We start from the raw sequence: 72,089 nt of genomic DNA, 5'->3' as shown, positions 1-72,089 counted from the left end.
CAATTATGCAGCTAAGAATTTCTCGTGGATATGGGATGGGGGTGGGAGGCGGCAGGAGTAGGGAGGAGGATTTGTTATTATTTGCAAGAAGATTATCAGCCAATATGAAAACTGATAATGCAGCAGCCACCCATTATCCAAATCTGAGAACACATAAACCAAACATTTCTCCCAAAATAGCCTAAAATTATTTTTCTAAACTGTTCCAGGAGACTTTATGTGTAGCAGATGTATTAAAGACAGTGAGGATTTGCTTATGAATAACTCATAAATCTAATAGAACTAAGTTAGTAACAAATACTCTTCATGCATAATAGAGCAATAGCTCTATTAGCTTCCAGTCATCAAAGTACATGGAAAGTTCTGCATACAGCCCTGCTCTTCAAGTCTGTCCTTAACTGGCTTCTCCATAGATAAATTGTAACTGATAATAAATAGCCTGGTATAAGTTTTTCCAGTATCCCTAGGCTTTTCTGCATGTAACAAGTATTTGTTTGCCCCATGAAGTATAGGACTACATATAGGGTTGGAAGGGATCTTTAAAGACCATCTAGTCCAACCCCCTTGCTCTGAGAAGTTTGGAACATCTTCAATTAGATCAGGTTGCTCAGAACCTTATCCAGCCTGACCTTGAATGTTTCCAAGCATCCACCACCTCTCTGAGCAAACTGTTCCAGTTTTTCTCCAACCTCATCTTATAAAACTTCTTTCCTGTATCTAGCCTGAATATACCTTCTATTAGTTTAAAACTATTACCCCTTGTCCTATTGCTACTCTCCCCATCTTTCTTACAATCCCCGTCTTAAGTACTTAAAGGCTGCACTAAGGTCTCCCTGGTACCTTCTCTTCTCCAGGCTGAACAATCCCAGCTCTCTCAGCACACGGACTAGTTCCACAGACCTCCACCATGTAACACACAGGAGATCTGTGCTTCTGTCATGTATTTTTATGGACAGCTTCTGTGGTTTTGCATGTGAGATTATAAAGCCACACTGAAGATGGCTCTGTCAGCATACAGAAAAATTTTAACGTTGAGAATCATTTGTGTATTATCTGCCTTGTCAGTTAAGTGCTCCTGATCTTTAAAAGTAGATCAGAACATTTCCTTTTTCCTATATTTTTGATACTGCCAACTCTGATTATTTTCTTCCACTACGATTTTGATTGTAAATTTGCTTACCAGTTTTTCTCCATGCAATCATTTCCATACAGTTTTTTTTCAGTAAAGGAAAAATCATCCTCAGCTATTCAAACATTGTGAACATTTACTGAGCACCATTTTACTCTGTTGAAATAATCTGTGCTATTTGATGCTCATTTTTAATTTCATCAATTATTTTTTACTTGTTTTAGCAATCACAGTGATTTATATTATCCTTCTACTTTCCAAATGCTTAATTTAGGGACAGATTTTATTTTGAATACAGTTAAATGCTTAAACTCATGGGAACATATAATATCAGGGCTGTTTTGTATACTCCAGTTTTCTGGGGAATTGCAGAATACAACTTATCACTACTCTTCAGTTACTACAGAGTTAATACAGCTCCTGCATTTTGGTGGTATCTAGACACCCTACCGTAGGTCAGAGCCCAGGCTGGTTTAACTTTCAGTTTTATGAAGCAAGGTTTCTGGGCATCCAGTCTTGTAAGTCAATTCTTTCACCTTTTGAGGGCTACCTTGGACATTGCGTAGCTTCTAAAATAAGGTCGAGTGCAGAGCTGAGCAGCTCCAGAGGGAGCACAGGGAGAGGTTATTCTGTAAGACAGCACTGCAGGAATACTCAGGAGGCTTGAAAGTACCATCTAGGAGAAAAGTTTTTTCTAAAGGAGGATAAAAGAGAGACACAGCAATACTTTTCAAATATGTAGAAGATTGTTTCAAGATCCAAAGAGACGAGTGATTTTTCACATCCACTGGCATACGAAGAAATTGCATGAAATTGTACCAAAGGAGATCAGTTTAGACAGTCAGAAAACCTTTCTAGTGCAAGGAGAGTTGGGTTACTTGTGGAGGTTGTAGGACTTCACTCGCTGGAGGCTTTTTAGTACAGGTTATGTTAAATATTGTCAGATGTGGTGTTCATATATTTGTTAATGTCATAGGGTTGTGAGGTGGTCCTATACAAGCAAGAAGCTGAAGTAGATCAATTGATACTGCTTAGATACTGAAGCTGACAGCACATATGCCAGTCTGAGCACATGGAGTGAGTGAGCATATGGTCTTTGTACTGGCCTTTTACAAGTCCTTGCTGCAGATTTCATTTTGAGTTACATCTGACTGATAAAGACAGTCAAACACAGACATAAATACAAAGCCAGGAGAGGCAAAATATTTTTAATACTTTATTTTTCCTGCAATTCCTTTAATTATAATTTGATAAATACATAAATGTGTGTACAAAGAATTGAGTTAGCTGTAGCCTCAGTTTGTATAACTTGGATATAGACAGCAGGTCACACAGTTAATGTTCAGCCTTGATCAGAATAGATGAAAGAAATGCTAATAAAGCAAAAAGGGTAGGTGAGATAGCTATATATATTAACCAATACAATGCTTGCTTGTAGTGGTCAAAAAATGTCTTCTTCAGAGTTTTCACATTTTAAGAGACTTGTTGAAATGCGTAGCTTAACGGCCTCTCTTCTCAAATTAGTTGTTACACAGTACAAATAAAAATTCAAATTCACAAAATTATTAATGTTTGAGAGCTAATGAGAGATGAAAAAGTCCTAGATGGTTGCCAATTGTTCCAATGTCACTGTCTACTTCTCTGCTCCAATCCTTTGAAATGAGTCAGAATTCTGATTTAATTTGTTCAATTTAATTAAATTTCACCTGAATAAATGTGTTGCACAAACTGAGGAGATGGATGCTGAAATTTCCTAGATGATGTATGCAGCTGAGATCTAATTTGATAGTATGCAGCCTCTGATTGTAAGCTATTCTCTTCCACAAAGGTGAGCTCTATATAAACACTTAATACTTTATATGAACTTGTAGGGAAAACTATGGAAAGCAAAATTGCATGCTTATGTTTTTGAATATGCCTCTTAGAATAATGAAAGTCATCAGTAGATCAGAAATACGTTTCACTTTCAAAACACAGCCCCATTAAGATTAGCAGCTTGTTTATTTAGCTTGATACTGTCCTGTCTACCCATTTCATTAATTAAACAACTAATACCATAATCAGTACAGTATTTTCTGCTAAGATGTCTTGCCTTTGGTAGAATGACATTTATGAATTACATTTGTACATATGGTCTGTGATGTAAGGAATTAAAATAAACATCAGGTCATTGTCCCTCTCTTTTTCAGAGACAAACAACAAACCAAACCCAGCAACAAACCACAAGCAAATTAGAGCCTTCGTTTAGTTTGGCCAAGTATTGGATGAGTACATCCCCAAATCATGTATTAGCCCAGTGGTCTAAAACTCTTACTCTGTTCACTCTCTTCACTGTTTTCTGACCGGTAACATGCTCCTCAGAAGGTGGCATCCAAAATGGGAATAAATTCTCATTTTCTGAGAGCATTTGATCTACTTGAAATCATGCTTATAGACAACAGTATAAGAACGGCATGCCTGTGTTTTGAATTACAAACAGTGCAGTTAGGGTATACAGTTCATAAGGAATACTTGGATTACTGTTAACCCAACAGGACATCCAATGTAGGGGTGCACATAAAAGATTCTGCAAAACTGAGCCTACTGACTGCTGGAACATGCTGCCCAATATATCATGTTTAGGCAATGAAGAAGCATGGATCCACATCATTTGGGTAACCAGTGCTCACAGAGGCCAAGAGCAAAACTTGTCCTTTCACAAAATGAAATACATTGTTCAGGAATTCCTCTTCTCTTGTACTTTATTTAACAATGGCAACTCTCCTTCAGGAGCTACATGATATTAATTCTCTTGCATGATTTTACAGCACATTACTGTAACTTCTAAATCAGTGTAATTATCTGAGCCCTTCCTCGCAGGGCAATTCACATGGACTCCATTTCTTTCTACATGCTCCAAAGGTAATATTCCTTGTTACTTTATTCAGTTTCAATGATTAGTATATTCAGATCTATACATTTCTGTTTTCTGAATCCTTGCTTTGCAAGGCCCATTTAGTCTTGGACAGTCTTCCAAAGGATAAAGATTATTGCCTGAAGGTTTCGAAGCATAGTTGGCCAAAATTAGTGGCAGATAACTGACACTACTGGTTTAGGAGATTACTCTCACTGTGTAAGCTTCCTTCTATATATGTATATGTTTTTCTAATTTCCTGTAGATAAGAAATTTCTGAGCAGATGTAGGCATAAGTAATTGTTTATTATATTTTCTCATTATGGAGATGTGTTCATTATAATGCTAAGTTAAACTCGCCTATACTTTTACTGAAATTTAGAGGTTTCCACAACTGTTTTCAGATTCATAAAATTCAGAAAATTGAACATCTGTTGCTTTTGTTACTAAAAGAGATATACTAGCTTTTTTTTTTTTATTTTTCTGACACAGAATAAGGATCCTAAGATATGAAAAATGATTGTGTTACTATAAAATCCCATATGTATTTACATAAAGCAGTTGTGAATTTAATTTTCCTTTCATTTTCTAGATTATTTTCATATGTGAGTGGCTTTGGAAATCATGATTGGTATAATCACATAAAATTTCATAGAAGTCTTTGGATGTTGAAAATAAAGTCCAAATTACTGAGTCTAAGATTTGAAAGAATGTTTAAAGGCAAACAACAAACAAGTATCTCAAAATGGAAAGAACTTACTTGTAATAAGCAAAAAGCCAGGCTGCAGAAGGGTCTAGGTTACTCACAGATAAGCACTGCAATACCTTAGAGATCCTGTTTTGGGATCCAGGGCCTTTAATGTGGTATTGAGACATGAGAAAGAGAGAGCACAGAATAGCAACTCAGAATAAACTGAGCAGAGACATACATACAGCCAGCCAAAAAGCAGTAGTAATTGGTCTGATGCAGCTCAAAATCCACCCTTCTTCAGTCTATCCTCAGGACTGCTGGAAGGTGACTCCATCCAGCTGGAATCCAAAGCCTGGCTCTCATAGAGCCAGAAACTTGCATCCATTTTTTGAAAGAATTTAACATGCATTTACTTTTCATTTCAGCAGAGACCGAAAGAAGGATTAGTTTTGATAACGTGCCCAGAGATTAGCAAATACTCTTGGGAATCCACAGACATATTTTTGAAGGCTCCAATCCACAGATTATGCCTCCCAGGAAATTTTTCAAACTGCAGGTTTACACAGTGAGTTCCCCCCCAAAGTCTCTTTAGCTTTCTGAACCTTCCATTCCATTCTGTGTAAATGCCATTCTGCATATGGTGGCATTCTTAGGCACAGTAGGAAGCTTAAAAGAAAAGAGTAGCTCATCCCAGAGTGCTCCAGACTGACAGCAGGCCAGGAGTATAGTGTCAGTGTGCATGCAGAGAATGGAAAATAAATAAAGAAGGCCAGTGAGCAAGCCCCAAAATATGTTCAGTTTTAAGTCTGAGCATAATTGGGTAATTTCTGTAACAAACACAATGACTTTATTATAAAACACAGGATGTCATTAATAAAGTATGAAGACTAGGAAAAACAAGTATGCCTGGGGCTAAGAAATGACCCACTGCCTCTCCTCCAGTGCAAGGTTTTGGGTGTCAAAATTCTAAATTTGAGAAGTACAGGAAAATTTAAGAAATTTCTTCAGGTATTATGGACTCTGTTAGAAGGATTCTTAGCCCTGCTATAGATTGGAAAGGCTGCAATGTCTAATAGAGTAGCTATTGAAGCAAGAAGTGCTTGCTCACTGAAGCAGATGTTGGCGTAATACTGGATAGCCTTGCCATCTAGCTAAATAGGCAACAGAGGCCTACGATTTGATACACCACAATTTACAGGTTGATATTACAAAAAGATGGTGGAAGGCAGCTAGTGCTATTAACAGTTGCTTCACCAAGAAAACAGCAAATTTAAAAATATTATTATCCTTTGTGTAGAGAATAATGGATTGATTTGATTGTTAGTAACAGAGAACAAATTCAATCCTGGAGTATAGTAATAAGTGTTAGGTTTAGACACCATTCAGAGATCAGTCAAAATTAAATTGTATGGGTGCTCAGAAAGCTCCATATTTCTGTATTTCTTCCCCAAAGGGCTGCAAGCATTTCCATTGGATTAGGGTGGCCACTCAATCTGAGACACTTTGGTTGGTTTGCTCAGGTGACTGTTTCTTCTCACTAACCTACATACCGCTCCACATTTTGTGGCATGACTGTTAGTACTGTTTATTTGTTTGAAAGTATATATTACTTTGATTTAATTCCTATTTCTACTTTGTTTTCCCCCTTCAGTACCGTGTTGTTATTTCATTCATTCTTTGAGGAGCAGGGAGAAGTAGAGTTCACTTGGTCCATCTGCTTTACCGACTGGTGTGGGGTTAGGTTTGATTTCATCTGTCATGTCCCTAAACCTCTGTGCACACTGTGTTTCATCTGCATGAATTTCACATTGTTTTCTTTTCTGAGATTCACCGGGCATGCTTAGAGAGCTGGCTGCTCTGTGTTTCTTTTTTTCAACAGGAGGGAAAGGGCTTGGAGTGAGCAGTGTTGCACTTGAGAGAGTATCATGGGACACTAAGTATGATCACAGGACAACCTTTATCTTCAAAGAACTCCTTCATCAAACTAAATGAGTGATGTAGCTACCCCCACTGAGCTCACAAGCAGTGTAATTTCATTTTCCTGGGTTTTTGGTTGGTGGCTCATTACAGTGTAAGGGCTTCTGGAAACTGAAGATTACCCCTGTTACTGCCAGTCAAAACCTGATAAAATTACACATATTTGTAATTAGATGGTCAGTCTCAGCTGGATATATCTGGCGCAAATTAAGCCAAAGATGGTAACCAGCTCAGGACAAAGTATGTGTAAAGGACAAGGGCAAGCACTGAGGTACCTCTAGAAACCTTATGGTTGTCAAAACAGAAGACAGAAGGTTCATTAGAGGCCAGAAAGATGTCTTGAAATTAGAAGTTAAGGTCTAGCACAAGTTTTAGATAAGGATGAAGCACAGAAGTGGTTATTGATGACCAATCTGTATTTTCTCCCAGATGTGTACACTTTTTTTGTTCTCTAATACTTGACACAACAGGCTTCACTTGCAGCCTTGCAATAACTATATAATACCATACACCTTCATCATGCCAGTGTTCTGACACTTGGTATATTTTGGAAGCATTTAAAAGGCATTTTATCAGTATGGTACTGTTGAGATTTTTTTTCTCCCTCCTCACAGACTGTTGAAATAAATGTAGAACATAAGGATCTAATGGTGGTGTCTAGGAATGTGTAGTTCTCTGCAATTTGTGCCCTTACTGCACAGCTGTGCACTGTCCCAGCAGGTGAAAGGCAAAAGAGCCATTATTATAGTAAAAGAAATTGAGGTTTACACAAGTGGGCATCCTGGGTGTTGAAACAGGAGAGATTTAACACTTAAGTTTCCTGTTCCTAATATTTTTTCTCAGTCATTACACAAGGCCCTGATGGAGCTGAAAACATGCAGAAGAGTTTGGGTTTTGTGACACATACCTTTTAACTCCCCCCATTGAACCTACCTGGAGACGTCCCATCGTGCTGCCTGCACCCACCCGACGTACATGCGAGGGCAGAGAAGCTCAGCCCTCTGCCAGTGCTTTGCTGGATGTCATTGGATAGTGGTACCCATAGCTTAAGGATAAGGTCTGCCACATGCCTCCCACATGTCATAAGTGTAATGCGCGTCAGGGCAGAGGAAGTAGACAGAGGGGCCATGCACTTGGGCCAGCCTCACAGGACAGCACAGACAAGTTTCAGGAGTTCAGGGATGATGCAAGAGAATCATTACCAGTTAATTTTAGCAAAGGTCAGTGTCTTGTATGTTTACCCACTATAAATATATACATCATTGCTACTTGCTACTGAAGAGAGAACTATAACAATGTTCCAATGCACTAATTAAGAGAGTAATTTTCCAGTAATGCTTAAACAACTTCCTTACTTTTCTTTCTTTGTAGTCAGTTAATAATTGTGACATTTTTCTTGGCTTTAACTGTGTGTCCCTGAAGGCATGTTAAAGACCCCCTGTGATTAAAACAGTGGGAATCGTGTTGCTGAAGTGACGTTAACAGAGATACTAATTAAAATTTGGCCCCTGCTGTTTGTGGTTTCTCAAGACTACACTTCTTTAACAAATTTTAAAATAGAATTACATGATGCCTGACAGCTAGAAACTATGCTATAGCCCAAATGTTAAGTGAGAATCAGAGTAGTAATTATGGACTGTCATAACACCTGGAAAGAGAAGTGACAGTAGATGGTTTAATGTTGCTTTTAGCAGATCACTGTTGCTGATGTAAAGCAGATCTCTTGGCATACTGTGATTGTACACAAAATGATTGCAGGACCTACTATGCTATTTTAATGTTTGTAAGGCATTTGCAGTGTTTATCTGCTGTTCCCAAGCCCCTGGTGGAAATATGCAACTTCTTTTGAGCCTGTCCAGCTGAAGAACATTTCAAATAAATACACAATGTGACAAGTACCAGAAGAAAACAAAGCTGCTAATTGACTGCAACCAGTTTATGTTTTCTCCTGAATCAGCAGCTCATGTTTGTTTTCTAAGTTATACCACAATTCTGTTTTCACCTCTACTGTTTATTCCCCTTTTCCTTTCAGGCAACTGCAAAAGCCAGAAAATGGCCTTTGTGATAATGCCACTGAGATTATAGCATTAAGGCAATCTCATTATCAGTTTACATCCCCAGTTGGAAATTGGAGATTGTTCAGAACATCAAACAGTAGAGCGGGAGCATGTAATGTGCAGCCCAAGGGCCAGATGAGACCTGCTGAGTCATATAATGTGGGCTCCAGCTGCCCTCTTCTGCAGCTGAATGGGGATGGGGACAAAACAACAGAACTGCTGGCTGGTGTTGCTAATGAACTTGAACCACTATACATTATTTTCCATCTTCATGCCAAATATGGTTATATGCACTTATAATAAATATCTGTAGTTTATATGCAAGCTGGATGTAGCTGTTTGTAAGTGACCTGTATAACCTTCAGGTCTGTAGAACGTAAACCTCTTGGCAATGCTGAAATTAGTGCATGGGACTAGGGGCTGCCTTGCAGTGTGAGCCTGGGTTGCTCTTTGATTAACAACAATGGAGGAGGACTAATGAAAACCCCTTTAGTTTGTCTTCCATACTAAACTCTTGGGTATGTGAGCAAGAAGGGAAGGAAAGAATATTAAGTGGTTTGGACACTCACTGTATAAATTCTCACTCCCTCAAACCTGGGATCCTAGCAAGCATGTACAGGTAAAACCCCCGCCACATCAGTGAGGTCCTCCTGGTGGATCTGCAAATGACATTGTGTTGTCAGATTTTATGCTGTAGAAAGAATTCTAATTATTTTAATTACTCTTTCTGAGTTACTGGGAAATAAACTCAGAATCTATCATTAGTTTATCCAACTGTGCAAATGAAATATATAATCAATATAAAATGGTTTTGTCATACACAGTTTGAACAAAGATCCATGATAGTTTAAAATTCAGACAGTTCTTCTGTGATAAAGTTCTATTAATGCATTCATTAACAAGAAATTACATTACAATGTCTGTGGGGTTTACTTTAGTGAAAGAACAATTTCTTTGTTGGTAATTTCATTTTGATGTTACTCCCCTCTATTCAGCTTCCCCCAAACGACGTTTTGCTAAAAATCAACACTAATACAGTAATTAACCTTTCTCAATATTACTTAAGAAGATAATACTGAGATGCAGTCATACAAAAAATTAAACATTGAAACCATCTGTTTTACTCACTGTTGCAAAAGTTCAGCACATCTTCAACCATATTATTTCACAGATCTTAGTTTTAAAACGGCAGGGAAGACCTTGAAATTTTAAATGAGGGTTGGCTGGCTAACATACATAATGTGAAGGTTCTTTTTGTATGGAAAGAAGGCACATACAAGTATTGTTGTACCAACTCCACCTATGCTTCATGAGGTACAGAGTTCCAATGTCATTTTTATTATTTCATTTGTGATAAAACTAATATTCAACAAGATATGGGGGGAAGCTTTATATGAATCTGCCATCCTGAAAGATGCAAAATAGTTTACTCAAAGTAGAACTGAATTTTTATTAATTCATTTTTAACTTATTTATTCTCTAAAAAATATCACAAAAGAAATGTCTTTTTCTTGGGAATAAAATCTGAGTGTGATTACCCTTTTGCAAATTCTTTTACAGTGTAAAACACAGGGAATATGCATCAACCTTGACTTGCAGCACCTCTTCAAAAGGTGAGGCAAAAGTGTGGTTTTTTGATGCCCTGGCAGTTTTTATTGCTATAAATAATTTCTTCAGTGTCTCCCAAAAGTAGAGTAGCCTTGAAAATGTACATTTAAAATTATTAATTCATATTAGGTCTTCTATTAATTTCCACTTACAAGGTTAGGTTGTTAAGAGTTTTCTAGTTGTTGTTAACAATATTGAGGAATAAAAACCTACAATTTCCTTAACATGAAAGTTGGAATTCTCATCCAGTCACTTGATTCAAGGAGCTCAGACCAACTATAGGGAGACAATAATCAAGTCCCAAGAACTGATGTGGTTGCTTGTGTTACAGGACTTCCAGTGAGAAGAAAATAGTTCTAGTGTATTATGAACTGTGAATGTGTATAGAACTTCAGTTGTCCTAAATCCTTTCCGAGCTGCTCATAAGAATAGATGTTAATGCTATATGCATAAATCAGCTGGGATTTCTTTCACACAGTATCACAGTATGCTAGAGATTGGAAGGGACCTCGAAAGATCATCTAGTCCAATCCCCCTGCCGGAGCAGGAACACCTAGATAATGTTACACAGGAATGTGTCCAGGCGAGTTTTGAATGTCTCCAGGGAAGGAGACTCCACAACCTCCCTGGGCAGCCTGTTCCAGTGTTCTGTCACCCTCACTGAGAAGAAGTTTCTTCTCAAGTTTAAGTGGAACCTCTTGTGTTCCAGTTTGTACACATTACCCCTTGTCCTATCATTGTTTGCCACTGAGTAGAGCCTGGCTCCATCCTCGTGACACTCCCCCTTTATATATTTATAGACACTTATAAGGTCACCCCTCAGTCTCCTCTTCTCCAAACTATAGAGACCCAGCTCCCTCAGTCTTTCCTCATAAGGGAGGTGCTCCACTCCCTTAATCATCTTTGTTGCCCTGAGCTGGACTCTCTCCAGCAGCTCCCTGTCCTTCTTGAACTGAGGGGCCCAGAACTGGACACAATATTCCAGATGTGGTCTCACCAGGGCAGAGTAGAGGGGAAGGAGGACCTCTCTCGACCTACTAACCACCCCCTTCTAATACACCCCAGGATGCCATTGGCCTTCTTGGCCACAAGGGCACAGTGTTGGCTCATGGTCATCCTGTCGTCCACTAGGACCCCCAGGTCCCTCTCCCCTACACTGCTCTCTAACAGGTCGTTTCCCAACCTATACTGGAACCTGGGGTTGTTCCTGCCCAGATGCAGGACTCTACACTTTCCCTTGTTATATTTCATCAAGTTACTCCCTGCCCAACTCTCCAGCGTCCAGGTCTCGCTGGATGGCAGCACAGCCTTCTGGCGTGTCAGCCACTCCTCCCAGCTTAGTGTCATCAGCAAACTTGCTGATAGTACACTCAATTCCCTCATCTAAATCGTTGATGAATATATTAAATAATACCGGTCCCAGTACTGACCCTTGAGGCACTCCACTAGTTACAGGCCTCCAACTAGACTCAGTTCCATAGACTACAACTCTCTGGCTTCTCTCCTTCAGCCAATTCGCAGTCCACCTCACTACCTGATCATCCAGTCCACACTTCCTCAATTTAGCTGTGAGGATGCTGTGGGAGACTGTGTCAAATGCTTTGCTGAAGTCAAGGTAGACCACATCCACCGCTCTGGATAAATCCTAGTGTTATAGATGAATGTCATCTGTGTATCTAATGAGTAATGATGCTACATACCACTACATTAGAGTGATACCTGCATTCAAATGACCATAGTCTGCTCTGCAGTGAACTTTAAGGCACAGATAACTTCTGGGCTTCCTGTTGAATTATCCATGCTATCTGGCTTTAGACTGGATGACACTTTTGATGTACTATGGAAATAGAAAAAAAAAATAACAAACCAAACAAACAAAAAACCCACTACCAACAGCAACAAAAAAAATAAAAACAAAACCCCACCCCCCCCCGAAAAAAAAAAAAAAGCTATTAAAACCCCACTCTTTACTTCAGTTCCTAGAGACAATTCTCTCAGAGAAGACCAGGTGAAGTAGAACCATAGAATAGTTGTGGTTGGAAAGGACCTTAAGATCATTTAGTTCCAATCCTCCTGCCATGAATTAGGGAATTATACTGTTCCTGAAAAGTCATGTACCACCATCTATAATTAAAATTCTGGTAGAAACATTCCATGCCACTGAATTTTGATCTGAGTATGCAGTTTACAATACAGAGACAAGTTGAATGGCCAGCTTGCTGCCATCAGTACTCTGCCCCATATTTTTGCTCACATTTGTAAAACTGAAGTACACACTGCATAGAGGCTGAAAAAATTGGCAAAGCATAAAAGACTTCAAGTAGCTATATATCAACCAGTCAATAGCACAGTATAAAAAAGCAGAGACACCTTTTATTAACATTTCAAGCGGTTCTTGTTCTACTATTCTAAGAAGAGGATATTCTTTATTTAGCCTTTATTAACTTAGAAGTGATCTTGAGAAGCAGCACTAGTACAGCCACCAAATACAAAAGAACATATTTTCATTGTGTTTAGAAGTCATGGATGTAGTTGAACGAAGGTAAGTATTAAGAACTGGCATAATCTAAAAGTCTTTCAAATTTAAAAAAAAAAAAAAAAGCAAACTTTTTATAGATGAACATACCTGGAAATAAATTGGGAAAGTGATGTCTGTCTCTGAACAAAGAGGACTCTTTGAAAGTAAAAATAAAAAGATATAGCAAAGCAATAAATACAATGGAGACATCAAAAGAACCCACCAGAAATTATTGCATCAAATCAAAAAATATTAAATATTTTAAGGTGCAATACAGATCAAAGACTTCTTAAAGATATCAAACACATGAAGCCTGTGAGGAAATTAGGATGCTAAGAAGCAAAGATAGAAATTAATGAAAATGTACCATCATTTAGAGAGGAAAATTGAATACAGTATTTTAAGATCAGCTAAAATATTTGGTACTAATAATCCTTTCACCTTTTATTAGCTGAAACTAAACTGTAGAATATGTAACACCTGAAAATTCATTATATACTTGAATTTGCCATTACAGTTATGCAGAAGAAAAAGCCTAATCTACTAATTACTTAAACTTCTTTAATTGTGCAAATAAAAATACTGGAGAAGAAGAAATCAATGACAGGATGTTTAAACATCAAGCAAGTCTCTGACTTGGATTCAGCAGAGTTGAACAAAGTATTCTACTGGAATAGTTATACTGATGTCAGTGCTGGAGCTAACTCAAACAGAACTAGCTCAAATATCTATGTTACAGCAATAGTTTATGAAGTAATCATATTGGTGAAAAAAACTACATTATGAACCATCTGTTCTGTGAAAATATGTTTGTTCACTGAGGTGACTTTATAAAGTTTTATTTTGTAAAATTCCCATTTTCCCTTGCCGCTTTTTACCTCAGAATAGGCCTAAGTACAGTTCATCCAGGAAAAAATAATGATACGCAGATACTTACCTGAGAATGTGTTCTTAAACACAATTTGCCTTTCTAAATTTTGTGTCCACAGCTCCAAAACAAGGAATTAAAGAGCGAAAGGATAGACTTTCAAGCTTATAAATTCAGGTTAATGCAACCTTTTTTCCATTCGGTTATTTAGCTTCCAAATCTTTCTCTTTTCAAACCCCCCAGATTACATAATTTGAGGGTCTCAAAGACACCAGCTAGCTACTTTGAACTTGCATCATGACAGGATCCTACTTTGTGTATCTCACTGAGACAGTATGTGTGGATTGCAGATTTCTCCTTCCTTTGTCGCATTCTGTCTCTTTTACTTCACTGGGTGTGTGGTTACTCAGCATGTGGTTAAACTGAGCCTTCTGCAGGAATAACTAAACAATCAGTATTATTCACCAAACCATTGGCTTTGGCAGGACAGGGAGGAGGGTGCTGAGGCCAATGCAGTGTATAAATGCTCTCTCTGATAACAACCAGATTATAACTCCAAAATTCCAACAAAGAAACACAAGAGGTATGAAAATATGGTATCAATTTGCCCATTTATCTCTAATGAAATTAAATAATGCATATGGGACCACATGTTTGAAGAATAAATACACATTAAAATTCTTCACAGTGTGAAGATTAAGGCAATATAATTTTTTTAAAGCTTTCATCCGGGGAAAATATAGTTTACTGCTTGCTTTAAGTAAGATTAGCTGTAAAAATGTTGTGGTATACCTAGAACAAAATCTGAGTGGCAACAGGCAAATATTTTAATGTGGAAAGATTTTTCCTGTTTTTAATTAAGAAATGACATTTTTGTTGAATGCCTTAAATCTTTAATTACTGCCCAAAAGCACTGAGCATGACATGAGTTATTTACTGAGTCACTGTGAAATACAGTTCAATATTTTCTTATAAATACTTCATATGGAAACAACAGAAGGTTCTGACTTGAAACAGCAGTGACTTTTAGTAGTACAGGTGTTTCAGGGCCTGATTTCCACCACAAGGAAGTCATTTCAGGGAATCCTAATGCCTTGTGTGGAGTTGGCTCAGGTCTTTAATGGGCATTAGCACTTGTAGGGGCTAGAGAAATGCTTGCTCAGGACTGACAATGGCCCAAAACCCAGAATCTGTCAGCAAAAGGAAGCCCTGAATATGTGTTGTGGCTTTGGGGTGGGGGGGTTGTGGCTGTTTTTTTTCTAAGAGATGTATGGATTGAAACGCCTAATGTAAAGCTTGTGAAAATTTTCAGATGACAGCCACAAGAGCTACATGCATGGATGTAACACAGAACACAGAATCATAGAATCATAGAATAGTTAGGGTTGGAAAGGACCTTAAGATCATGAAGTTCCAAGCCCCCTGCCATGGGCAGGGACACCTCACACTAAACCATGTCACCCAAGGCTCTGTGCAACCTGGCCTTGAACACTGCCAGGGATGGAGCACTCACAACCTCCCTGGGCAACCCATTCCAGTGCCTCACCACACTCACAGTAAAGAATTTCTTCCTTATATCCAATCTAAACTTCCCCTGTTTATGTTTTAACCCATTACCCCTTGTCCTGTCACTACAGTCCCTAATGAAGAGTCCCTCCCCAGCATCCTTATAGCCTCCCTTCAGATACTGGAAGGCTGCTCTGAGGTCTCCATGCAGCCTTCTCATACATAATATGGATGAGATTTTAATAGCAGTTCAGAACTCATATTTCACAGCACTGTTAATTTACAGTACAGAGCAGTTTTGTTATGTGTATGAAAGAGTACTGTACTGCTACTAACAATTATATATTTATGAATAGCTACAGCTAAGGTGAAGCAGTCAAGAAAACAGATATTTATGCTAGAGATTTGCCCTTAATCTTTCATAAGAAAGGGGGCCTACAGCTGAAGATTATTAATCAACTCTCCCTGAATTTTGACATCTGTGGCCTATGTAGGAAGACGGAAGGAAGCAGCAGTAATCTCACTGCTTGCATGAAGGCACCTAATCTCTGTAAGGTGTTGCATGTTTCCAAGCATCCCATGTACTTGGGGTAAAGAAATCATCGTTTTCTAGGCTCTCTAGCAGCCTACACTTGGTTCCCAATCTAGATCATGTTCTGGAGAAGTAGATTTCTCTCCTCTGACTGTATCTATCTTGCCTTCCTGAAACAAGGTAATTTGTGATTACAGTAACCAAAGAAAACAAGTGAGATCAGAACAAACCTACAGACAATACAGATCCTAATCAGATATGTGCAGTGAACATGTGAAATAGTTAGGTTATCATAGTAACATGTGGCCATTTCCTCACCTCCTTTCAAAGTAAAATGAGATATTGCCTGCAGAGATGAACTCTGCCCAAGAACCATAATGACACTTGCTCTCATCCTTCAGATAAGTGAAAACAGTCAGGCAATCTTCATCACGAATGAAGCTAGTGAAAACTACATAAGTATATCCATTCATGTTTTCTGATTTTTGCAACTATGGTTTTACTTCGTGCAGGAAAAAATGGCTTCTGAAAATGAGATCACCAGAATAGCAAAGTTTGTGACAGCAAAATGTAAGGCTAATTGTGGTTAAACTTTGGTTAAACTCTAAGACAGTGTAATTGGCAATTGACAAACCATGCATACATCTGAAGTTTTTCTGAGGAATGTACTGCAGGCGTGTCTCAACAAAAGTGAAGAAGTCTTGGTCAGTTATGGTTTTAGAGGCTAGACTTATGGGGATGAGAGAGAGCCCAGAGCAGTGGGAATTGGGGCAGAACCCCAGAGCTGGAGAGTTACTGCTCAGGCAGCTGAAAACATTCCCAAGTGGAAGGTGCTGGTGCTGGGGTCTCTGTGCACTGTCTGGAGTTGGTAGGGTGGACACCTCCTCCAAAAGCGTCACCTCCTGAGTGTGAGAACCTGGCTTTGTCATCACTTTTCTGTGACTTCTGATAGAATCTAGTCTTTTTATCGCAGGAAGGGGAATTTATTCTGTTAATCACAGACTAAATCCAACTGTTCCTACTTCTGTTGGCATGAACCCAGGTGGTAGGCCCTCTAAGCAGAAAATCTGCCAACTGGGAAGTCATAATAGGAAAAAACAGCTGCTGTTTTTCGTGTTAAAATCCTAGGCATACTGTGGAGCCCAAAGCATAGTCTTAAGTTTTACTTTCCTAACAGAAAGCTTAAGAGTGTGTGATAGTATCAATAGTACCTGATCACCACATAAATCACCTGATCACCACATAAAATATGCTTCCAAAACCAGCCAGGGCTTATTTAGGACTCAGAGGCATCACAGAGATGGTCCAGGAATACAATTTTAGCCTCTAGATAGTTTTTACCAACTCTGTCACAAGAGCAGTCAGCAGGACTGAAGGAACTTTATCCTATGCTTCAATGAAGTGTTGTTTCCTTATTTAGATGTTACTTATTGAGTTTTCATGAAAGAATGAAAAAACACCTAAGACTTAATGAACACAGGATATGCAACATTACAAAGATAAGAAACTTGCCCCTGTATCTATAAGGCTTTTTCATAAGGGTTCTCATCCACCTTTCCTCACTGGAGTAACATGTCTCATAAATCTAACATACTTGGCTAAATTCTGGCCAATGCATAACTCTATTTAATACCCCTCAAATTTTCAGACTCCTGAAGAACAGTGATATGAAAAACAATTATTTGAGACTTTAGAAGTGTGCTATGCAAATGTTTTCAACAAGAATATGTTCTGAACTCTTTGGCTCTTCTTTGATTCAGGACTTTCAGTTCCTTACAAGATCAAGGCCTGGGTATAAAACTTAACACTGCATATTGTGCCTACTCTATTTAAAGAGAGAAGAACCATCTAGAAATCTTGATAACATTAACACAGAGGAGACCAAGATGGAAGAGTTACCTTGGCTTGCTTGTGCCTTATGCTGCTGGAGGTATCAAGTTTGTAATTTAAGTGATAATATTTTTTTTTTTTTCCATTCCATGGGGAAAATGTTACCACATTGCTGTGTGAGTAACTTGTCCCCAACCAATTTCTAGAACAATATCTAACATCAGATTGTGAAAGTTTCCTCCATTGAAATTCAGTATGAAGTTCACTACGGTCTTATCCCTTGTCCACTGGAATGAAATGATAGCCTTCTATTCATCTCATTATGCATAAAATTAAGATAGAATCCAGGAAAGATGTCAGACTTTTAAAGGTATTCTTGTACTGAAAAAGTGCTTCTCCCTACTGCTTCCCCCCACAAATTCTTTGTACTTAAAATGGTAGTAGGTAACATCCTCCAATATCCAAATTTTCAGTGAGAGCAAACAGAAGATACATTTCGTGTTATACTGGTGGATGGTGAAGAAAATCATATTAACATTTTAAGAGTAAAGATTTAATTATTTTGATTTCTTGAATATGTCCATCAGTCTTAATGGATAATTTTCTACAGATAAATATTATTATTTGCTTTTAATGTGGCATATCACACATTATCATAAGCATTTCACTGTAGCTATATTCTACATGCTCTGTTCAAGTTCTTCATGTCACCACTGTGACATGTATAGGAATTTTTTGACATAGGTTTATGGACAGAGAGAGAGAGACCAAAATGCTTAGTAGGTAGGGTGGAAGGAAGCAACTATGTACTTAGATAGTAGCTAGTGTCTGCAGCAGTTAATTCCACAATGTTATACAAGGCTAAGTAAACACTTAAAGTGAACTTTACTGTTAGTACATAAATCTATTGTGCCAGAGTTCAAAAGCTGTTGATTACATTTGCCTCTGAACTTTGGTGCATTTTATAAAATTTTCAGGCCACTCAGGTACTGTAGAGATAATGGCCAAGAATTTGAATCGAAGCATTTGGAGTCACACTGATTTTTGCTTACATTACCATTTCATGAAAAAACATTTGAGGATTCTTTTTTTTTTTTTTTATTCTTTTACAGGGCATCTTGGAAAAGATTTAGGACATGAAGACAGAAATATTCCCAGGCTTACTCTTAGGCTCTGACATGCTTTTAAACAAGCAAACAAACAGAAGAACAAATTTATTCCCAAATTTTACTGCTTTTGAATCTTTGCTAACTTTTGATTTGATTTCCTAGTAGTAAATGGCTTCAGTAAGGGTTTTTTTTGGTGTCAGGGAGATGTATCAGAACTTTTAGAGATGGACAGTTTTCAAGATGGCATTTTCCTTTTGTACAAACTTTCTCTAATATCTGTAAAAATGACAGAAACCTTCAGAAGATTGTTTGGTTTTGCTCCCTGCATTTAGATTTCTGAGTATGTTTGTATGAGTCACAGGTTGATGACCTAAGTCTAACTCCTTGTGAAACAGCTTCCTTATTACAGAATCTATCATCACAACTGGCACTGACACCATTTCTTGAAGTGTTATCTCTGACATGATGTTATCTCTGACATGAAGGAGCAGACAAGGAACTGGTATCCTCTTTTTGTCCCTGTAAAATAATAGATAATGCCTGAAATACAGGCAGAGAGCAGTATTTGAACACCTGCTTTATTGCTCCCTGTGTGACCTTAGCTTTGAGACCCCTTTTATAAAGTCCACCTGCCTGAGTACATGAGGATAAAATAAAGACAAACTGTAGATCACTAAAATTTTCAGTAACATTGCTGTTCTTCCACTGAGAGTTTGTGACAACTGTTTGATGCCTTTTTCTCTTTGGGGTGTTTGATGTCTTCATGAAACAGCCCTGTGCAGAAATCTACACAGCATGCCCATCCCCAGCACATCTGCCCTCAGTATTGGATAATGATTGTTCACTTCATATAAAAATTAAAAGCCACAGAATGTAAGAAGAACATACTTGATTTACTTTTGTCTGTATAAGAAGGTTTTCAAAGTTAACTTTTTCAAAGATTGGATGAGGAGAAGTACCTATCTGTGTTCCTTGACAGTTATTTTCAGGTGCTTCAAATTTTGTCTAGATGCAACTGCTTGAGATGAAAAACTTTGGAAAATTTTTAACGTATTCACTCATTAACGTAGAAAAATATTTTCTAGCCTAAACTTAAAATAATTATGAACTTTGCCAAATCAATGTCAAACAAGTTTGACAAAGAGGGGCTGCTGTATCTGCTGTCTATTGAAAATTTGTCTCCATATTTGCCCAAGTTCATGCAGCTAAATAAAAACTTTTTATTTTTCAGCATTACTATTCCCTGAAGAGCTCTTCTAGCCTTCTCATGCTTCAGGTTTTGCAGTGAAGATGTTGGCTGCTCCTGGCTGAAATGGGAAAGGAGTGGAAAGCTTCCTGACATAGGTGGAAAGAGAAGAAGTAGATCTCCTCACAGAAGAGATGTGTGGAAGAGCTGAGGAGTGGGAACCCAAGCTCCAGAATCTTGTGTCAAGAATTTGAAAATGAAGCTTGTGTCTGTACAAGTGTTTGGAGTGAGACTCAAGATTTCGTGCCTGATTTCTAAGTTGTCCAGGTATTGCATTCATTGTGTCATCATGCTTCAGCTAATAAATATCTGCTGAAAAATAAATAAGAATTAATTGGGTGGGTTATTTTAGATTAGATAAAGCAGCTCTGGGAAGTAGGGAACTTAGTTTATCAGGACAATAAATTAAGATAACAGGGAGTCAGGTTTTAAGAGGTTCTAGAAAATAAAGTGAAAATGGAGTCAAACACTGTTATGTAGTCAGAAATTCTAAATGGAAATATTTCTGACATTTATCAATGTCTTAGTGTTTATGTTTACAATATAATGTTTTAGCACTGGATATATGATTAGATATGCATATGTCCCCTTCAAATTCAAGCTCGTAGTAGCATAGGCTCTTTCTATAACTTTTAAAGTGAAAAGCATATTTATAGAGAACCATATAATTCAGGATGGCAAGTATATGACAATGGATATATGACAAGTGTATGACAGATGGAAGCACTGTAAAATCTGGCTTTATCATCATTTCACTATGTCGTGCTATGAAACTGCTTGGTTTTATTTCCTCTGCATGGCACAATTTATTTAATTTCCAGGAGTCTTCTGCCTACACGTGGTGGTTGCTGTTTGATGAGGCAGAGAGATACACAATTTCAGTGGAGAGAGACATACATGGCTCCTTATTGAGAGATATATTTTTGCCCTTAAGTTACAGGATTATTCTGATTAAAAGAATGCACTTGTCATTTATGTATGAAAACTGTCATCTTTATAGAAGCATACACATATATGCTTTTGTGTGTGAGATAATTAAAAAGTATTGTACAAATTAATTACCAAAAATGTTCAAGTTGGCTATGCTAAGAAAGATGGTAAATGATTTCTTAAAATTTCTACTAATAAATTAGAAAAAGTACTATGTGTTTCATGATACATAGGATAAATCTGTATTTAGGTTTGCAAACAGTAACTCTATTTCTAAAATTTTACATGTGTTCCTAAATCATTTGAGAGGGAATTTAATAGATATCCTCCTTGTGTGTCTTTCAAATCCAACTATTGATGAGTAGCATGCTCGTTCTTTTCAAAATTAATATTGCCAACTTAAAAAAGTTAATGATAGAAATATCATTCTATATCTAAAGAGAGATATCAACTTTGGCAAAGAAAAGTCTGTAAGGACAGTAAAAATAATGTTTTCCTGCTATTTTTTTGAAATATTAGTGCTATATACTTCTACTTTTCTACTGTATACTTGAATCTTAATACCCACATGACATTACACGGTATTTTATTACGGTCACAGACTCCTACTGTAACTAAGTTACGAATATATTCTATGATTCCTGTCTAGTATCTAGGTAATGAGGTGCAACATACTCATGAAAAGTGTTCACCTTAAAAACTATCTGATAATCTAATATTCACCAATCAAATATTAATAGAATTATGTATCTGTACAGTAGGTAGCTTGCTTGTGGGATGAAAAAGTGGTCAGTGCTAAGTTAAAGGTAATGTCGAGTTTTATTTTCCAACATCAGTCAGTTTATGACGCAACTATGTGGGAGCTGGATCTTTGCCACAATCTTTTATATTCTAGTCGGAAGGATAACTTGGGGCTGTAATGGTCCAAAATCAGGTCTAAAAAAAGGGAAGCTTTTTAGTTAATTTAAATCTGTTAGAAATGTATCTGTATTTCTCCATTTTTCTCCTCTCTTGAAGGCATATTTGCTGTGAGCTCTGAATTTTGTGTTTTCCACTTCAGCTTATTCATTGCATGCTCTTATTCAGGTAATAGCAGGCAACATTGCCTCTTGTCCTATGTCTTGAGAGATTTATATATCCTAGATTCTCTATTCAGCTGCCATCATTGCTGCCGTACAAGAAAAAGCCTGCTGTACTGCTGGGCGTATTGAGATTATCAAGACTCTGACAACAGCCGCTAACATGCTGGTTTTTTTCAGGAACGGCAAAAGCCTAATTAATATGAAGGGTGCTGTTATAGTCATCCCATCCCAGAAAGAAGCCTGGGGGTTTTGCTCCAAATTCGCTTTTATTGTGTGGATCTTTATCAAAATTATCCCATGAGCTTCGACCCAAAGGTACTGTGTTTGAGGGTGAACCCTGTCAAAAAAAGTGCTGTTTGGTGCTTGTAATAACATTTATAGAAAAGACTTTAGAATTTCTACATACTGTTATCACTGACTCCCTGACTTAGCACTGTTGGCACCTCTGAAAGACAAATATATATATATAAATTTCTTTCCCAGGGTTTTTCAGGGAGTGAGTGCTAAAAAACTGAATGTAACTTTTCTGAGGTTAGAATCAATACACTACCTACTGCTCACGTGGTGCTGGGAGGATATTACCTAGTCCTGGGACACCCAGTAGTAGCCAGAGAGACAAAAACCTTAGACTCCTATTTTTGCAATAGGGATAAAATGGTCTCCAAGGTGTTGTTAAAAGGTTCTCTTGAAAAGTTCAGATCTTGTAAAATTTATATGAGATGTACTGGCTTATTCAGACTTTAATTAAAAATTGTAGAAGGGTCTTTAGTTCATTAATTGAAGATGGTTGCCTGTAAATGAGAGTTTAATTTATGCTTGTTTTTAATTGTTGGATGCCATCACAATTGGTGCTGCATAAAAATACATACAGTACATAAAATACAAATTAAAACAAGCAAAAAATTGTAATCACATCAACCTAAAGGCAGGAGGCATTTTAATATCATAGTCTAGTAATGGTGCATGAATTAAGAAGGATTAATTTTTCTGAGACAGTTCAGAAGTATTTAGCCTTTATTCTGCCCTTAGTTAAAATGCCTTATATAATACACCTCAGTATTTTACATAATGTAAGGTTTCATAAGACATTTTGTTCTCTCCCTATGAGGTTCTTCAATAGACTGAAATACTCCTAAGATCTCAGATCTACAAACAATAATAATTCTAAACAGATCGCTTGTTCTTTGGCTTTGCATTGGTAAACTGTAATATCAATTACAGATCAGCTTCCTCAAGTTAGGGACGTGCTTTAGTTGTGGAAAGAGAAATAGATATATAGGTGGTTGTATATATAAGTAAAGACATTCCACAATAGTCAGGGCATCACAGTTATCAGCCTACTTAGCATTAAAGTGGGTTGGAAATGTGCAGCAGAAAGTGGAGTCTGCTCCACTGACAGACAAATCAGAAAGACAAGTTTCTGTAGTTCTGTGTTCTTAGGAAATAGAAAACATATATGAGCTTTATGCATGTTTTAGGACATACACTACAGAAAGAAACTGTTTCAGCAACAATGGTGCTGGCCATCAGAGATGTATTTCACAACGTGTAGTTTTAAATCTTTTACAAGTGACTGTTCAACTGGAATATCTAAGGGCTTTTCTAGATGCAACTAAGATTTTTGCAGGAAGCTCACATTACCAAAAAATGAGGTCCTCACTGGCCTAAGTGTATCATAGCAGATAGTATAGCTGTTATAATAATCATAGAATACCAGGTTAAAGGGGACCTCAAGGATGATGTGATTCAGCCTTTCTTGGCAAAATATAATGTGCCTGAGCATATATTAGGAGTTTTTTATTTAAGAAACTAAGCAATAGAAGGAGGTGTAGTGAAAATTAAGAACATTCCTAAGGGGAAAAACAAATTAGAAGTCTTTCCAATTGTACAAGTTTCACAGGAGAGCAGAAGTCATGCTGCCAGATTAATGCCATTATTACACTTTTGATAAATGCTTTACATATGAATATTAACACAAGATAGCCTGGATTCAAGCTATTCACAGAGCATAGAAACACCAACTCAGCTTCCTGAACACATCTGTCAGTGTATCCTTTGATCTTGCTTTGTAACCCATCTTCTATTTCAGTTCTGGGTTTCTGGGCCTTTCCTCTACAGTCTTCCAACAGATTATTTCAAAACATGTGGTAGCTTTGTGAAGTGAACAAACATTTACTGGGATTCTTTTTCAGAATGAGACTTTAGGATAGGAAAATTCTTTCTCTGCTGAATGGATAAAGGCACATTTGTCTGTAGGCTTTGCTTAGCTGGCATCACCAGTCCCACATAGGAGCCAGCGTTCTGCTGGATGGCAACTCAAACGTTTGAAGGAACCAAACTCTAAGAGTACCCCAAAGGAAAATGCAAATCCCCTTTTATTTGACACCACCACTGTCAGCAAGCAGCAGAAGCACATGGCTTCCTATCCTCGCAGGACATGGAGAACAAGGTAAGTAGTTTGGGCATGACAAAAGAATGAGACCAACAAGGATGCTAAGCAGCTCCTGAGGACAGCAATGTGGGTGATGCAAGACCCTTTCCCTTTCAGATTTTGCTGCAGAGCATTCACAGGAAAAAGCATGTTTCATCCCTTCCCAGAGAAATTATGCTGGTTGCTTAAAGAGCCTACTGGTTACAAACTCCAAGCCTTGCAGAGGTGAGTAGATGTGTCTGAAGAACATGGTTCCTGAATTTAAATATGAAAGCTAACTGCTGTTTATGTCAGGTTTCTTTTTGCTGAAGTTCTGACCTTTATCTAAAAATTAAAACAAACAAGGAAGAGGTGGTTATTGAAATTTATAAAGCTATGTATAGGGTTAATCAAGAACCTTTGTTGAAAATGGTGTGTCCTTTTCCTTCTTTGCCTGCAGAGGCTTCCTGGAATTTCTGGTTTAGCACCCTGATCCTTTCCCTTGTCTTTTAAGCTTTTCAAATATTTTTATTCAGTTTGGGTAAAGTTTTTAAAATGTCCAATATACTTATCTTGGTTGTGTCAATGCACAAAAGAAATAATCCTCTATCTTTCCAGAGAGCCTATCCCAGCTAAGAAGATAAATTGCATCTGGGATCAAATGTTCAGCCTACAACTGTCCAGACAAGCTGATTGGTGACATGCCTTCTCTCAGAAGCTTGTTTTATATAGTCATTCCTTTCCTTATTAGCTTCTTATAATTACTCTGCCTCTCAGCACTACTTAACTTTCTGTTGACTTTTCAATTAGTTCTTTTAGCTTTCTTCTGACTTCAGGGACATCATCTAATTTGAGCAAAAGTTCTTTTTTTGTATTTGCTCAATGGCTTTGGAACAATTTTTTATTGAAGGAAAAAAGTAATGGACAAAAAATAAATTATAAGACATTGTCCTCTCATCGGTGCTCTAAAACACTGGATGATGAGCAGATATATTTGTTTGCTTGTATTCAGAGATTAGCTTATTTGGTTTTATTGTTGCAGTAGGCAATTCAAATGGATGTGTTTTTAAAAGCAGAAAAATACATATAATCCCAAGTAATGATGTTGCTGAGCATATAGGAAAAGTTTGCTTAGTTCTATATGTTTTGCTGAGGTGAACATAGGACCTTCTTATGCCTTTTAAATGGAATGGAAAATTTATTTTAATTATTCTACCTTAGCTTGGATTGTCAGTTTAAATTCACCTTCTGAGTGCTATCAACTGGTGTTGGCATCAGTACTCATGCTTGAAGATGTCCATATTCATTACTAGATTTCTTTAGCTTAACAAAGCTTTGAATTAAATGCAACCCACAAAGTAAGCATTTATCATTCTGCGATGTTTTGAGGGCTAGTGCTGCTAAAGGAAAGTATTGTTTCAGGCGTTAACAGTCCAGTCTGATTATGGAACTCTGTCTGCTTCTGGTGGAAACCATGGCAAGAACAACATCATTACCATCTGTGTCCTCAGCAGAGGCTTCATATCTGAATGTTTAGCATTTCAAAAATCCTACAGATGTTGATATTGCATTATTCATTTAGTTAGAGACTGTCACAGCTGTGTACTTCCCTGTGTATTCTTTCAAACAATCTGGCAGCAGACTCTAATTTGAGCAGTGCAGAATACAGACTGAAGTTTTAATGGGTATGACTCTGGTATGATTTGTGTCTATTTGGCAAACTTACAACCTCTGAAGAAGCAAAATGGAGTTTTGTCACTGCACTCCAGCAATTTCAATATTCCAATGACAATTTAATGGATTGAAAATAAACATACCTTATGTACATCTGAATGTTCTTGTGCTACTGAAATTATTTTAGAGAACCCTTTACAAGAAATACATCAACTTGTCAATTCATAGGTCGATGGATTAAAAAATGTGGACTATCAAAGAAAGCAAGAGAAATAGTGAAGGAAAAGGAAGATGTGAAAGACTAGAAAAATGGAGGGAAAGAGATGGATAAAATGGAAGAGAATGAAATCCATATATAAAAAAATAAAAAAAATAAGCAAGATGTTAACACAGAAAACAAAAAAAAAGGGGGGGGGAAGAAAAAATAATGATAACGAGGAAAGGAAAATCTCAACAGAGTTCATGAGAAAATATATGGTGAGGTATGGAAGGACTTTAAATGCCATCTGCGTTAGTTACCTGAAAATGTATCAGATTAAAAAACAGAGTTTCTAAAATATCTGTAACTGGTTAAAATACTCTGGTTTTGCTATGAAGGCACACCAGGAAGAAAAGAAGATTGGAATACAAATTGCCAAATGTCCTTTGAAAAAGATTCTTCCCCAGGAATCAGCACAAATGGGTACAAAGCTCTGTTTATTTCTGCTCATGGAATCTGATATTGGAAGGTATTCAATTGCTTGAAACAATTTCTTTTCATAGCTTGTGGCTGGGGAGCCAAATCCCAAGAGGATCTGTAACTTTACTAAAAATACTTTAAATCCACAACAGTGATACCAAATGTGACCTCATCTCAGATACCTCCCAAAAAGAAGGTTGGTGCTTTCTGAATTTTTAGGGATTTGGCTCACCTCTCCTTTTTTTTCCTTTTTTTTTTTTCCTTTTTTTTTTTTTTTTTTACTACTAGCTAAATGTTAATCATCAAAAATAACAAATTCAGACATGAACACTGGATGATTCCATTGCATAATCTGTTCAAAGAAAGATCAAAGTAAGAACATACTCATCATATCATTCTGAGTTTCATTAAGTGACAGCAGTTGAAATCAGTGTTCAAAATGCAGCGGAAGAATAAGAATAGTAATTTCTGCTGCTGCCATCTAAATTAACTTCTCAAATTGGGGAGCATTTACCTCTCCTAGCATGGCAAAGTAGCAGCTTTTGCTTGCAGCAGAACTGACAGACTTGTAGGAATATGAATTCTGTGGGTAAGGGGTTTGAAAGGGAATGCCCACAGCTTTTTATCTCTATGTGGCTGCAACAAGTTTTCCTTCGTTTTGTTTATGTGGGAGAGAGGAGCCATCCTCGCAACTCAACGCAGTAACTGCTTGGTATTCAAGGAATGTAGACAACCGGTTCTTCCACAGCTCCTCAGAAGAATGAGAAGCCAGTTTTTGATCTGCTTAGTGGCATTATCTTATGGCTCCTTTGTTCTTATAGTTCTCTTACAGTTCTTAGGGAATAAATGTTTTTCTGGCATGTTCTAGACTCTATAAACTCATAGAATCATAGAATCAACTAGGTTGGAAAAGACCTTTAAGATCATCAAGTCCAACCATTCCCACAGGACTGCCAAGACCACCACTACACCATACAGATAAGAGCCTCATCTACACAGTTTTTGGATGCTTCCAGGGACAGTGATTCCACCACTTAAAGAGATTGGGTTTTCCAGAACCAGAAAAAATGAATTTCTCACTGAACAAGACATATTTTACTTTTTAGCTCCCACGTAACAGCCAGGATGCATAGGCAGTTTGAGAGTCAAGGTTGGGACTGTGCATGGCTTTGAATTTCACTCACTGTAAGTGAATGCCACTGGCTTTCTCAAACCTCATATGAAGAGATAAAGACCCCTGGGCTCTTACACCACTGAATCCTTGCTCTAGGACTCTGCAGAGAAAGCTCAGTGTCATCATCCTACACTTGTGTGCAAATTCTGTACCCTTACCGGACTGGACTCTTTAAATTATGCTTTCTGATCATTACAGAGGAGGACCAGTCTATTTCACATCTCTCTACTTTTGCTTGGGATTAGTTTAATAAAGTTCCCACCTGTCAGATGAAATCTACTCCACTTGTCAGTGCCTTGCTTATCTAGAGAAAAAAGTAACATCTTTTGGGATCATTGTAATGAAACACCTGTTCACTGCCCAGTAACAGCCAAGCCAGTAGAGTTCAGTGTGTGTGAAGAACTGGAAAACACAGAGTCAGTCAACGCTGGAATAAAAGGATTTTATAAAATCAGCAGTGTTTTCACCTTGAACTCCATGTCCTACTTGGATACCCAGATGGCATACGAAAGGGCGACAAAAATTATTTGTAGCATTCTGTATTACTGCAGAAAAAGACAAAGGTATTTAGTTACATTTAGAGGACCGGATTTGTTGGAGTAATGAAAAGCATGGGACACATAATGCAAGTACTCATTCGTCTTTGATGCAAAAGTAACATTATAAATGTGTAAAAGGAATTGCACCTTACACAACATAGATAACTCACTATGTGTATTTCACACACAGTAAGTGTTAAACTCACTGCCAGAAAATATTAACAGTACTCTTGAGAAAGATTGGTCATTTATAGGAATAGCAAGGTAACTGACAGTAACTTTCATTATGATTTGCCATTGATCATATGGGACATACAGTCTTAGCAGTGAGGGGTAGACAAATTCTCTTTGTATGGAATGAGTTATTTCTTAATTAGTTATTCTCAATTTTTCAATAGTATCTCTGTTACAAGAATGCTCACTGCTTGAAACAGATGGTATGGACAAGGCTAAAGTAGAGATTGAAAGTAGCAATAGCGTGATACGGAACATAGAGTTGCTTTTTTATACATAAGCTGTCTGATGAGCTTCTTCCAAAGGAAAAAATGGGCTACATTAAAGTAGTTCCTTTTTTTCTAAATAAAAAATAAGGCATTTTAAATAAGTGTTTATACTTAAAGGTCTTCTTTTGTAAAATTCCTTTTGCTATTGTTCTTGAAAAAAAAAACCCACACCTGTATTTTTTCCATATTTTATAATCTAAACTAACTATGAAATATTATGATATCAAATGTAAATATTGTGTGTTCATTCAGGAGATATACCCGTCGACTACTACCAATATTATTAAGCAGTGGACTTTCTCATCTACCTTCTAGCACTTTATCTATAAACCAGTGTGAAAATAAAAATATGAAATTAGATAATGATATGTAGCATCTTTCCCTGCTGCCCTTCAAAACCCAGATTTTTCTTCCCTCTTCTGATTTTTAAAAAGCATTTCTACCCTGATTTTTAATGTTTCCCCTTAATCCTTAGCCATCCATGATTCTTTGATGAAATCTAATTTTACCAGCATTTTGTGCAGTAACTTTTGCTGAGTTTTATTAACCAGGAGTGTACTTTGATCTTTTCTTTACATGTCCACGTTTCTCAACATCAAACAGCAAAAACCCTGGAAGCCCTAGTTGTAAAAGAAAAAAGAAAATAAACTTTTTAAAAGACCATTGAAATTCATGGGACAAGTTTAGTTTTTACTTGTAATATTATGAGGAATCAAAAGTTTCAGAGCCTAAAGCCAGCTGAGGTAGGGGATAGGGCGTATTCTCAATGATATCCATTGTGGTTATTAGGAGACAGGGAAAAGGATTGGGTACCACATAAACAAGAAGCCCCCAAACAATGGTAAAACAAAACTGCCAGCGAGGGGGCTGTGGGAAATCAGTGACTATATCCACCCATTCTGATTTTACGCTTAGAAATACTTATTTCTCAATAAGCATATTAAAAAGGACACAGGCCTGTAAATATACCTGTGTAGGAATCTAGCCACATAAATACGATCTCAGGTTTTGTGTTCAAGTTGTCACCTTTCAGTCTGTTTTATCTATTTTAAAACTATTTTTTTCAAAACCTCCATCACTTCTGCATGATTTATACAAACCAGAAACTTGAAGAGGACAACTGTGAGAAAAAAGTATTTTTAACTATCTGAGAACATTAATAATTTAATATGTAATATGAGAAAAATACCATTATCTAGGGGTTTTTAAATTAAGTCTTTTCTAAGTGTTTTAGAAACATTATATTAAAAACTGATATACATTCATACCATCAAATTTTGTGAAGCTATCATTTTTTAGCAGCTTTATTTCACACAATGGAAGGACTCAAGGTGCTGGGTCAGATTCTCAGCTGGTTTAAATTGCCACAGCTTCAATAAGAGTAGCAAAACTACGCCAATTAAAAAAGAAGCTCTGGACATGGCTAGGGTTCTTACAGTTACAATAAGGCACATGCTCTTGTTATTATATTTCAATTGCTCCTAGGAGCTGTGCTTATTACCAGGCCCTGTTGTGTTGGAGTGACACATACAAAGAACAGAAAACTCTTCCAGTGCAATGAGAAGTGGCACAGTCTTTCATACATTGGTGATTAGATAGCATTAGCACTTTGCTAGATTTTCTGTGAATGGCTGTTTCCACCTCTAAAATAATTAATCTCAGTCATGTTTCTGCCTCACTTAAGTGTGCTCTGTGCAGAAGTTCTCACACTATACCTGAGGTTTTTTTTACATTTAATAAATTCTCTCTTGCTTTGAGATTTTATACAAGCTGACTCATTTTGTAAGGCCATGTACTATCTGGCTGTATAAATCTTCTTCAGAATAGCTGTGGACTATGAAATCTTCAGCTAACTCATGCAAGTTTGTCCCTTCCTCCTATAGAGTAACCTACACCTATGGCAAAATCTCCATGCATTGAGAAAAGCAAGGAGATCATAGAATCACAGAATGGTTTGTGTTGGAAGGGACCTTTAAAGGACATTGTCGTGGTTTAAAACCAGGCAGAGGGCTCGTTCACTCACTTCCCCCCTTCTTGCCCTCCCCCTACTCCCAGAGGGATGGAGAGGCGAATCGAAAAGAATGCAACTCCCACGGGTTGAGATAAGAACAGTTTAGTAACTAAGGCATAACACAAATCACTACTGCTACTACCAATAATAACAATGATAAAGGAAATAACAAGGGAAGAGAATACAACACCTCACCACCAGCTGACCAATAGCTCGCCCCCCCCCCCAGCCCGACCAAGCTCTGACTGATGCCTCCTCCAACCCTGCAGTCCCAGCCCTTCTGGGTAACTCCCAGTTACATCCTGGACATGACGTGCTGTGGTACGGAATACCTCTTTGGCTAGCTTGGGTCAGGTGTCCTGTCTCTGCTTCCTCCCTGCTTCCCCTCCTCCCTGGAAGAGCATGAGGCTCACAAAGTCCTTGGCCAAACCAAAACATCATTGTTATCAGCTCTGTTCCCAGGCTGAAAGTCAAAACACAGCACTGCACCAGCTACCAAGGAGGAGAAAAATGACTGCTACTGCTGAACCCAGGACAGACATCTAGTCCAACCCCCTTGCAATGAGAAGGGACATCTTCAACTAGATCCGGTGGCTCAGAGCCCAATCCAATCTGACCTTCAATGTTTCAAGATATGGGGCATCTACCACTTCTCTGGGAAACCTGTGCCAGTGTCTCACAACCCTTATCATAAAATATTTCTTCCTTATATCTAGTTTCAGATTATGCTCTTCAAATAACTTTCATTTTTTTTGTGCATAGCTTTTTGGGGTTGTACCTACCCTAATATCTTTTTTCATTCTCTCTATTGCTGAAAGAGGGAGAATATTCCTTTTCAGTTTCCATTTTCCAGAAAATATATGTTGTTCTGCTTTACAAACTACCAAAACATCCCAGACCTTGTTTTTTTTTTCCAGTATGTTAAAAAAGTCTACAAGTACTAAGTGAAATTTCCTGAACTCTGGATTGTTTAATTTATAAAAACCCCAGTTCCCTTCAGGATAGTCAAATTAAGTATCTGTTTTACTTTTATGAATTATAAAGTAAGAAAAAAAAGCCAAGAGGTGAGAAAAACTGCATAGCTGATACCCTAGTCCCATGTCAGAAAACAGTCACTTGTTCCTAGTCTGTAGCAATGCTTCAAAGTTTTTTGGCACTACCCCCACAGTATCCCTTCACTTTTCTGCATGCATTATGAATTCTTCTTTTGCAGAAAGCCTTCCTGCTTTGAAGTGTCAAAGATTTTATTTTTTCACATCAATTGCTTTAAAAATGTTCATATCTTGTTAGCCATAATATTAACATTAAATCTTTTTTTTTCTGAAGTACATGCAAATTGCAGCAGAAATAACCTTGTGTTAATGGGCCAGACCTACCACCTCCTAAGACAAGACATAAATGAAAACATAGCTAATCACATCATTATCCCTTGTGTGAGCAAGTCAATGCAAAAAACAGCAAGGATGCTAGAATATGCTACAGTGGAATATCTGACAAGGTATGTAGAGGAATATTTTTATACAGCATTTTCTCAAACTATGAAAGATGTCTTTCTTAAGTTTAGGCTCTGACAAGGAACCCGTGTGGAAGTTTACCTCAGGCTACGTTCAATGTCTCACTAATGTCATCATTTTCTATCAGTAGTATTTCGGTACCTTCTTGAAGAGGACCATAAAGACCTTTCCTTCACTAAATTTCACCGAGATTTTTCTTTTAAAATAAAAAAGACAAATTACATTAATGAAATATTCAACCCAGAATCTCCTTGCTGCAGTTTTAGATTGTAATAAATGTACTCGGTTTTAATAAAGATAGTAAGGCTTTTGTAGTTCCATTTCAACTATAAATTAACATTAAATGGAATGTTAAAGTTGGAGTAGGTTATATCCTTTGAACTTAATGGCCCAGATCATCAGCTGCTGGTAGGGAACGCATAAAGCAACTCAGGTGAAGGGTGTTTAAGGACGTCTTTCAACTTTTCTTACCAAGCTGCTTTTCCAAATAGGATGAGAGCCCAGAAAACTAAAATATGGCCATTGCAAATTGCAGTCACAGTCATTGCAGCTGAAATATTGGTAGTGGACTTTTCCCTACCTCTATTTTAGGATAATCAGCTCTCTCTTAGTTTATATTGTGTAACTTTATTGGGAGATAACCATGATCTCAAGAAATCATGTTAGTGAGCAAAATTAATCAACATTACCTATTCTGGATACTTCAGGCTATTGAGTGATTTCTTTTGTTTAATGCTGCCTTTTGCATGAGTTTTCACAGCTAGTCAGCTTCAAATCATCTTCATGGCAGCATAGGGCTGTGAGTGATTCGGTCACACATTTTTTTAGAGGTGAAACACAATGGAATAATGCTCATCACCAGAATTACATAAAAGGAGATTGATGTTTAGCTTCTCCACTTATTTTCATTTATTTCCTCACATGTCTTATGTTTAATATGCTTTTGTTAGGCTTTGGTATTACCTTTAAAAAAAGTTTTATTAGAACACTAATGCTGTCTTTTGCACATCACAAAATATAAGCCTTACCCTGCCATTTTTTTCCTCTCTTCTCCTCCTTCAGTAGTTGATTTGTTCAAAGGAAGCTCACAGGAACCAGCAAAATGCATACACATGGTATTTCACAGTTGAACATATTAGAGTCAGAGCTATTTCCATTCTTCATGTGTTGTAGTCTCAGAGTCTCAGTGCAATCTGCTGTCAGCTAAAGTTATACAACTTACCTAAACAAAAACACACACACACACAAAAAAACACACAAAAAACCAAACAAAAAAAATCTGTCTACCGATATTGGTGAATTTATTTGGTTGCTCATGACAATGTATTTCTCATCTTTTTCTTGGCTTTGTTAAGCCCTCAAATTGGACTATTTCTTTTAACATTTTGCTTAGGTAGCTCTATTGGGGGAAAGTGGATGGGGTCAGAGGGCTGGAAATCTGCATAGTTTTAGTTTTGCATTTTCTCCCATGAAGCAATAGATTTTGATCCTAGGCCTCTCATGAATCAAACACCAGAAATATCCATGTGCTTTTGTCTTCCACCTGAAGTATAGGTTCACTGCAGTGTGATACATATATTCTGAGGTATAGCACGCTACATCTCAAAATAGTCAGTGCTTAAAATGATGAGGATAGGTACTTTCACTGGAAATGTTACCAATGCTGAGGGCTTGATCCTGTTGTTCTGCATCAGCCATTTGACTTTCCTAGCCTTGATGCCAGATCAATCTGAGAAAGAAGCAAAGCTCTTGGGAGAGCCCAGTAAGGCTTCCATTGAAGCTGGAAGTGTTTTTCCTATTAATATTGCAGAATCAAATCCAAAGCAGTATTTCAACACTATGAACTATCCATTACTATTTTGTTTCAGAAAATAACTTCTGTGATTTTATACTTCAATCTATTATGTTCAAAATGTGACTTTTTTACAGTTTATTGCTAGTGTATTTTAAGGTCACATTGATCTCAAGTGACAGGTGAAACTCTACTATTTCAGAGATCTGCTGTGCATGCAGTACAAGGTGCAGACACCTTGACTCACATCATAGCTGTTTCTAAACTGTAGGAAAACTTTGACCTCTCATGCACACACTTTATGTAAGTGTAGATTCTCCAGCACATAGCCCATGTGTGCAATCACTTCAACACATACTTCCTAGCCTTTCTAAAAGGCTCTCTGGGGACTGATACTGGAGGATTGCTCAGCTTGCTTTGAAGTCTGCACTTAGGCCCTTTCTAACCCCTATCTTTGTGTGTAATGGCTGCCTGGATCAAGAAGAGGTAGCAGCAACTGCTTTTCAGGATTTTAGTATATAAGTCTTTATGTGAGGTCCACGTTTAGCACATAAATCTTTGTGCAGTGAAGTCTTAATGTCCTGAAATAGGCATAAAGACTTCAGGAGGTAACTCTGTACGCACTTAGGCAGTGAAGCCTGACCAGTTTCTGAAGACTTATGGCTGAAGTGAAACCTCTGGGGAGATCTTAGACCTCTGAATAATCAAGTGCTTCCATTAATCAGATCACAGCTAATCAAGGTATGATTACCTTGAAACATGCAAATTTTACAGCAATAGTTAAAAAATCGATATGGAGTCCTCAAAAGAGGGATAGCTTTGTGTGTGTAGGTTCAAAGGCCTAGCCAAATCCCAAAATCAGTAGCAAATTTTAGGGAGACAGATTTCACACTCTGTCTTCTCAGTCACAATCAAAGTTCACACTCAGCATCATATCCACTGACTATTGATTTTCTTTATTTCATCAGCTTAGCTGATGAAATTAGGGCTGTGTCATGCAAGTAGGACAAAGTTCAGCCTGCTGAAAAGTGTCTGTATCTTTTCCATGGGTAAATGAAGAGAGAAGTTTTGATGAGGCTGGAATGACACTGAAATAAAAGCAGTGGTTTAGTTTCTAATAGAGCAAGCAGTGCTACAGAAATCATTGAATGTTTTATAAGGAAGGTGAATCTGGAGGTTATGTGAATTTTTATGTCCTGCAGAGAAAGAAGGTCATAAACTGCTATAAGTTTTCTAAGTCAGTTATCTAAGTTGTTTAATACAAATTATAACAAACATTTGAATATCCTTACAAGCAAAAGTTACATGTACTGTTAGCTGCCAAATGTTTTCTTTTTAGTTTTTGTTTTATTTTTACTGATGGAAGGCTGGGGGTTGGAAAGCTGTTTCTATTCAGCTAACATTGCCTTCCAAAGCTAATGTCTAGATGTCAAATGGATTTTCACTATTTCTAGAATTCTTGGTATACTAAACAGTTACTGAAGCTTTCTAGAATCACTATATGCATCATAGAGATATTCAGCATCATAAAGTAAATGGCTCTGGAAATGAATGCTCATATAATTTGCAACTTTTCCAATTCAATTTTAAAGTAGTTTCAGAATTTCTTTAAAGGCTTGCTCAGCTCAAAAAAACTTTTCCTACTGAGACTAGTGGCTGTAGCATCCAACCATTTAATGTATACTTACTAAAGTGAATTCAAATACATATAATATCCCATTATTATTAATCGATGAGCCTCAAATAAATTCTTCTCTAGCTCTCTCTCCCACCCCTCTCATTCTGCATATGTTTTAATCCAAAGAATCTCCAAAGCTTATCCAAAGGGATAAGCAAATATATACATATATATATATATATAAAATAAATATATATATATTTCTATTGTTGCATTGTATATCTTGCCTTCTGGCTGGAAAAAAAAGGGTATTTTGCTCTTGCCCTACTTCGAATTTTCTACTGATAATGAAAATAGACAGCTATAAATACTGCATCTTTTGAATCATTATTAACTTCAGGTTTAGTGCTTATCAGACAATCTTGTTAAAAGAATAAAGAAAAATCTGTACTAGGCTTGTTTTCCATAAATTGCCAGAAAACAATTTATTCAGTCTGTCTTTCTTCCAGTAATTGATAATGCGGATATTATTTATGGTACTGCTGCAAGCATATCTTTGCGTAAATTGGATGTGCTTTATCATTCTATGTTACATTGTATTTACAAATGCTCTATTTTCTGCTCATCACTGATGACTTTATTCCATAGTAAAATTATCTTCGTTAGAAGGGCTTAAGGATTAGAGTTCACTTATCAGCAAGGGAATTTAGAGAAAGGCCCCACCATGTTTTCCATCCTGAGCAAATTTTTCCCCAACAAATATGCTTTCAAATCCTATAGTTGTTTTTCTCCATATTAAAATCCAATAAATAGGAAGAATTATTGTCTTCTTAGCACACACATACATATGCAGGTGTTTCTTTTAGCTACTATTAAAATTTACAAGTGATTTCAGTTTTACTGTTTAAATAAAAGCCAATAGAGTAAGAAGTCACAGCATGCTTGGCATTTTCTTGAATCTTAATGACTACGTTCATCAGGTCATCCCTGTTATCTCTGTTATCCCTGTTCCTAGACTAGCAATTTACTGGGTTAAAAGGAGGGTTGCCTGGGTATTTGCACTGTTTATTGTCTTTTTCATATCCATGATTACTGCCCACGCATGATGTTCCAGGGAATGCATTCACAAGTATAATTCATTTTCAGGCATGGAAAAAACCTTTGCTCTTTACAGCTTTTTTCTTCATAGCTAAGGAAGTATTTTGTCAGTGCTTTAGAGAGATGTAATTACAGTAATTCATCAGCAGTCCAGAAATTTCAGGTTTGAAAATCTCATCTGTGATTGCACAGGCATAAATGTTATGTTAAAACATGAAAGCTGACATTAGTGTAAATAAGGGCTCAACTTCCTGTGGAGTGCGAGGCATCGACTACTGCCATTAGAATTAGCAGGGTGCGAAAGTGCTCATAAATGCACAGACTCAAGCCCCAGAATGCGTATGTTAAACCCTAGCCCTCTCCTGCTTCTTTCTGCATGATAATGGAGGACCCAGCTGCAATTCTTTTTGCTGGAGAAAGAGTTTGCACTGCCAGGACAATCCTGGTTCTTTACCCAGTACCAAGAAGTCTGAGGAAAATAACAGAAGAATCGACATGTCATCTGTTATGCTGAAGCATTGCTACTACATTCAGCTGTGTGACATCTCCCATATAGAAGCAGTGAGCAGGAAATGGATCTCTTTCACCTGATCATTCAAGCTTGATGTGCACACATGCATACAGGAGGTAAGGAGGTCTTGGTTTTAGACTTATAGCATCATAAGATAATAGAGTACCCATCCAGCACACTATCTCTGAGCTTCTTCAGCAGTTATCTTGTGACAAAATGGTAAAAAGCACAAGATTATTCCTTAGGCTGTTATTGCTGAGTACCAGCTCATCGTTGCTGGTACCCTCAGACATGCCTGTATTATCAGACAGGAGGGAAAGAGAGCGGCACACTGCACAGTCCAGAGTGTATGTAAGTAGTCACATAGTATGTAGGACACCTAGACTGCAAACTCCGCACCTTGTTAGGAAAAAGAGGAATCATAGAAAGGTGTGGTGCTTTATTATTATATTCCACTTTTTTTGTTATATTAGATTAGATCTCCTTGCCTTTTTGTTTATTACTTTTGCTTGAGTTCTTTGAAAATAAGAACCAGTGTCTGATGAATACCTAAAGTAAACAGGCATTACTATTAGCAAGCAGTTATATGAGTTATCTACCTTTGAATAATGAGGCTTGAGCTGTAGTGTCTCCTCTGACATTTTCTACACTCAAAAGAATCAGCATATGGTTTGCTGGTCTGTGATGTTGCCTTTGGGGGTGCTAATTCAACCTATGCACTGAATATGGAAATATTTGGGGTTGAAACTAGATGATCTTAAGGTCCTTTCCAACCCTAACCATTCTGTGATTCTCTGATATTATTTTAAAATCTTCTTTGCAGGTCTCTATAATCACCTTGACAGCCTCGCTCGTGTATGTGTGCAATTGGTTGTTAATTTGCAGCAGGTTTTTGAGGAAAAAAATCTAGAAACTAAACAAGCAAAAGTTTATAGGACAGCTTTAAAATGACAAGCAGAGTTGCAGAATGTAGATATCATTTATACGGATTTATATATAGGTATTGACATTTATAATGTGTAGGACATATTTGCATATATAAAGTACATGTACTTTGGTTTCCTTGATGCCACATAGGATGTCTACACATATGCTTCTTTTTATAAGAATGAAATTTTTTTTGGTGGGTGCTCAGTTGCTCCTGTTGTAGGTCTCCCAGTAAAGTTTTCCTGGAACATTTACCCTCCTATCTTTTGCCATTTCAATTAGTTTCCCATTCCATAGAAAAATATACCTAATCTGATATGAATATGGAAGCTGTGTAGTTACATTTTGGTTTCTATAATGACTGCTTGCTTGAATGTTCACAGAAAGAACATCTAAAAGAGGACCAAGCATAGCTGGAATAAACTAAGATTTAAATTTCAATAGGCATTCATTGGTAGCTTTTTTTTCTTTAAAGGCATTCAGTTCTTGTGATGGTAAAGGACTACCTCATGATTTGTAAAGGACTGTCTGGACTTTACTGCTAATTGTAAGTCAGTGTGCAGGCTCACCAGCCGTACAAGGAAAAATGAAGTCCCTAACCATACATCTTCTCTTTGCATCCCCCTCCTCGGGGTTTGCTTTATTTCCAAACCCACAAACTCTAAACCAGAACAAATCAATTCAAACTGCTCAGTAATAATCACCTGAGGCCCTTCCAGTCTCAGCCAGCTGGGAGAAGACTGCACAAAACCTTATCTTATGAGATTTTCTTTTGTACCAGCCTTCTCATTCCTTTCACAACACCATCAAAAATGCCATTACCAGGCAAATAACCCATTACACATGAAATTGGGTTTGGCCCACAACACACTCCACTTTGCAATAGTTGCGTATGCCAATTTACCATGTTTTCACACATGTAACTCACATACCAGAAAAAATGAGATCCTGGGTTCAGCAGTAGCAGTCATGTTTTTCCTTTGTGTTAGCTGGTGCAGTGCTGTGTTTTGACTTCTAGTTTGAGAACAATGTTGGTGAAGCCGATGTTTTCGGTTGTTGCTAAGTGATGTTTACCCTGACCAAGGACTCTGTGAGGCTCATGCTCTGCCAGGGAGGAGGGGAGGCTGTGAGGAAGCAGAGACGGGGCGCCTGACCCGGGCTAGCCGGGGAGGTATTCCATACCACAGCACGTCATGCCCGGGGTGGGGGTAACTGGGAGTTACCCGGAATGACAGGGGCTTCTGGGTGGAACTCGTTTTCTTGGCCGGTGGTATCGTATTCTCTTCCCTTGTTATTTTCCCTTATCATTGTTTTAGCTGATAGTAGCGGTGGTGATTTGTTGCTGGACTGTTCTTGTCTCACCCGTAGGAGTTGCACTCTCTCGATCCTCCTCCCCGTTCCTCCGGGAGCGGGGAAGGGGAGAGCCCCGGTGCAGGGGGGGGGAGACGGACACGGACCTTGATTGTTGTCAGCTCGGCACCACTCACTGGGAGTGAGTGAACAAGTTACCTGACTGGGTTTAAACCACGACAGTTCTTTTTTGGCGCCCAACGTGGGGCACGAGGGGTTGAGATAAGAACAGATCTGACTGGATTGATAGTCACTCGTCACAATGCTGATTTATTGGCTCTCAAGGTTTTTCCTCTTGATCTCACAGTTTCAGTATACCATGTCTTACGTCCATCCGGTATTGGCTGTATTAGTGTTTTTCAAGTGTGGGGCTTGGGCTAAGGTTTTTATCCCATTGTACTTTATGGTAATGACTTGTAATACAATAGAATCATTGATCATGAAACTGATCCGGCTTATGTTCCCAGTGTGGTCACCACCTTTATACTTTGGGAGGTATATGATGGAGGTGCTTAGCAATTACACATCTTTTTTCTCCTTCTCAGGTGCTCAACCTGTGAAGGAGACATCCTTTTACCCTCCTAGTCGTCCCCCCAGACCATTTACATTTGAGAGCTTTGAATTTTTTGAATGGCCTTTTAATGCTGTTGAGACTTGTTTGCTGATGGTGATGGGAATCACCATGCTAACACGCATACAGAGTGTGTTTTGCCCACTACTGATTTCAAGAGTTAAGCAGATTCAGGTTTGGGTCTTGTCTGGGGTCAAACGACGATGTAGGAGGACCGAGAGATTTTCCCAGAGGCTGGACAGCCATGAGTGGCAGGGTGTGTGGGATAGTATGGGCAAGTATCTAGGTCAGTGGGCCCCTCCAGTATTTTGGAATTTCACTACCGAACAACTGCAAAATCCAGAAGAATTAGTAAAACACTTAAATGAGGTGTGTGGTCATTCTGGCCATACCAGAGATGGACAAATCACGGCAACGTGCTGGGGCTTGGCCTATGCTTACAGGGCCTTGTTCAACACTATCCAGCACCTTCAAAAGGAAAAGAATGTCGGCGGATTTGAGGGCAAAGTGACAGTCGCTACTCAAACTTTGGCTGCAATGAACTGCGCAGCTACCCCAGTGGCAAGTACAGCAGCTGCTCAAACTTCAACTGCAACAGACAGCGCGGTTACCCCAGCTCCAAGCACGGTAGCTACACCACCCCCAGCAACAAGTACAGTCGCTACTCAAACCACAGTGATAATCACTGCAGCCAAACCAGAGGACCAATTCGTACCAATATCAGTTGCCCCTGTATGCAAGAGAACAAGCAAAAAGGAGGCAAGAAGGGTGAAGCGAGATGAAGAACCAATGAATTCACCACCCGGTCCAGAATCTGATCAGGAGTCATCATCACATGACGAAGAAGAAGAAGAAGAGGTAACTTCTCGACCTCGGACCTCAACCGAGCTGCGGAATATGCGAAAAGATTTTACCCGTCAACCAGGGGAGCACATCATCACCTGGTTACTCTGATGCTGGGACAATGGGGCCGATGGTCATGAACTAGAAGGTACAGAAGCCAAGCAGCTGGGATCACTTGCTAGAGAAGGGGGAATTGACAAAGCAATTGCAAGAGAGAAAAAGTCCCTCAGCCTTTGGAGGAGGCTCTTGGCAGCTGTGAAAGAAAGGTTTCCGTACAAGGACGATGTTACGAGTCGTTCGGCCAAGTGGACTACTATAGACAAAGGCATCCAGTCTCTGAGGGAATCGGCCATCGTAGAGATGATCTATCACATCAAGCCGAATAACGGGGATACACCTATAGATCCAGATGAAGTTGAATGTACACGACCCATGTGGCGAAAACTTACACGGAATGCACCGTCATCATATGCCTATTCATTGGCAACAGTGACCTGGAATGACATAGTACCACTAACAGTGGATGAAACGGTTCATAAACTCCGAGAGTTCGAAGACAATCTCACCCCTTCCATCATCTCAGCTGTGAAAAAACTGTCCCAGGACCTCGACAAATTGAGGGACGATGTATCTGATTTATCCAGCTCCTCACGTGTACCAACACACGTCTCAGCTATTAACAAAAGACGTCCTATTGTTCGAGAGAGGAGATACAGAAGGTATACGCCACGGGGTACCCTATGGTTTTACCTGCTGGATCACGGAGAAGACATGACAAAGTGGGATGGAAAACCTACTTCAGCTTTGGAGGAACGGGTGAGTGAACTGAAGAGGGGAGCAAGGGCCAAGACTGATCGTCCCATGAGAGCTACGGCTTCAGTCTCTGGTGAGCAGTTTCCCAGATGGAGTGGAAGAGCTGATTTTACTCCAGCTCCTGTGATAATGAAGAATAATCCCTTTCAACACGACTTAAGTGTCCAATGCTGTGACGACCATTAGAGGGGCCCTGCCTCCAGCCAGGTGGAGGTAGGGGACAATCGGATTTACTGGACTGTGTGGATCAGATGGCCTGGCACATCAGTCCCACAGAAGTATAAGGCTCTAGTAGATACCGGTGCACAGTGTACCCTGATGCCATCAAGCTGTCAAGGGGTGGAACCCATCTATATTTCTGGAGTAACAGGAGGATCCCAAGAGTTGACTGTGCTGGAGGCTGAAATCAGCCTGACTGGGAGGGAGTGGCAAAAGCACCCTATTGTGACTGGTCCAGAGGCTCCATGCATCCTCGGCATAGACTACCTCAAGAGAGGGTACTTCAAAGACCCGAAAGGGTACCGGTGGGCTTTTGGTATTGCTGCTTTGGAGACTGAGGAAATTGAGCAGCTGTCCACCTTGCCTGGTCTCTCAGAAGATCCCTCTGCTGTGGGGTTGCTGGAAGTTGAAGAACAACAAGTGCCAATTGCGACCACAACAGTGCACCGGCGGCAATATCGCACCAACCGAGACTCCCTGATTCCCATCCATCAGCTGATCCGTAGACTGGAGAGTCAGGGGGTGATCAGCAGGACCCGCTCACCCTTCAATAGCCCCATATGGCCAGTGCGAAAGTCTAATGGAGAATGGAGACTAACAGTAGACTATCGTGGCCTGAATGAAGTCACACCACCATTGAGTGCTGCCGTACTGGACATGCTAGAACTTCAGTATGAACTAGAGTCAAAGGCAGCCAAGTGGTATGCCACGATTGATGCCAATGCATTTTTCTCCATTCCTTTGGCAGCAGAGTGCAGGCCACAGTTTGCTTTTACTTGGAGGGGTGTCCAGTTCACTTGGAACCGACTGCCCCAGGGGTGGAAACACAGCCCTACCATTTGCCATGGACTGATCCAGACTGCACTGGAACAGGGGCAAGCTCCAGAACACCTGCAATACATTGATGACATTATTGTGTGGGGCGATACAGCGGAAGAAGTCTTTGAGAAAGGGAGGAAAATAATCCAAATCCTGCTGCTGAAAGCTGGTTTTGCCATAAAACGGAGTAAGGTCGAGGGACCTGCACAGGAGATTCAATTTTTGGGAATAAAATGGCAAGATGGACGTAGACAGATCCCCACAGATGTGATCAACAAGATAACAGCAATGTCTCCACCAACTAATAAGAAAGAAACGCAAGCTTTCTTGGGTGCAGTGGGGTTCTGGAGAATGCACATCCCAAATTACAGTTCGATTCTAAGCCCTCTCTATCACGTGACCCGGAAGAAGAATGATTTTAAATGGGGCCCTGAGCAGCAACAAGCCTTTGAGCAAATTAAACGTGAGATAGTTCATGCAGTAGCCCTTGGACCAGTCCGGACCGGGCCAGATGTAAAAAATGTGCTGTACACTGCAGCTGGGGAGAACGGTCCTACCTGGAGCCTCTGGCAGAAAGCTCCAGGGGAGACTCGAGGTCGACCCCTCGGCTTTTGGAGTCGGGGATACAAAGGATCTGAGGCCAGCTATACCCCAACTGAGAAAGAGATACTGGCAGCCTATGAAGGGGTTCGAGCTGCTTCGGAAGTGATTGGCACTGAAGCACAGCTCCTCCTGGCACCCCGGCTGCCCGTGCTGGGCTGGATGTTCAAAGGCAGGGTCTCCTCTACACATCATGCAACTGATGCTACATGGAGTAAATGGGCTGCACTAATTACACAACGAACTCGAATAGGAAATCCCAGTCGTCCAGGCATTCTAGAAGTCATCATGGACTGGCCAGAGGGCAAAGATTTCGGAATGTCACCAGAGGAGGAGGTGGTGCGTGCTGAAGAGGCCCCACCATATAATAAACTGTCAGAAAGTGAAAAGCAGTATGCCTTGTTTACTGATGGCTCTTGCCGTATTGTGGGAAAGCATCGGAGATGGAAGGCAGCTGTATGGAGTCCTGGACGACAAGTTGCAGAAACTGCTGAAGGAGAGGGTGAATTGAGTCAGTTTGCCGAGGTGAAAGCCATCCAGCTGGCCCTGGACATTGCTGAACGAGAAAAGTGGCCAGTACTTTATCTCTATACTGACTCATGGATGGTGGCAAATGCCCTGTGGGGGTGGTTGAAGCAATGGAAGCAGAGCAACTGGCAACGCAGAGGTAAACCCATCTGGGCTGCTGCACTGTGGAAAGATATTGCTGCCCGGGTGCAGAACCTGGTGGTGAAGGTACATCATGTAGATGCCCATGTACCCAAGAGTCGGGCCACTGAGGAACACCAGAACAACCAACAAGTGGATAAAACGGCTAGGATTGAAGTGGCTCAGATGGACTTAGATTGGCAACATAAAGGTGAATTATTTTTGGCCCGGTGGGCCCATGACACTTCAGGCCATCAGGGCAGAGATGCAACATATAGATGGGCCCGTGACCGAGGGGTGGACTTAACAATGGACACTATTGCCCAGGTTATTCATGAGTGTGAAACATGTGCTGCAATTAAACAAGCCAAGCGGTTAAAGCCTCTTTGGTATGGAGGACGATGGTTGAAGTATAAATATGGGGAGGCCTGGCAGATTGACTATATCACACTGCCACCAACCCGCCAAGGCAAGCGCCATGTGCTTACCATGGTGGAAGCAACCACCGGGTGGCTGGAAACATACGCTGTGCCCCATGCCACTGCCCGGAACACCATCCTGGGCCTTGAGAAACAGATTTTGTGGCGACACGGCACCCCAGAGAGAATTGAGTCAGACAATGGGACTCATTTCCGGAATAACCTTATAGATATTTGGGCCAAAGAGCATGGCATTGAGTGGGTATATCACATCCCCTACCATGCACCAGCCTCTGGGAAAATCGAATGGTACAATGGGCTGTTAAAAACTACACTGAGAGCGATGGGTGAGGGAACTTTCAAGCATTGGGATACACATTTACCAAAGGCCACCTGGTTGGTCAACACCAGAGGATCTGCCAACAGGGCTGGCCCAGCCCAGTCAGAACTTTTACATATTGTAGAGGGGGACAAAGTTCCCGTGGTGCATATGAAGAATTTGCTGGGGAAGACAGTCTGGGTTATTCCTGCTTCAGGTAAAGGCAAACCCACTCGTGGGATTGCTTTTGCTCAGGGACCTGGATATACTTGGTGGGTAATGCGGGAAGATGGGGAAGTCCGATGTATACCTCAAGGGGATTTGATTTTAGGGGAAAACAGCCAGTGAACTCAATTGTATGCTGTTGCCTGCTGTGTAATGCTTTTATAGCCCATCAACTAGATGTCTCCAGGTCACCAGCGACTGGCCCTGACTTCCCTCCAGCCATCATCCCAACAGAGAATGAACTTGGAACATCATGGACCGAATGGACTCGGCAGCATTATAGGGATTGGTCCATGCACTAAGGAAATGATTTTTTCCTCTTGGTCTGTATGTATATGGATGTATATATGTGGGAGAGCGATGGTGTATTGAAAATGTGGGATCTGAGCACGACGTGAATGGTATGGAATAAGGGGTGGATAATGTCCTGGGTTCAGCAGTAGCAGTCATGTTTTTCCTTTGTGTTAGCTGGTGCAGTGCTGTGTTTTGACTTCTAGTTTGAGAACAGTGTTGGTGAAGCCGATGTTTTCGGTTGTTGCTAAGTGATGTTTACCCTGACCAAGGACTCTGTGAGGCTCATGCTCTGCCAGGGAGGAGGGGAGGCTGTGAGGAAGCAGAGACAGGGCGCCTGACCCGGGCTAGCTGGGGAGGTATTCCATACCACAGCACGTCATGCCCGGGGTGGGGGGTAACTGGGAGTTACCCGGAAGGACAGGGGCTTCCGGGTGGAACTCATTTTCTTGGCCGGTGGTATCGTATTCTCTTCCCTTGTTATTTTCCCTTATCATTGTTTTAGCTGATAGTAGCAGTGGTGATTTGTTGCTGGACTGTTCTTGTCTCAACCCGTGGGAGTTGCACTCTCTCGATCCTCCTCCCCGTTCCTCCGGGAGCGGGGAAGGGGAGAGCCCCGGTGCAGGGCGGGGAGACGGACACGGACCTTGATTGTTGTCAGCTCGGCACCACTCACTGGGAGTGAGTGAACAAGTTACCTGACTGGGTTTAAACCAAGACAACTTTTAAAAGAATCAATACTTCAAAACAGGGCTTTTCATAACCACAAAACTGCAAGGACTACTGTTGAAGGAAAGACAGAGAACTGCTGGGAAATAGCAAGACCTGGAGTAACTTGGAGGAATTTTTGCCTTGATTAATCAACACATTAGAACTTATAGTGACTTTGAATTGCAGGAGTTTGTTTTTTTTTTTTAAAGACTACTAGTATCACTAGTATATATAGTATATTAATATATATATAGTATATTAATATAAAGTATATTAATATATATATTTATATATTTTTATATAAAGTATATAAATACATAAAGTATTACTAGTATATGATTATAATTCTACATATGTTTAACTTGCCACACTAAAGAAGGAAAATGAACTTAAGACTACATGTTCTCTGGATATTATCAAAAAGGAGAAAATAATGGAAATGCATATACATACATATGCATATGTATGCATATATATGTATATATACATATGTATATGTATATGTATACATATATGCATATATGTATATGTACACATATACATATGTTTATAGATGTGCAATTTTTAGGCTATGCAGAATATTGAAACGTAAGTATAAGCACTTATATTTGTGTGGACATATGAACCACTGATGGTTTTTCTTTTGCAAACTGTCAGGGAAACCCTTTTTCCTGAAGCTTTGCTTTCTTCCTGGGAAGGGGTAACCTGCTGCAGTATTTTGAAAACACTTGATAGATCATGTGAGTTGTTCTAGAGAAGAGCTATGCTGTCCATCAGTTAGATGGCAATATACAGCCTACACAAATCAAATTCACTCAGAGTTTTATTTGCTTCTGTAGCAGCTGAACAAATATCACAGAGATTGAACTTGTGCTACCATAAATGGTAGTCTAATTTCTCGCAACAAACCAGTTTCATTAAGCCAGAAGGTCAGAACAGAATGAGTTTATGACAGTGTTCTGCGAGCATGTTGTAAATAAAAGCCAATAGCTTTCACAATAGGTAAACTGCAATGGAGGATTTTGTGATGCTCTACTGCCAGTACAGCATTAAAATCCTGACACCATTCTGCTTAGCAGCAACAGCAGTTTGTTACTGTAAGAGGTAAAAAAACCCACAGACTAAAAAAAACTTGTCTTAACAAACCCCCAAAACTCTAAAAATGAAAGCTCAAAAAAATATGTCAGGTAAAAAAACTTAAACCTGGAAAAAAAGTATTACGCCAATTAATAAAATTAAGCTGTACTTGCAAATTGGTAACTAGCTACAAAGGAAGCTACCATATGCTGCCATAAAACATTAACTCACACATTCAGGCCCCAGATCTTTTGAAAACTAACTAAACCAGGTCTTCCATTTCAGTCTGAAATCTAGAAAGTGTTTAGTCCCCTTTCCTTCTCCCTCCTCTCCCCTTCTTTCTCTTCATCTATGTGTCTGATTTTTACGTCCTGTTGAGAAATGCTTTCTGCAGTGTTTAACAGCAGGGGAAATGGAGATGATGCCGCTCACCTGCGCTTCCCAAAGTGAAGATGGAAGGAGTGAGCTCTGCAGTTGACATCGGCACTTAATAGAATCTCGGTTGTTCTGCACTAGCAGTGAGATGGGACCTAAGGACTTTGAAAAAAAAAAGAAAAAAAAAGAAGAAAAAAAGGACTTCTGGCCCTGCCCCTCTCTCCACCTCTCTGCTTGGTGGAAGGAACAGGACTGTTGCCTGCCACGGAACATGTTTGGAGGAGAAGCAAGAAGATCAATTGGTATGTAACTACAATACAGTGCTAATCCTATTTGTGACATTTCCTATAACCAGGTCTCCTAGGCATCAGGTTAGTTTTATAGATATAATATCTTTTCATGGCATTCATGTAATGTAGTACATGAAATACAGCCTATGCCTGAGATGATGGCTTAGCAGTATCTCAGTCACCAGTATATTCTGTCAGTAAATTTAACCTCTCCTGGAACACTTGTCAAAGCAAAGCTATTGGACCTAAGTGTTTTGTAAATGAGAGAGTGATCAGTTTAGAGTAGGTGGCCTATGGGTTTAAACAGGAGCACAGTTAGGTACTGATGGCAGATTAAGGTCATATTTTGACAAAGCAAGAAGAAAAGTAGATAAGAAAAATAAGAAAAGGTAGTAAAATAAGCTATGAAGCAGACTTTTTCCTATTATACTATTTTACTAATAGCATTGACTACAACAGCAAATTTTAAATGCTCTTCCTGACAAATATGGTGCACATAGTGGATTCAAAGTCAAAACCACATAGGTTTCAAACCAAAGCAGGAGGTGAGTACACACTGTATGACAGCATAGCCCTGCCTTGTCCCTTTGCAGAGGTAGGTTTTGGACGTCAGCAGAGTGAGGTACAGGACAAAGGGGCAGAAGTTCTGCAAACTTCTGAACAAGGAGCACTCACATGGGTTTGTGTGGCAGAGACTGAATCTCTGGGGAAGAGCTTGCTGCAGTTACAATTTTAATGAAAATTGAAAGCTTAAGTGCCACCATTTTCTTTATCACTTTTTCCCTAAAATGATTTATTGACCACTTATACATGATACATTCTCCTGTCATGAATAACACACTATGTATTTATTTTCATGAATAATGACTACCATTTTAATTGATAGTTTCAGCGGAGTAGATTTATTTGTACAATGGATAAAATTGCTCTCAATATACAGCCTATATAAATTATTTTAGTATGTATTCCAGTTTTCCTTTTGAAACCCAGTATGTTCCTAATCTTAACAAAAATCAATCAAATAAGATCTAATACCTCACTATCCAGCAGCTTCTATAAAGTATACTAAGACATATTTCTGTCATGTTTTTAAAATTTGTGTTAAATGATGTTGCCATGAGCTTTCACTGAACCAAGGAGCTTTTGACTTGGCTGATATATCTGTCTGTTTCATTCCATGTTAGCTTATTTGTCTTTTACTGATACCCTACCTGTATACATATGACATCTCAATTACTTTACTCAAACATATAATCTCAATTACACTACCCTTTTTTAAGTAGAAATTTAAAATTCAGCTGTGTTAATAATCAAATACTGATTCCTGCAATGCATGAGTTTGCATGAGTAGATGATGTATTTTGCATTCATTCCTGAATGTGACACCAAACACAGAGAGTCAAGCCTATGAAGGATTCTCTTAGTGAAAGTGATCACAGTTCAGAACTGAAAACCCCATTACTCGCAAATGATCTCATTCTGATATTAATGTTCAAGTCAACACATGCTGTGTGCTCACAAATATGCCTCTGCTGTACACTGCAGAACTACAGATCTGTTAAAAGAATAAACCTGTTTACATTCCTGTCTCTAGCATAAAACCCCAAACTTGCTGTGAATCATTTCAAAATAGAATTAAAATGTTATGGAGCATGCACTAGCTAGCTTCATTAAAAACAAGCAAACAAAACCCCAAACAAACAGGAATTCCTGAACACATTGCACTGCAAAGCATTGACCCAAATCTGTTCACAATATGTTCACCTACCAGTAAGTTTAGAGAGCTATTATTTGTTTCTCAAAGTCAGGAATGATACAGCTCTCTCTTCCTCTTTAATAAGTATTTCCTTATTGTAGTCTGAATAGAGTCTTCTAAGGCATTACTTCAATCCCTGTGTAAACATTTACATAAGGGATTTTACATGCATTCAGAAATCCCAGAATGATGCATCAGTATTAGAAAGTTTGACTGTGTCATTTTAATACTTTTCAGTACGCTAGGAGATTGGTGATAGGAGCACTGTCAGATATAATGGATAGAGGACACAGGAAAGAGCTTGTGAATGTATTGTAAATGAAATGATCCAAATGTGAGCTCCCAAGAATGAATTTGAAAATGTGACATGGGTTTTGGCTATGTCTGATTGGTAGAATCCACATAAGCAAAAAATGCATTTGGGTGGGTGCCTTGTCCTGAGTAAGATACTTCTACACTTACTACAACAGTTCATTAAATAATAAAAGGCAATATTATTTGGAGCCAGGTTCTGCTTCATGTTTCTATTCATAAAGCACTCTGAAGGTTTTTAGGTGAAAGACAGGGTGGTAGGGTAGAATATTAGTAATATGATGTATCAAGAGGTTTTAATCACAGGAGGTATTTCTTACAGACCTGGCATTCATGCCAGATATGTCGTATAATGCATGTACAGCAATTCAGCATTTACTGTACTTTATTTATAATGTTCTCTCTGCTTTTATATATATTTCCTTAGCTAAAGCTATGGTATTTGAAAGAAAATGGAAATATAAGACTATACTAAAATTTGAATAGCTTTTATCTATGTCTGCAGTAACATGCAAATAATTTTCTTAATCTAAAATAAATAAGCCATTTTCTTGACAAAACAGAGGCATAATTGCTAGAAACTGTGGCTTTCTATTTCATTATTTGAGTTATGAAATCAAGGTATGTTTTAATAAAATACTGCAGTCAATTAAATTCAGCTGTTAAGCTAAAGCAAAGACTGATGAATGTTGATCAAAAGACACCACCCACTGCAGGGAGGCAAGTAGAGCAATAAAGAATTAAACCTAAAGCTACATAGATCTTTTTGTCAGGTAGCAGCAAAGTAATTTGCATTATTCATTTCACCCTTTGAAAGAAAAAAACCTGCACACCAAACCCCCCAAAACCAACACATGAATAGATTGAAAGGACTAGATGGAATCTAGCTGGAAAATAAGGCACAGGGAAATTAAGGGAAGTGAAGAAATCAAAATCAAATGTAACAATGCTACCTAGTCAAGTAAAAGAAATACAAAGGAGTTCTAGAAATATCTAGAGAGAATAGAAAAAGACCACTGAAAAATAACAAAGGGACTGCATAAGTGAAGACTCCAAGATGGATGAAAAATGTTCAAAACTACTTTTTCTTAATTTTCAATAGAAAGGGAAACGATAAAAGTGGAGAATATTATGTAAGAAGACAGAAAACTCTTACAAGCCACGGACCAGAATTGTACTTAACTTTGCACACAAGAGCCCTATTTTCTCTCTTCTTTCTCATGTTGAATAATGCTTAGATTGTGAGTAGCCCTCCAGCTATTCAACAAAATGGAAAAAAAGGAAGTGCCAGATAGCATAAGGATGACACATGGAGTTACAAAGCGTAGTGCAAGCACACTGCTCTGAGAGTATCCTGCAAAATCTCTCACCAAAGTGTTCTTCTATGGGAATATAAAAAGCATTATCTGAAATTAGTATCTGTGCAAATTAAATTATGCTTTTCCTTAGTTCAAGGCCATAGTGTTTGAAATAGAAGATGGCTATCGTAGTGTTTGATGTCTTTCATAATGCATGCTACCAATGTAGCACCATGATAAAACACAGAGGGCATGCTTTAGGCTATTAATGAGAGCCAAAGGAGGCACAGTCTATTCATTCATTTAGATCCTACTCAGCATATACTTAATTTATATTTCTATTTAAGGAAATAAATATATTGCAAAAGAGTATCTTATAACAATGATGAGGATGCATGCATCGTCACTCCCATACATTTGGTTCTACAGAATCCCCCCTGCTTTGTGGTGTTTTCTTAAGTACTTGGTGAGGTCTTGTCTATTAATGAGAAATTATCTTATTGGAACAGAAGTGATGTTGTAGAAGAAAAGCATAAGTGTATTACTTGGAGTTTAATGACCTGCCCTAGGGAGATCCAGTTAGAATTTTTTACTAAAATAATTTCAATGGGATATGCCATTACTGCCTAATTGACACGCATAGAGCAGAATATAAACTCTGCCTGAAATATAAAGTGTTTTGGCAGTCTTGTAACACTTCAATAAGGGATTATTGAATCAATGGGATTTTTCTTTTTAAAATGTTTTCTGAAAATAAAAGTAATTCAAATATGAGTAAAAAGTGCATGAAACTTAAATTTCAAACAAAATGTTTCAGTTTTATCTAAGAAGAATGTTTGATTGTCCTGAAACATTCTTTTTCTAAGATAATTTAATGGAAGATTTGTACATCTTGGGTTTTCAATTAAGTTTGTAATGGAAAAAGAAAATCCATGTTCTCTCTCACAGAATAAAAAATTGAGTTAGTATAAAACTCTGCTTTTGTGTTATTATGTGTCTAAGGCCATTGAGTAAAGAAATTAGAAAGACAATGAAGCTGATACTACTCATCAGTAATGAGAATTGCACTGTTCAGTTAAAGAAAACAATAAAAAAAACCTGTAGAATGAGGATCCTTTTCCTCTGCCTTTATTTTTGTAGTCTCCTTGCTTCTTCAGTCTTCAGTCAACTGGAGAAACTTTATATTATGAGAAGGGATCTCTTCTTGCACAAGAAAATTAGGAAAAACACCCCACTACTACTACTGCACACACCACGGAAATGGGTAGACAGAGGTATATATATGTCGTGGTTTAAACCCAGTCAGCCAACTTGTTCACTCACTCCCAGTGAGTGGTGCTGGGCTGAGAGCAATCGAGGGCCCCCCCACCCCGGGGCTCTCCCCTTCCCCGCTCCCGGAGGAACAGGGAGGAGGATCAAAAGAGTGCAACTCCCATGGGTTGAGACAAGAACAGTCCAGCAACCAATGTACAACACAAATCACCACCGCTACCACCAACGACAACAATGATAAGAGAAAATAACAAGGGAAGAGAATACGATACCACCGGCCAAGAAACGAGTCCAAGCCCGTGTCCTTCCAGGTAACTCCCAGTTACCCCCCACCCCGGGCATGACGTGCTGTGGTATGGAATACCTCCTTGGCTAGCCTGGGTCAGGTGTCCTGTCTCTGCTTCCTCACAGCCTCCCCTCCTCCCTGGCAGAGCATGAGCCTCACAAAGTCCTTGGTCAGGGTAAACATCACTTAGCAATAACCGAAAACGTTGGTTTCACCAACACTGTTCCCAGGCTGGAAGTCAAAACACAGCACTGCACCAGCTACCACAAAGGAGAACAATGACTGCTACTGCTGAACCCAGGACAATAGGTAAAGTTCATGTAAGTCTTCCAGCATCCACTACTCTCTGACCAGGTTATTTTAGATATTCCACATGTGGAGTGTAATGTTTAATATCAAATTTACTTGCTTAAAGATGTTTGATATTACATGGTTGTTTTTTTTTTATTTATCAGAATGATACAAAACACTGAAATCACAATGCAAACGTAAGTTACACTTAGCAAAACACAGAAATAGCAATACACATTCCAATTGCAATACCAAAGTGATCTCCATTGCCAGTCTCTGTAACATGCTCACTGTGGTGATGGTGGATGTCCCTAGTGACCGGGAAGGAAGATGCAGGTTGAAGCAGCACGTTCACTCAGGTGAACTCAGGTGAACACAAAGACAGCCCATTGCTCTCTTTGAAATTCTTACGTTAAATTGTTCAGTTTTATACTATGCCGGACTGAGCCACATATACAGTTCCCCCTGCCCCGTGTTGGTCTGGCTAACTCAGGGATAGATTTGCATTCCTGATGAACTCAGGGAGAAACATTTACACCACCATTTGATCCACTCAACTGCTGATAGCTGTTTACCCCAAAACAAAGAAAAGCCTCTGGATCCCTTTCTATTGAGATCAGGTCAATTTTCTTTGCAACAGCTGTCGTTAGTCACACCCTACATTATTGCCTGATTATCATTGGCACGATGCCCTTGCCCGTCTCCTTTGAGCCCCCTTCTATTGAAGGCGTTTGTTTATTGGTCAAAGTTAAAAAAAACTTGAAAGATCTTTTGACCATTTCTTGGACTCCAAGTCCAAATCTGTGTGACTTCCAAAGGTGAAGATATAAGACAGTATCAAGTAGGATTTGCTCATTCTTTGCTTTCTTCTGATTGTAAGAGCAGCTGTTTGTTTTACTCTTGATTATTTTCATCCTAAAAGGCATATGGGCTAAAGATCGCTAATTCATGCTACACTCTGCATGGAAACTGTGGCCGAAGGAGGACTAGTTGAAGAGTTTTAGCTATGGTCTTGTCTTTATTTTTTTTATTTATACTGATTTGCATGTATCCTTAAAAAATTCAAACATTTAAAGAAGAATTTGTTTATAGTTTGCCTCTGTCTGTTTATGCTGTAGATTGAAAGTACCTTTAGCTGCAAATAAGAGGCATGCAACATATCTGTCACAGCTGAGCAGATTCAGGCACATATGAAGCATGGTAATTCAACATAGTTATTAAATAGTACACATGAGGAAGATCCTAGAGCAAATAAACATTTGCTATTGACAGGTCATAAAACTGACTCACTTTCTGTGCTTTGAATAAGAAGATGCACTTTCTGTCCAAAATTTGGGGTGGATCCTGACCCAATTTCCCTTATGTGATCTTTATGTGAATAAAGATTTCATATACACAGGGTGTTATTAAAATGTGAAATTGAGTGAAACCTAAATAAAACATGTACTGATTTTGACATGTTTATACATAAAAATTGTAGAAAAAAGTGGAAGTAGTTAGTCTTAAAAGTTTGACACGATTAACAAAAAAAAATAAGGCAAGGAAGCCTAGTTGGATTTCCTGCATATACAGGTCATATAATTTCATCAAATGAGTCCTGCAACCGGACAACAGCTTGGCACAGACTATGGATTATCCTTTAATTTAAGCTCTTAGAAATTAAGAATGTGCATGCTCTTAAGCAAATAATTCAAGGGTTTCTCGCCTCTCCTGGTAAAAACACCCAAGCTTTTTATTTTTAAACTTTCAGTCATTATATTTTGTTATAATATGTAGCCTGCTACTAATAAAAATATTATCCCCATTTAGGGCCCTGCAGATCAGGAGCAATTCATCTGGATTTCTCCTCTGTGTTAACCAAAAGAACCAGTCTAAAATGGATGTTCCAGATCTTTAGCAGTACTTGTCACTTTTTTCTGAACTCTTTCCAGTATGTCAACACTCTTTCTAAGTGGAGGATAGATTTTAAATTTGAGCAATGTAATTGGTCTCCAAAAGTAACACACTAAGAAATTAGTACTAGTCGATAAATGAGGAAATGTTTATTTTGGGGATGTCAGGCACGTGGCTTTCAGAGAGGAGGTTGCAAATGGATACTGTCAGAGGAAAAAAAGAAATCCAGTATAAAATACATTCTGATATCTCCACAGTTTGATACATAACCCGTGGGATCAAATGGGACTCTTCCAACTGACTTGAACAGCTTTGGATCAGTCCTTAAGTAGTTCAAGAGGTTTTTTGCAAAGCTAGGGAAACAACTAAGGACTGCCAATCTCTGGTGAAACCAGTATTTTGCATGTTTGTTTTCACTGCTTGTGAAAGCTCCGAAGGAAGGAAACAAGAATGATGAAAGGATTAAAAGTTAAAAAAATTTCAGGGATCCTAAAAGAGCCTGATGCATGCAGTTTAAAAAGAAGAAGGCTTAAGAGATGCACAGCTACTTTGTAAATTTCAGGAACTAATATATCATCCTACCGTTTCTCTAGGAATAACCTCTCCTCAACCTATTAGAATACAAGATATGCAGAAATGAAAAAATGAAAATGAGCTCTAATGCACAACCACTCTCCTTTTTATGAGAAAATCCCTTTTAAGAGGAAAGGGTCACTTTCCTTTTGTTTTTTTTTTTTTTCTTAACTCAGCTCAGAGCTTTGCAATTGAGTTCAGTAGGAGAGAAGTATTTGCAAGCTATAAGGTTAGTTTCTTTAAACTCTATCAGTACTCCTACAGTATAGCAGGAAAAAAGACTTTGGGTGAATTAGAGAATAATGAAGCATCTTTACTCTTTGTTGTCTCTGTCCATAGTAAACAGTAGAGCTGAAATCTTAGTCCCAATGAAGAGTATGACAGAATTCCCCTCGAATTCAGTAGTATTGAGTTTTTCATTAACATTTATCATTTTTTCCTCTGAGCAGTTCAACAATGACAAAATAGTCTGTGTAATTCATTGCAAATAAAAAAATATGCATATAGAGCTCTTGGCAGAACAAGCTTTTGCATAACATAAAAGCCACATAAGTCATATAATGCAGTAAGGAACGGGCAGCACTTGTGCATGTATACATCATCATGTACACCCCTTGTGGGTATCCAAATCTACAGGATGTTCCGGGGAGGAAAAAGCCTAAAGCCAGAAATTTAACATCTCATTTGTGATGCATTATTACTTATTTCCATTACATATGAATATATGCTCAAAAGTTCACTATTTTTATTCATCATAAAATATGCCTTCTTATTTTGTCTATTTTTATTGACTCTCCCATTAAGATAGTAGGTTGCGTAAGTAACTGTAAGTTATATCAATCCCATATAAAAGTTATTCTCAGCTGTTCATCTCAGGTGCTAGATGTATGTATGTCTACCTACGCATACGTAAAGATATATAGATATAAAATATATACCAATCTTGAAGAACATCTCCCATCAGCCATAAATAAAGCAAAAGGTATTGCTGCAAGATCAGCTGACATGGAGAAACACACTTCTATTCTACCTTATTATCATGAGCAGCCCTTTGCAATTCTCCCTTTTCATCATCTTTACCTCTCTCCAGCAAGATGTCAAAGCCTGTTGTTTTAGTAATGTTCCATAATGCTGGGCAGAGTTACATTAGAGGAGGTTTATGGGTGGAAACAATGTAGCTATTTCTAAGGTCAAATGCTCCTGCTTCTGCAAAAACAGAATCAAATTTATATAATTTCAAGTACTCCCAGCAGTAATTCAGCAGATACTTAGTTCCATTTTCATTGTATATCCTCTCATTCATAAATCTTAACTTTTCAACAGTTTCTTGATAGTCTTCCTTTCATTTTAACATGGTTTGACTACAGTACGTTTTGCTGGTTTTGAACAGGTGAGCCAGAAAATCAGAGAAAATGTCTTGGGCTTATATGGATCTCTACTCTTTTTGTGGAACGGAAGGAAACTGAGAAGACCGAGTGGCTTTACGTTCAGGTAAAATAAGATTCAACACAAATATTTTAGAACAGCATTTGGCTGAAGTGTTTTTTATACGTTTTTTTAAAGGATGTAAAGATCAGCTGAATTTCTATGTCCAAAAGAAAATGCAGTTAAATATATAGGTTTTCATTGGTACATGCTAATTCTTTGGCTGAAGAGTCTGAAGGTAAGATACAGCTCCTTTTAACAAGATATATTTTGCAGGATTGTCCTTATCAAACATCTCAAATTATACTTGAATAAGGCTGCTATTTTGTTACTAATGATTTTATTTAGTCTAAAAATATTCATAAGTGGATAGTGATAACAAGTGATACCATTTATGAGGCTTTAAAATAAGTTGGATCCTTTAAACACATCCATATTTTTCCTTTCTGAGCAGATATAAGTCACGTGTACCGTAGAGGATATTTTGCATACCCTTCACTGGTACTCCTTTATGAGGGAGCACCTTTTTTGCATGACAGTGGCTTGCATGAAATAGCCTGAGTGCATAAAACCTCAAGCTTTAGGGACTGAGGAAGGGAAATCAAGGAAGTGGTAGAGATGAAGGTCACATAGCACCATCTCAGAGTTGATTTGCCTCTGCCTTGCACAAGAAGTGGCTGTGTACAATGGTCTGCTAAACTTCTGCGTTGCTTTCATTCTGAAAGTATACGAGTTTGTAGGTACAAGGCAGTCATGCTCTTTTTTCATGCAGTATCCACCACTTCCACTAATTCCTTGCTACCTATCAGTCCACATGAGACCCAGAGAAGAAGCTGCACCTTCCTCTCAAGCTTGCGTGGCGCGTGTCTGCAGTAAACCCTTTGATTGTTCCCCATCTAGCCCTTCACAGGCATACCTCAGGGTATTCACCTAGGCCCATGCTGCAAAATTTTTGTGTTTAAGAATATGTAACAATAAGCATTAAATCACACAAGAATATAAAACACTATACATTACATCACAGAGCTGTACAAAGCTAACCAAAATCTTAAACAATTCAGGTAGTAGCTGCCTGATCATTAGATATTTTCTGCAACAGCTAAACAAAATGAAACAAAGATGCAGGCAGGCAAAGAGAGTCCAGACAAAACCTGACAAATCCTGGGGCCAGTGCTGTTAGCTTTACACAGAGCTGGTGGCCACAACATACTGCCTCACTGCAGGCTGTGCCAATGCTGGCTTGGCGTGGCAGCTCTTCACAACCCAACTTCTTTGAGTGCCCAGTTGACAGCACCTCACAGCCTTTGAGAAGGGTAACAGCATTGGAGAAGACCTCGTACTGTCCTTTAATTTTGTCTTGAAATCAAGTTGCTGATAGACTGCTGATCCTTGACACATATTCATACATTTCTGTTTAGAATATGTTTAATGATGTATTTCACAGGCAGTGATCTTCAAGTAAGAAATACACTGTATAAAAATCTGAGCTCATATCCATGTAGAATATTTATACACAGTGAGGATTAGTCAGCTGCTCTTCATCTACCTAGAGGTGTGAATGTCAAGAATACTTCAGACTACAGGATTTATTGATCCTAATGTAGCTGCCATATTCAATCAAGAAAGTCTGAAAGGAGTAAGTAGGCATCTACAGACTGGTTCCCCTTTAAGGTTTTCCCAGTAGCCTACACTGGTAACCATTACATAATAATTACAAACAAACGATTAAAACTGACATTCTTCACTCATAGTGTATAGAACTGAACTCTTCAAGTAGCATCACTGAAGACAATGCAGACACTATGCAATATGATAAAATTGGAAAGAATAGAGCCATATGTATATGTATTTAAGTAACTGTATTTAAGTAACTGAAAGATAAACATTTATTCTGGAAAATTTAATGTTTAGATAAGCATTAGACTCTTGAAATGCACTAACTGAAGTGAAATTCACCAGAGTGCTGTTTGATCTCTTCCTTCTAACAGGAAATTTAGTAGCAACAGGTGATAGTGCCATTTTAAGTTCTTGCTCATAAACATTATATCCTGCCCTGAGATGTATATTTATAGCTGCTTAGACCCGTAAGTCTCTTTTACAAGTACTCCTAGAGTGAACTTCAGTATGATAATATCTTAAATCTAACCAAGTTCTCTGTGACCTCTCCGCCCCAAAAAAGCAAGCCGCACAAAGGCTAAACTGTATTACAGTGCCCAATACACAACTTATAAGCTTGCCAAGAGCTATCAGTAGAATTTAATTATGATAACCAAGATATTATTTACAAGGGTATATGCAATACCACATTGTATTATTTATTGATTGCAAGCACCACTTTTAAATAAATAATACAACCTACATTATAATTGTACATTTACATTTCTCTCCATAAGAAATAGTCTGCAGAGTTTAAGTTTTCAGCTTGCTAGAGAATGAACCAAATGTGGCATCAAGTTAATACAATGGACCGTGTCTCTGTGGATGTCTTCTACCAACTGCATCCTGTGGGTTACTATCCATACTCCTCTCCAATCTTACTACTTCACAGTTCGAGTATGTCATGGTTTAGGCCCAGCAGGTAACTCGGAACCATGGAGCCACTTGCTCACGCCCCACCTTTTGGGTGGGTTGGGGAGGAGAATCAAAAGAATGCAAGCCCCATGGGTTGAGATAATAGTCCAATAACTACAGTATAATATAAAGTTACTACTACTAATAATAATAATGATAAGGGAAGTAACAAGGGGAAAGAATATAAAACTAAATAGGGAAGTGGAAAAAAAAAACAATAAACACAAGTGATGCACAATGCTCACCACCTGCTGACTGATACCCAGCCCAACCTGAGCATTGATCTGGGCCTTCCAGGTAACTCTCCCCAGTTTGTATACTGGGCATGATGTGCTGTGGTATGGAATACCCCTTTGGCTAGTTTGGGTCAGGTGTCCTGTCTCTGCTTCCTTCTGGCTTCTTGTGCAGAAAATTTCTTGATCAAATTAAGCAACAACTAAAACTTTGATGTGTTATCAGCACTGTAGTCAGACTAAAGCTGAAAGAAGCACAGCACTGCACCACCTACTAGGAAGAAGAAAAATAACTGCTACAGCTGACATAGTAGCAGTGACTGTTAACAGCTTGACCCATCTGAAGGTACATGGGTGCTTCAACAGAAAATGATATGCCAGACTATACATCACCTGTTGCACTTGTTTCATAGTTTAATGAACCGGTCTTACACAGCAAGTGACAGTGTCATATTTGTATAGGTTCTGCAAGTGTTTTTCTGTAGTTCTGTTCTGGATAGATGCAAAACTTTCTCTCTGGACTCATTAAAAGCATGGCTGAATATTTTTCTCTCTGGTGAAAAAGAAGAAATAGGTGGCATTATGAAAAGAAGGGAGTTATCACAAAGAAAAAAAAAAACACCCAAAACCCCAAACAACCCAGGCTATTTTACTAAACATGTTAAATTACATACTGAATACCCGTAATTATTTTCACAACAAAAGAAATTCAGTTGTATGTATCAAACTCCATGTCAGTACAAAACTTCCTCTGATATAGTGATCTTCAACTGACTGTAGTACTCTGCTGAAGCAACAGTGTTACTTAAACCCTGAACAGACAAAACTCTGGAGGTAACTGCAGAGGGCGTCTCATGAAATAGAACTTGTAGGGTTGGGTTGACTCAAAGTTACATTCACTTGCCTGAATTAAGAGATCCTACAAAGTGCCCTGCAGTCGGAAACACTCCAGTCCCAGCAGCACCTAAATGAAACACAGCTGCCCCCGTGCCCTGCCTGTGGTGATGTAACCCCCTGAGGTGGGCCATTTTGCCCGGCTGCCAGTAGCACCACCTTGGAAAAGAAATAATTAAACAGGTGAGCCTACTGGATCAAAGCCCTTTCACAGAATATTCAGCAATAAGACCTAAACCACAGCACGTGCCCCCTGCCAAGCCCCTGCCCCAGCTGCAGTCTCCGGCTGCTAGGCAAACAGCTCAGGTGAGCGGCACACAGGCCTTCGGATGAGCTCAGTTGCAGAAAGAGCCAAGCAAAGAGATGGACTGCTCCTTGGGCAGCATAAAGTCAGCTGCATCATCACTGCTGGTGGCAGCTGGAACAAAATCTGATCAGTGCATAGGCAGTAGTTAACATTTTCACCATAGACCAGCCTCTGCAGCTGCAGTTTGCAGAGGTAGCAACAAGGTGCAAGTTCTGTGCAAGGCTGAAAGCACTTTCTAGCCTATTCCTAACACATTGCCTAGGTCCACTCAGCTTGTGTGTATTACACTGGGTACTCATGTTATTCTGTAAAAAATTAATGCTCAGATGAAACTAGTAATTTTATCTTTTGTAATAGAAATATGGACAAAAGTACTGTATTATTTTCACAAAGCATGTAATTTTTGCTTTGCTGCTTCTTTCTTTCCCTTTATTTCTCCTCCATAAAACTATCATGATAATAGTAATAATAAATAAAATAAAGAAGAAATAGGAAAATAGTAATAAATAAAATAATTTAAAAACAAATAAACCAAACCAAAGCAAAACCTTGTTAGTGACAGATATACTCTGAGACATAGCAAAATATGCAAATTTAATTTGCTCCATAGAAGGGGATGTTACTAGATGAGTGCTTAAATAGCTGACCCACAGTGTATCTTGACTAAATAGCTGTTTGAAGATATGAGTATCTAGATGGAAACAGTTGTCCTCAAGATGGCCTAAATACCTCATACTGTGTTCATTAAGAATATCACTCAGAGTACTGTGTTAGGATTCATGGGGTTCTCTGCTCAATTTGATCATCTTTAGAAGCTCACAAGATCATAGGCCAGATTCATCAAAGCAAGGCATAAAAGAGATTTTCCTTTCTGCAGTTTGCATGTGGAGCTATTTTAAATTAAACAGTATTTTAATAAATGTAGTTTTCATTTTATTAATAGTTTTGCATTTTTATAGTGAATGGGTGGATGACTGCTAAAGCAAGTATATGAAAAGCTATGTACTTGTTTATAATTTTCAGTTTTATACTGGATTTTTTCTGCTATCATCTGGTAGAAAATGCTGTTAATTTGTAACTGTCTTTATATAATAATAATAGGGTCTCTTAATATCAAGTTTTTTCTATATGTAATGTAATTTGCATAAGATGATAGACTGCTGTTTGGACTTTTAAATTAGTAAAAGAACAAGATTGCTCTAATTAGAGCTAGTTTTAGGATTCTGTCATCTTAGTTTATGAGGACCTATGATTGTTTAGACCAAGGGAACTAAAAATGTGAAGGAAAATCATGACTGTCAAAGCTTTAATGGGGATATGGAACAAAGAATGAGATTTGGAGTTAAAGCATACTTGAAAATGTCAGGACCCAATAAAACCTAGGACTGCCTGCACTGAAAAACAATCACTTCTTTTGTTGGAACCCATTATCTGGGTGACACATAGAGTTTATTAGAAAAGATGATTTACTTGTACGAGAGACAGCTTTTCTGAGAAAGTAAATTACAGTCATTGGAAGATTTTTATTCAGCATTAATAGGCTATTTTTAAACACAGAATCGCTACAAGAGTTTGCCTTGGGATTTGTAGCTCAGATGTGTCCTTCTGCCACTTTCTTCAGAGGCTAAGTTGCCAGCTATTTTTCTCTGTACTTAGTCTTCCTTGGATTGCAGCGTGTTTTGGGCTTCCCTAACAACAGTAAATTATTTGAAATATTGACTTGGAGACACAGTCCATGAAGGAGCTTTGGGGCATAAAAACTTATATATGCTTTATATGTAGAAAATGTGCTGATGTTTCTCTATATGAATAGAAATTCCAAACATTGAAAATTCTACACAAAAAGATATCTTATCCTTCCCCTCCAAAGGAAATGTTTTGTTAAAAATTTATCAGAAAAATTACAATTTTATGACTTTTTTCTTTTCTCCAACCTTAGAAGTGATATCAGGACTGATTCTTTTAAATTTGAGATGGAGAATCAAGTTAGAGTATTCCTCTTGCAGGCACAAAAGATTAAAAAATAAAGAATAATAAGGAAATTTCTTTTAAACTGTTTCTTAACACCATATAGACATATATTTAGTAGTTGCTGACTATTCCCAAGTTTACTGGCGTTTACTGTCCGATATGTCAGTAATGTAGATGCCACATTAAAATCCCCTGTGAATGCTCAATTAAGACATCCAATCTAGAAACTTTTCAGGCAAGTGTAACAAGTATCAAGAAAAAGCAATTAATTGCAAATGCTTTCAGATAAATCGTTATCATTGAAGATGTTTGTGTGTCAATTGACATGATCTTTGAGGTGAATGCTTATCCACATGCATCACTACTTCTGAACACATGTAAATCACTCTGTTACAGCTACCACATAAGTACATTTGTGCACAGAGATGTCTCTAAGAATAAATGTCTTTTAGTATTTTAAAGAGAAAGTGGCAGGATTCCTGTCCATCAAACATTCCTGATTGTTTGCCTAATCGTGATTGCCCGTTATTGTGTAAGAAAGACAAAAGAGCAAGATACAAATCTCAGTACTATCTATGTCTAGTTCTTTCCAGAAGCAAGGAAAGCTTAATCCATAATGAGAACTAGGCATGTAAATGGCATTAATACTTTCATTTAATGCTTATGTGCTCATGAGAACACACAAAAGGCCAAATTGAGGTAAACCAGAGACGTATACTCTGGCAGCCTTTCTCTGGCTGAGATTACAGGTCAATTCCCATGGAAGAGTACGTGAAACAATATATTTAAGTATCTAGGAACAAGGTGGGGAGGAGTGGGAGGGGAGGAGAAGACAAGAAAGAAAATGCATACTAAAAGTCATAATCTCCTTTGTCTTTTGATAAACTAAAAGCAAGTAGTGTTTATTAGTCTCTGGCAAGCATGATGGTTATGGTAAACATTCTTTTTCAACCTGCTCAGACAGCTGATGGTCTGAAATCAAAACCTTATTGTGGGAATGCTACTTTGATGACTGCACTCTTTCTAAGCTTTAAAAATACCAGATTTATAGTAAATGTCTTTATAATATAATGTCTTCAATGGAAAGTCTCTCTCACCAGTCAAGCTGTTTTCCTTAGAGTCCTTAGCTAACACTATTGGTGCTAAGTTTAGAAACAATATGTAATGTCATTAAAAAAAAATTTTTGTACCCCAAAATCATGAATTTTGGCCTATCCTGGGAATTTTCTTGCCTTTGTGTCTCTGAATTGTACCTTGAACATTAGTTTAAGAAGATTTTTTTTCTTTTTTTGCTTAATATATGTATACAAGGCACACAGTTCGTTGCACTCTTAAAGTTCATCAGTTTACTAGCAAATAAACTCTATTTTAATATTCAGCTTACTGCTCTTAGTATCTAGCCTATGAATTAAGCACTGGTTTTATGGCTGCAACCTTTTAAAGGGTAAATGAGCACTCCTATTCCCTTTCTCACAATTTCTGCCATTTTTCTTTCTTGCATTAAGCAGAATTGCCTTCTATAAAGAGGTTTGCTAACATAACTTCCTTAGTGTCTGTGGTACTGCATAGGATGATAAGGCCTCATTTACATAGATGAAGTAAATTTCCTTTCTTTATTTGTTTTCGAAGCCAATGGGAGCTATATCCATATACCTGATGACATTATTTAGTTATTAGACATTAAAGTAAAGAAAACTTTGTGGGAAAAGTAACAAACACATTATGAAATTATGAGGCTTCTCAGAGAATTCACAGCAACCGTTTTCAGCAATTGAAAGATATTGGACAGATTATTCTTCAGAGACCATGGAAGATTTAGAGCTGGAGCATAAAGGGAATAGGTGAAAACTATTCTGCTCATCTCAGCCTCTGCCTAGGCAGGAATTCCTGTGTTTTCTTCAAATACCGATGTAGTTCATCCATATCCTTTTGCGGTTTGCTCCATATCAAAGCTCATCAGAATGAGGCAGTTTAATGGCAGCGCTAATGAGTGACAGCTCAGAGCAAATATTTTCTAGCTATGAGCTGCTGACTGTGCAGTGCTCAAAGGTATTATGGTGTTTTGGTAAATGTATTTACCAAATAACTTTTACAACTTTCTGAGATCCACTGAGGTATTACACTGAGGGTAGATTCCTCAGACAGGTGAGGACAAAAGAATAGGGAATCCCCTTTCTGTAAAGCTTAATTAAAGCCCCTACGTGTTACTCCTAGAATGAAAACTTGGAGCTAACACAGGCACCACAAATACTAGACAAGAGTCGTAGTACCTCAGTCTCCCACTGTATCAAATAAGTCTGTCTGTTTTTCTGTCAAATCTGGAGAAAACACCAAGTGATGAAAACAAATAAGGAAAGCAGATACTTAGCTTTCAGTTTCATAACAGGATACGTAGGACTGAATTTGAAAGGAATAAGGTGGTGTTATACGTGTGTGGTGGGCTCTGGATGGGCTGTGTCTCAGTCAGTCTCAGCCTGCTGGCTGCTGCATTAGTTTCTCTAGAACCTATTATTTTTTCTTCTGATCCCTCCTTCCCCATCTGTTAGAGACACAGGTATGAAGAACACCTGAGTTCAAAGAAATAAAACAAAGGCATATTGTGTGACTGGGAGGTATGTTTTACTGCCATTTGTTAGTACTTTTTGCTATTGTGTAGTACTATCTAATGTCTTCCCTTTTCCATAGTCGGAAACCACAAAATTAGTGAAAACAGGCCATGCAATTTTTTTATTGCAACACTGTTCTTCCTCAGATTAAATTGAATTTTAAGTCATACGGGATGTGAATTTATGCGCTGATTGCGTATGAATTTTCTCTCACTTAGGTGTGAAGTACAATAACTGAATTTAGCACGTGCCATGCTAAGCTTGACCAATGGTCAAAGCATTGGGCTGAAGCAAAACAAAATGAGATATTCTTCTAAAGAAAGCAGTAGGTGAGTTCCAGTTTCTCACTACAGCTGAAGTGTAAATCAGTTTTTTGTTACACTTATACAGCACTTTCAATTTAGATAGGGCATCATGAACACCATCTGATGCATCAACCAAATTTTGAGTGTTTTTCCATCCCCAACTCATTCTAAGCTATGCTGCCTCTCTAGTCTCTCTCATAAAGATTTTAATACAAAATGTTGACACAAGGTAAGTATTTGGAAGAGATTAATTGAGCATGAAAAGGAGTATAGCAACAGTTATAGATGGATCCTTCTGCAGCTATTGCTATTACACTAATTTTAATAGATGTTGAGTGTATTCAAAGATCCTATCAATAGTCTAGATTTTAATTTGGTTTTTGTTGTTTTCTACATACCCTGTGGAGTTGTTACTACAATGGAGACTGCTAGCTGCTCCTCTAGGAAAGGAAGATCTTGCAACTTGAATGAGAGGAAAAAAGAATAAAAGCTAAAAGACAGGACAGAAAAGGAACCACACTCAGCACAGCACTTCAGAATTACAGGGAAGCTCTTGTACAGGGTACAGGGAACCTCGACAGAGAGCGATGACAGACAAGCAAAGTGTCAAGGAGTATTTTCTGCATGTTGCTACTTACAGGAAATGCTGCTTCAGAAATATAACTTCAGCTGTTATCTATGGTTCATCTTTCTAAAAGAAAACTGTGTTTTTAAGACCAGATTGCAAAGACCATAGGGGAAGTAGACTATGTAGTTCTGTGAGGAAGGTGGTGGGTTTGTGCCTTTTTCTTGACTGGCTTTGGTGTGAGAAGTCCGGTGATCTCTAGTTGAAATCTTTCTGTATTACTCAGGACACTTATATGTGCTCCATCCAGTATGGATTTCATGTGTTTAGTAATGTGTAAGTGAAAGCTGTAACCTGAGCTGGGGATGTTATCAAACTTTTCGTTTTCAGGCTGGCTATTTTTCTGAGTTTTGTAGAAGTTTAATTTTCTTTAGGACTTTAACCTTTATATCACATTCTGAGACAACAAACAGACTAACATGCACATGAACAAAAATACATTGGCAACATGATGGAATATAAACTTTGTTTCTGCAGGAAACAAGGAAGTCTGTCTCATATGCTACAAATATGCCAAATCCACTGACCCAAAATACCCTTTCAATGGTAAATTAATTCACATGTTTAAGAACTTTATTCCTGTTCTTATTATGGAATCTTAATAATTAATTTTCTAATGGTCTGCTATTAATACGAATTTGATAAAACAACTTACTCATTCTCACATAGTTTGAATTGTTTTCTGTTTTCTTTTGTTCTGTTTCTTACTTATAATATTGACAGATGCTTTCTGACCTACCTTCTGGTCTTCCTCCACAGCCTGAAGGCTTTAGGTTATTGAGGTATACTTGGTAGCTCTGGAAACTGCAGCTGCTTTTGCTGATGCCATGATGCTGCTTAAACAGTCCTGTCACTGCAAAAGATTGCTTTTATTGCCTGATGGGTCAAGTATTTAGATCATCATGGTTATGAAATCATGTGTAATGACTCAACAAGTAGCTTATATTTGCTTTGACTGAACTGTGATATGCAGAATGCTAAAGTACACTGTCCTCCTCATAAGCCTATTCACATTATAAAATATTTAAGAATACAAAGGATTCTGCCATCGGCAACTCTTTCTTTTCTTGGAAGAGGTTTCTCTTTGGATTTCTTATTAAGACTGTGGGCAAACTTTGATTGAACTGAGTGGGTAACACCTCAATAAACAGCCGTGCAGTAGAGGACTGAACACCTAGTTTTCTTCAAGGCATCTTGAAAGAGGTATTTTTCAAGAACAAAAGACAGAAATACATAGTACTTAAGTGTCTTGATTATCAAAGGAAATACGATTAGGTAAGCTTGACTTGAGGGAACCACCTGAGAAAAAGCCCGCAGTAAAAAAGATCTATTGAAACAACACTTTATGGACATTTGCTGTGTGCACTTACGGCACTATATCACTAAAATAATAACCTAGAAGGAGCTGTCTCCCATTTGCAAGAAATAGAGAAACAGTGTTCTAAAGAGACTTGTGTGTATAATAAATGTGTGATGGCACACAGTATATTGAACAGAAAGGCTGAAAATAAATTCTGATACTCTTCAGCATTTCTCTGCACATTGCTGGTTATAATTAAAATAGGGTATCAAATTGTATTTACTGCTCTACAAGCCAGCTGGACTAGTAACCAAATTCACGCCCACTTCTTTTCCCAACTGTTCCTCCAAACTGTGTGAAAAGGAGATGTGGGGGTGTCTGATGTACTTGGCATTCAGTGGACTTCAGTGCTCTGACTGGGTCTCCTGGGTCTCTGGAAAGACATATACACCATAACAATAGAAAATCCCAGCAGATGTCCAGGATTAGAGCTTCTCTTCTTCTGCCTGAGGCTGTGGCCTACCAGTCCAGGCACTGCTGACAGGGCTGGGACTTTTCTTTACGTCTCTGTTTTCAGGGCAGGATTTGTGAATGAGGTTCTGTATGCAGCTATGTTTCTGTCTTGGTTTTATTATCTCGAGGTTAAAATTCACATCTGTCATTTCCATGTTGAGTAGGAACTACTGAAAGCTCCTAGCCTGTGTCATACATCAAGGGGGACAGGTTTCCACTCCAGGGAAATCTGGGAGGCAGAATCATCTACCGCATCCTAGGGGCCTTTCTAACTTCTCAGTGAAATTGTTATTTTACATTACATGCACTGTCAAGATCTCTGAGACTGATTATTTTCTCATGTGTGAGGTCTTTTTATCTTCTAAGTGTTTGTTTGGACATAGCAGTTGAGTGATATAGAATAACACTGGCTTTATTGAAGTGAATATAGACTTACAAAAGCATTAATGAGCCTGGACTCTACACTACATTCTAATGTTTAAAAGCTTCCAGGCAGCTATCCAGTACTTTACAAGGGATGTTTTTCTGACATGCACATACCACAGCCCCCATGTGGCAGCTGACCTAAAACCAAGTAGAACCCAGCCTATAAAGAAGTACTGTGATTTCAAAAAAAATGCACCCTGCGGATGAGGGGCAGCCGGTAGCCACAGCCATCTGTCCTATCCAGTGAGCAATTATGCCTTTATTTGACATGAGTCTGCACAGTTTACTGCTTCCGATACAGGGAATTCACCTGCAGAAATTACATTCTGGTGTGGATTTCTCCTATGCTGGACATAAGAGGCCAAACTGCATACCAAATTCAGAAGGGAAAAACAACTTAAAATGGAAAGCATCCTGCTGCAAATGGGATTAATGTGCTGTCAGGAGCAGTATGAGTCACCACATCAGAAACAGAGAAAATGGAAACACAGTTTTAAAAAATCAGCCTGTGGTATTTTCCTTTTTCTGGCTGTACTGCAGGCTCTTCAGTCATGGATTGATGATCAGTCTGGTTTTCATATTTCCATTTTTGCTGGAAGATCAGCATGTGTAGACCTTCTTTCAGTGCAGGGAACCTAAAATGGGCTTCCAGCAAAGCATGATATTGTTCTTGCTTGACTGTGCAGGGAGCCACTGATGGAAAAAAGAAAGCTGCCCAGCCCTCTGAAGTGTCACCTCTATTTGTTACAACAGATTGGTCTGTCAACAAACAAAATGTCATGATACAGCTACAGTAAGCTCCACCAGTTTCTGGAGGCATAAATCAAGTGCCCAGATATGTAGATACCATGATAGCTGTAATTTTTTGAATCTGGGCTATTCTATGTCTCCATTCCCTTGAATTTAAGGGGAATAGCAAGAGAGAGAGAGAGAGACAAGTATATTCCTTGCTGAGGTATCCAGTTTTTGATATGAAGGATTCAAGAGCCCCTACTCAAAAGGGGAACAGGGATGGAAGAATATCTAGTGTTGGGATGTTAGCTGGTTAAATACCCCTTGATCAGTCTCTAAAAACCTCAAATTATGCTAGTGCAACCTATATGTGCTTCTGGAATCATTATGCTGATCTGGTTGACTTGCTATTTCCTATCCCTAACTAAGATTATGTTCGGCCCAGTTATAAGTTTTCAAATTTCAGCCATTTGTTTTTGAAACCTGATTTGAAAATGGGATTAATTTATATTAATTTTTTTTTAGGACAGAGGTTATCTTTTTTCACACTTAACCTTATGGAAGACCAATTTTATTACATTTTTTTTCAAGCAAACAGTATAAGAATTAACCACACATCTCTTCAGGCAGGAAACATGCACAGAAAATATGATAAACGTTTAGAAAGTTATTAGCATGGTAAAAACGGAATATGACTGAAATATTTTCAGCTGTTTCTTAATCAGTGTTATTCAATACATCTTACTGTTGTAGCTGTCTTTGTACTTCTTCATATCCACGGGCTTATAAGACATAACAGTTCTTTGGTCATATAAATATGTATGTTATATATACATTTTGCGTATTCTACATTTCTAAATATTATAAGCTCTTCCATGAGTTATTGGACCTCACTACACACTAAAATAACTCTAATTTATCATACTTTTTCACAAGTGCCCAATTTTAAAGGTGAAGTAGTTGGAAATATTAAATGTTAAATGACCTCTCAAGAAATTTTTATATGTTTTTATCACTGACAAAGCAGAAGATTTAAGCTTCACCCTAAACTGACACATAAACACCATTATTTACAACAATATTAAAGAGAAGTAGCAGAAACTATTTGTAATGTCTTTCAAAGATATGGTGTATAGTTTAACAACAGAATAATAATCTGGAACTGGGATGTTTATTAGTACACATAAAACTGTTGATTCTCTACTAAGGTTGTTATTAATGTACATAAAGCACAACAAAAAGAGCCCTCCTGAAAATATAAAACCAGACTCTTCAGCAAGCACCAAGAAATTGCTTATAGTAACCTATATCAGCAAATGTTGCATTTTCAAAATAGCAAATATTGTTCTTCTACCTCTAGTAAACAATTACTGAATTCTGCACTCACAAAATCTGTTTTGTCTTTCAGTCTTTGCCTGGAAAGGTTCGGTTTGGGTTTTATCTTTCTTAATAAAAACATAAGCAAGAAAGAATCAAGACTATGCTTTTCTTTTCTAACGCAGAGCTGCAGTCCTATACTTACTGGCAGTATTACTGGAATCAATGGAAAATTTGTGGAACAAGGAGATCAATATTACCAGAGAAGGTAATAAAACCAGTCTTAGCAAAGAAATTTTTGGCAGAACAGGAATACCCATTTGACTACTTGTTTACCAGTTGTCTTTATTTTTTTCCCAAAGTATTTTTCTTTATGAGCATCCCCTTAACCTCCAGAGTGCTGTCTGCTAATTCAGCTGTCACTTTTGACCTCATCTTACACAGTTCAAGTATTTCTTTACTTTCCATTACTAGATATGTTGGCTCAGGACATTCAGCACATCCTCAAATCCCACTGAAATCCCACACTAGAAGTTGGGGATATACTTAACCAATTCATCAGGAATCAGAAATGAATCAGAGACAGATATAGGGGCTGAAAAGCCAGGTTTCAGTCTTTCCAATGTACAAGGTAGATACTCCTATGTAAAATTCAGACCACCATATACACCTTGCTGCTTGATGAGCAGTACAACTCTTCAGCCATTACTGAGATTTGTATACACAATATATTGATTTCAAATTTAGAAATTCCTTTTAAAGTTAATCTTAGGTACCATGAAGAAACGCCGTGTTTTAGCACAGATACTGCAATGAGACAGCCAGCTAATTTTGTTAACACCAGTTTAAAAGTATAGCATTGGCAGTTATAAAAATCTTGGAATGAACACCACTGAGAGAGATTTAAATACAGTAAACCAAGACATCATTTCTATACTGCCAGTTCTCTGACCATAGCCACACATTTAAAATGAGACTTCAGGGCACAGAACATTCAAAATATTACACGAAGTGAAACATCTACAAAAGGTTACAAGGAAAATTTGATTTTATTAGAAAGATATGTACTTTGATCAGTGTTAATGAACTGTACATGAAAGGTATGGATTTCAAAGAAATGATGGAAACCACAATGCTGGAGGAATGTAATAATGTGTCAGGCTTTTTGTCACAAATACTCCCCCCCC

Source organism: Pezoporus wallicus, unplaced genomic scaffold, assembly GCF_028554395.1.
Source record: "Pezoporus wallicus isolate ANWC-B61680 ecotype Strahan unplaced genomic scaffold, APGP_CSIRO_Pwel_v1 contig_5087, whole genome shotgun sequence".
NCBI classification, from domain to species: domain Eukaryota; kingdom Metazoa; phylum Chordata; class Aves; order Psittaciformes; family Psittacidae; genus Pezoporus; species Pezoporus wallicus.
The sequence above is the reverse complement of the archived record's forward strand: the minus strand, read 5'-3'. Positions refer to the sequence as shown.